Source organism: Aristolochia californica, unplaced genomic scaffold (assembly GCF_029961685.1).
Source record: "Aristolochia californica isolate CCGP_79_NKW_82.1479 unplaced genomic scaffold, dmAriCali1.0.hap1 SCAF_11, whole genome shotgun sequence".
Classification (NCBI taxonomy): domain Eukaryota; kingdom Viridiplantae; phylum Streptophyta; class Magnoliopsida; order Piperales; family Aristolochiaceae; genus Aristolochia; species Aristolochia californica.
The window spans coordinates 4,208,498-4,280,586 of record NW_027181782.1 but is presented as its reverse complement, the minus strand read 5'-3'; the positions used below and the strand labels follow the sequence as shown (position 1 = coordinate 4,280,586).

At 37.9% G+C, this 72,089-nt stretch overlaps 5 protein-coding genes across 6 annotated transcripts; 2 read left to right on the top strand and 3 right to left on the bottom strand.

Moving 5' to 3' along the window:
• Positions 1 to 630: 630 nt before the first annotated feature.
• Positions 631 to 1,195, top strand: LOC137943514 (loganic acid O-methyltransferase-like). Its single transcript, XM_068789011.1, has 2 exons — positions 631 to 636; positions 848 to 1,195. Exons 1-2 carry the CDS (start codon positions 631 to 633, stop codon positions 1,193 to 1,195), a joined length of 354 nt encoding a protein of 117 aa, XP_068645112.1.
• A 7,846-nt stretch (positions 1,196 to 9,041) lies between these two features.
• LOC137944355 (lysM domain receptor-like kinase 3) lies at positions 9,042 to 10,466 on the bottom strand. Its single transcript, XM_068790014.1, has one exon. It carries the CDS (start codon positions 10,343 to 10,345, stop codon positions 9,119 to 9,121), a length of 1,227 nt encoding a protein of 408 aa, XP_068646115.1. The 5' UTR covers positions 10,346 to 10,466; the 3' UTR covers positions 9,042 to 9,118.
• Positions 10,467 to 18,826: 8,360 nt separating this feature from the next.
• On the top strand, positions 18,827 to 21,949 carry LOC137944336 (glutamyl-tRNA reductase-binding protein, chloroplastic-like). Of its 2 annotated transcripts, none has more exons than XM_068789994.1 (5): positions 18,827 to 19,245; positions 19,424 to 19,504; positions 20,663 to 20,764; positions 21,150 to 21,299; positions 21,383 to 21,949. In XM_068789994.1, the coding sequence occupies exons 1-5, from the start codon at positions 18,865 to 18,867 to the stop codon at positions 21,620 to 21,622; spliced, it is 954 nt and encodes a 317-aa protein (XP_068646095.1). In that variant the 5' UTR covers positions 18,827 to 18,864; the 3' UTR covers positions 21,623 to 21,949. The 2 variants fall into 2 exon arrangements, with proteins under 2 accessions (XP_068646095.1, XP_068646094.1); XM_068789993.1 differs by having other exon boundaries at positions 20,660 to 20,764.
• Positions 21,950 to 23,106: 1,157 nt separating this feature from the next.
• LOC137944113 (uncharacterized) lies at positions 23,107 to 54,987 on the bottom strand. The gene is made up of 9 exons (XM_068789647.1): positions 54,895 to 54,987; positions 41,633 to 41,771; positions 30,106 to 30,301; positions 28,656 to 28,708; positions 27,256 to 27,343; positions 26,393 to 27,114; positions 25,344 to 25,634; positions 25,199 to 25,255; positions 23,107 to 23,569 (listed from the first exon to the last, which is right to left on the bottom strand). Exons 2-9 carry the CDS (start codon positions 41,744 to 41,746, stop codon positions 23,327 to 23,329), a joined length of 1,764 nt encoding a protein of 587 aa, XP_068645748.1. The 5' UTR covers positions 41,747 to 41,771; positions 54,895 to 54,987; the 3' UTR covers positions 23,107 to 23,326.
• Positions 54,988 to 64,752: 9,765 nt separating this feature from the next.
• On the bottom strand, positions 64,753 to 70,334 carry LOC137944391 (uncharacterized). Its single transcript, XM_068790063.1, has 10 exons — positions 70,111 to 70,334; positions 69,286 to 69,336; positions 68,230 to 68,346; positions 67,706 to 68,137; positions 66,284 to 66,717; positions 66,034 to 66,133; positions 65,864 to 65,923; positions 65,548 to 65,631; positions 65,350 to 65,469; positions 64,753 to 65,277 (listed from the first exon to the last, which is right to left on the bottom strand). The coding sequence occupies exons 1-10, from the start codon at positions 70,138 to 70,140 to the stop codon at positions 64,981 to 64,983; spliced, it is 1,725 nt and encodes a 574-aa protein (XP_068646164.1). The 5' UTR covers positions 70,141 to 70,334; the 3' UTR covers positions 64,753 to 64,980.
• Positions 70,335 to 72,089: the final 1,755 nt, after the last annotated feature.

Sequence of the window (72,089 nt, the reverse complement as noted above, 5' to 3'; positions counted from 1 at the left end):
TAATTAAAAATAATAATATTATATTGTGTATACACACACAGCACCACCACCTCCCCCATCCTTGCGCAAATAAAATGTAAATGAGGGTTACATGGCAGTGTCAACAAGAAGGCTAGTGGAGACGGAGGAAAACCTAACGTCGAGCATGCGGATCAAGGCAAGGCGAGGGAAGAGAAAAAAGAGGGAAAATAAAAGGAATAGAAAAAAGAAGAAAAGAGAAGAATAAAATAAGGAAAAATAAATAATAAAATTGATAAATAGGAGAAATAGGAGAAAAAGATAAAAGAGAAAAAAAAGGGAAGAAGAAAAAAGAAAATAATTAGGACTAGAAAAAATAAAAAAATGAAAAACGATTAGGACTAAAAAAAAGAAAAAAATTAAGAACTTCTCCTAGTGAATTCTGATTTTTTTTTTGGGAGGGGATACCTACTCCTAGCCAAAATTTCAAATTCGATTGCAATGGAAAAACCCAATTCCAAATTCCTAAATTCTCAAATTCCCAATTTTTAAATTTTGACCTCCTCCTCTACGAGAGACAAGGAAAAAGGAGAAGAAGAAAAATGAGAAAAGAAGGAGAAAAAGGAAAAAAGGGAAGAGGAAAAGGAAAAAAGAGAACTATATTTGTCAATAATGGAGGTCTTCCTTCTTCGTAACCCTTAGCGGCCACCCTCATCTCCATGGCAACTTCCCTCTTCTTCTCATCTCTCCCTCCTTCCCTCTCCTAATACACCTGGTTTTTTGCCTTCCATGAGCAGCTGCACCTTTGTATCCGACCTTCTTACACAGACCCTGTCCATTGGATTTGTACTTGTATGTTCTTCGTCTTTATTTTTCTGGTTCATATCAGGTACCCAAAGAGGTGACGGGTGAGAAATCTCCTGCGTGGAATAAAGGGAGGTTCGTTGCCACAGGCGTCGGAAGTAAAGTTCTTGAGGCCTATTTAGCTCAGTTTGCCACAGATTTGGATCGTTTCCTTAAGGCCCGGGCGCAAGAAATTGTGGCAGGAGGCTTGATGGTTCTTGCATTCGCATTTAGTGGAGGTTGGAGCGATCTCAGTGAGTCTGCATTTCTGAGACTCTACCATCTCTTGGAAGCAACTGTCATGGACATGGTTGCCGTGGTAGGCTTCATCCTCTTCGAAATAAAACTAATTACACTGATACCGTTAAACCAACTGATGGAGAACAACATCTAAGCCTTCTAGGACCTCATAAGTGGTATCGGAGCAAGTATACTCTAAATAGTTATTTCAAACCTAATATATGGGGGATCATTACCCACAAACCTTATATTCCCATGAAGAAATAAAACCAGGAGGTAGAAAAATCTCAAAAAGAATAAATCAATGAGAATAAATGTTGGCTCAAGTGGCTTCTCAAGAGGGGGGTTGGTATTTCTGAATTAAGCATCTAAATGAAAAATTAAAGCACATGGAATGCTAAAATTAAATATGACAAGTATTTAACAAGAAACACCACAAGAAGACAATAATTTTGTTTTTCTCGGTGTTCTCATAATGGCAGTCACAACCCAAGAACCCTTGCTTGGGAAAGTTCCACTAATATGCTGAAAATACAAAGAAATTTTAGGTTCTCTTTAAGCAAAGTCTAATATCCAATTACACAATTTGGTCTCTCTCCAATCCATTCAATACAATTTAAATTTTGCTTCTAGTTGGCATTCTCTTTTCTAGATTTCAGTCTCAAGAATGTCAATTGTTCTAGTTTTAAGGTACTAGAGAACCTCTATTAAACAAATTTAAAATACAAAGGAGTTAAATCCCACTTACAACTTTCTTTCAGAGAGATAACTTTTCTCCTAGTTAGATCCAAGCCCCCAAATATCTGTGTTGATTGTTCATTCTTTTGTCTAGAGTTTTTGCCATAAACCTCATAATATCTGTGTTGGAAGGCATGTGTCTAAACTACACTGATAACACTATTAGTAGCACATTTTCTTGCTATCTATTTTGTTATCATTAAAATAATAAAGACCAATATGATTTTGCCATTGGTTTAACAAAAAAAAGTGTTTCTAAATCACATAGCATGATTTTGTGTTGTTTGAGTACTAGGGAGCTTTCAAGAGTAATTGGTGCATCTAAGCCCAGGAAGTATAAGAAAAATGTAAGTAATCTTGAGAGTACCTCTCAAGTCAAGGAGGCCAAGATGAACATACTCCCTAATGAGTATGAGAAGTTCAAAATAAAATCGGGTGAGCCTGTTGAAAGCATGAGTGAGAGACTTAAGAGAATCTTGAGCAAATTGGTTTTGTTTGACAATACCTTTATACCAATAAACAAAAAGTTGATAAAGTCTATAGAGCCTATCCAAGGAATGGATGCCTAGAATTGTAGCTCTCAATGAAATAAGGGAAGTAAAGAGTATCACTTTAGAAGAACTAATAAGTATCCCTCTTACCCATGAAATGAGCCTTATGAAATATTAAGAGAGAGTAAGGGTAAGAAAAATAAATGCTTCGTTGGTTGATGATGGTGATAGGTCTTTTCATTACACTTATTTAGATGATGAAGATATTGCCATGTTTGTTGTAATATTTAAAAGTTAATTTTTCAGGTTTAAGTAGAGCAATAGTCTGCTAGGTCCAATGAGGAACAAACTTAGCGGTGATTAGGTTTGTTAAATTTTGTTGCTAATTTTTTACAATTTTTCCTTTTAACTAATGTGATTTCATAATGTTATACACTTGCAAAGTTAATTTCATTATTAGAGTCCAAACACAAGCAACCAAAAATAAATTAACACATGAGAAATATTTATAGTAGTTCAGAATCATGTCTTTCATTGGTAATCCACTCCCAAGGTGTTTGCAACTTAGAGTTAATTTACTATGTTTGGGTTGTCCAATGGCACTTACAACAAATTACCTATAAGGCCAATTACAATGATGCTCATATAGGGAATTGAACAACTTAATTGACCATAATAACTAACTTACAAAATGTTGATTTTTTGGACCCCAGGGATTACACCATGGAGAAAAGGAGAGAAGGCATGTTGGGGAGAAAACAGGAGGAAGAATGAGGTTATGGACTTGAGTCCTAACCCTCCCCCTGAAGCTCAATTTATAGATAAATATAACTAAAATATTACAATTATGCCCTTCACCCTAGAAGAGTGAAGAAGAGACAAGAAACTTAAACTAATTATAATCAGTGCAAGCTTTATGAGATGACTCTTTATTTACCATCATGCCATCTCTCTTGGAAATGTGGGCCTTCCTTGGTCTTGTAGACTTAAGCCCATCTTCAGCCTCTCTTGGACGTATGGGATTTCCTTGGTCTTATAAGCTTGAGCCCCTCTTCTAACACGCCTCTCTTAGACTTGTGGGCCTTCCTTGGTCATGTGGGCTTGAGCCTATCTTCCACCACTCCCCCTCAAGCTGGGGGTAAGAGAACATAAAAACCCAAGGGTACCAATAAAAATTCTTAAAAAACTTTAAAACACCTACATATATAAAAGGGACCAACCAAAGCAACGCTCCAAAAGGGTTGGCAAAAGGGATAAGTGAGAATCAAATAAAGGATGGTAGGAGAAAGGTTGTCAAATAATAAAAGGGTAATGGGGAATCAATAGGAAGATAAGATGAAGAAGTTGGGACCATCATGTGCTTTATTTTCTGAAGTAATTCAAATTCTTCATCATATGAACCATTGCCAACAACATTTAGCTAATAATGAAACCAAAGCAAGCATTCAAGGAGTTCTTCTTTAATAATAATGACACAACCAAAGAGACACAATAGCAGTTGTGGTAATGAGCCAATGCCTAAATAACACATACCAAATATGTTATTATATAACAACGGATAACTGGTAAATAGTAAAAGTTCTTAAGAGTAATATGGACACATGTGATAATCTACGATAACTCCATCCTTGAATAAGGAAGATGTACACCAAGTATTAAGCTGGAACAGAGTAATAAGATGCCAACAAGTTGAACCAAGTGCTGCTAATCTTCTCAAAAAGAGTAACTAAACTAAGTGCTACTGGTTCCGAGAGCAGTTGCAAGATCTTTTAAAAAACAAAAAAAAGTGAATAAATTAGTAATGGAGGTTGCTTCCATGCTTACTACATCAAAGATTAATTCAAACACCAAACCGAGAGGTAGCCATATTAAACCAACAAATTAGTAGCCAATGACATAATGTCTTGTTTCTGAATATAGTCCACACTTAGAGATGTAATTACATAATGAAATCAATCCTTGGACCTGTGGGTTATGGGCCCACCACGCTCTAGAGGCTCTGATACCATGTTGATTTCTAAGGACAACACATAAATACAAAAGATCTCAAGGAAAGGAGAGAAGAGAGTAACTCTAGCTATTGGGAGAGAGGAGAGAAGAAACCATGGGAAAGAGAAGAGGAACAGAGATAAAGGTGTATGAATGAATTTGAGCCAAGAGGAAGAGACTTGAATAGGATTATGGACTTAGTCCAAACCCTCTCCCTTAAGTGTTATTTATAAATGCTAAAAGTACCAATATTATAATTATACCCTTCACCCTACTAAGTGTGAAGAAGAGACAAAGAATATTAAATAATTACATCGATGACACTGTAATTACATCATATATTCCAACACAAATTAAGAGTTCAAGCATTAGAAACTAAGTTTCGTGAATCATTAAGGCATAGAACTTAAATTGGAACTGGTCTCCATTTAAATTCTCCAAGCATTAGAAACTCAGAAATTTTAGACTCAAACTAAGGGCACACTCACAATGCAGTTCATAATTAAATGGAAACAAGAAGCTGAAATCTTATGAGGCACATTGAGGAGCACTGTAGACTGCGGTTGGTTCTTACGGAATTCTAAACCGAGCAGCATTGAAATTCCAAATTGCATAACACAGAACCAAGCAAATATATGACAACTTATATATTGGCAAAGATTGTACTATTTTAAATACACACTTTCTTCGTCTTATTGTCAGTCAATATAGCCATTTAAAACCTTGAAATGTAGTACCATATGGCCATAACATGACTCTACAAAAAAGAATCTGTTGCAGAGCAAGTATGAAAAAGTCTCATATGACTCTCATAGTAAGAAGTCTTATAGAGCTAGAATTATCATGGTGGAGTCTTATAAGAGTCTCACAAGAGGAGGTCTCATAGAAGAGTCTCAGTCAAAGGTGTTTTAAATATGTCAATATTCTATTTATGTTTAGTTGTTCAATTGTTCTAGGACTTGTCCTTCAATATTCAACTTTGGGTGTAACTAGGACAATGATAGTTTAATTGTAATTGGTTCTACTTGTTTCCTTTGTTAAAAATAAAGGCTCATTGTACTCAAATTACAACAAGTAAATGAAATTTATCACTTTTCTAGAAATTCAATATGGTATCAAAGCGGGTTCTATGAGTTGACTCGGTCAACCCATGGAGATAATGTGATCATTTTCTGATCTATCATCTAATAATGTAGCTTTATATTCTATATTTTTTCTTTCTTTCCTCTCCCAATACCTGATATTTTCTTGGCATACACACCTTCAAAATGAAATTTTCATATTACTATATATATATAAAAAAAAAAAAGATATCTGAGTCTACTTTCCAAATCAAAAATAATTTTGGCAATCATAATTTTCTACAAAGAGAAATCGATATTTAAAGCAACAAAAGTCAAACAACAAGAGATGTTCAAGTAGCAATAGAAAACTTCAACTTTTGAGGCGTTTTATTCCATCAAGAAGACTTTATATGGGGAATTATATGTCAAAACATAGATATGTAAGTCTGTTTTCTTACCTATTAATCCAATTCTCAATCTGAGTTTTCTAGAGGGAGATATCAGTATTGGAAGAGTCAATGGTAATGTTATCCAAAGAAGAAAGAACACTTAGTTTGGCCAAATTACATAACCCCAAATCTATCAGATTCTTTCTCTTAAAAGAAGTATACTTTACGAATAAATATTATACTTTAATCAAATTTATCAAAGTCTAATTTTAGAAAGATAAAAATTTATGTCAATTTGATCTATGAGTAAGGAGATATTCGCATTGGAGTTGGCAACTATCAAGCTACATAGTGAAGCAAATAAAAAGGTCATAAAATATTCAAGAATGAAGCATTTTATGTCAAATTAGGTGTCAAAATTAAATTTTTTTAGTCTAGTTTCTTAAGAAACAAACGGTTTGTGATTCCGATGTTTATTGTGGGAGATATTGATATTGAAAGTACTAATGGTCAGTTCTTTTGAGAATCTTTTTTTTTTATTTTCTCTCATATTATTTATCCATGCATTGGCGTAAATTGAGTTTCCTTTTCTCCTAGAATCCTATTTTTTTAGCCAAATTTCTCTTAGGGTTTTAGTCTGAATTAATCAATCCATAATGTGCTCATTCAATGTATACAATATTTTGTTTTGATGTTGTTTTCAAGTTTTGCTTTTGTTACTTGGTTGTGTATCTTTTGCATAGTTAACTCTGAAAAATTATGGTCACCCCAAAAAAAGTTGTACTCGGTCAAATTTATTAAGTTCTACCGTTATAGTCTCCCATAGTTTTTTTTTTTTTTTTTTTTAAATGTGACTTTGGAAATATGGGTGTTGCATAGTCACCTCCTTCTATTTAAAGTTGTTTTCCTCTAGTATTTCTTCAACTTATCTTCTTTTGTTTTCATTACATCAGAGCAATACCTAGACCCACTACCTAAAATATATAGGAGTGTGTCCAACAACCTAAAATGTATAAGAGTGTGTCCAACATCTAGCTTGAGTCAAATATTTTATTATTCACCTAAGAGGTAGTTTGTGTTTGAGCTACCCTTAAAAAGTGAGTAGTCTCTTTGTTAAGCCATAAAGTTGGGTCATTTTTTCATTTTTAAAATTAAGTGAAGTGTGTTTCAGACTATGACCGTTTTGATTGGTGTGTCGAGTTTTGTCGTATAGCTAGGAGTAATTTTTTTTTCATATTATATTTTATCCAAGTTGGGTCTTTATGTTTTTTTATCCCTATCTTGAGGGGGAGAATTAGAAGAACAAATACAATAAAGAAGTATTTTGTTCTATATATTGTAGTAATTTTTATGTAACCAAAATATTTTAAAAAATGGGAGCACAAAAGATGAAGTTTTTGTATCTATGAATAAACAAAAGATCATTTTTTTTTCTATAAAGATAAAGTTTTTGCATCTACGAAGAATTTTTTCAGTAAAAAAAAATTGAAGACTAAGAATTTTTTTAAGTTATAAACTTCATAGAGTATTGAATAGTAAATATGGAAGAGTTTCACGTTCCTCTTAAAACAAAAAGTCATACGGAGTTAGAATTACTATGTATGGTATAAGAATCTCACGAGGTCACGCATAAGAGTCTCATGTTTTTGCTGGGTGGAAATCTCCGTCGCCTCGTTCTATGACCGGAAGACCAGACTCCAAAAACCATGACCAATACGAAGGGGAAGAGACAACAGGGATTTTGCCGGGGGGGTTAGTGCCCCAAAGTGGATTCTTGAAGATCAAGTCATGTCCAACATGAAGATCATGTCATGTCATGTACATGAAGATCAGGTAAGAATTTGTGTTAGTGTTGACGACTTCATGTGCACTGAAAAACAGTTTCCAGTGTTAGTGCCCCAACATGAGAAAAACATAAAAAACAAGAGAATTTCTAAACTTTTACAGTGCACTTAATTACAACATAATCCTTAAACTCCAAATTAGGTAAAACAACCATTATTACTACACGAATAAGTTATTGAATGTATAATTAAATATACTAATATATTTATTAATTGAATTAGATATTTTATTGTACATTAATATGGTAATTACATGAGCCAATGAAATACATATATGATTAATTACAAATAATAAATAAATAACATTATAAATTAAAAAACGAAAGTAATACATTAAGTTATTAATTTATTAATAACATATGATATATTTTAACCTAAAAATGAATAATTTAAGAGAAAAAATTGATCTAATCATAACTTTAACACACTATATATTTGTACATAATATATTTTATATATTATTAATTAATAATATATTATCACAAAATTTAAAACCATTGGTTTAATTAACTATAACAAACGGATAATTATGCCAAAATAATTTATCAAATATTTATTTTAACAATATTTTAATTATAACTATTAAATCGCTATTTTAATATAGTAATTGTAAAATAAAAATAATTATTTTATAAATAAAAATTATAAATTAATAATTTTTATGAAGATAGTTTAATTTTTCCTAACTTAGGAAAAATTAAACATCTTCGTCTTCCTCAGCAGCGAGCCAGCGAGGCGATGGCGACGGGGACAGGCTAGGCAAAGGCATCGGCCGGCGACGGCGACGGGCATTGCCGACCGAGAGGGAGAAGAGAGGGAGGCTGAGAAGCTCTGTAAATGCTTGACCTCCCGTGCTCTGCGGGAATGAGAGAGGGCTGCGAAAATGAGAGAGGGAGCAGAGAATGAGAGAGGGTTGCGGGAATGGAGACGAAAGAGGGTTGCGGAGATGAGAGAGGGCTGCGGGAACGGAGACGAGAGAGGGTTGCGGGAACGGAGACAAGAGAGGGCTGTGGGAATGAGGGAGGGCTGCGGGAATGAGAGAAGGCTGCGGGAAAGGAGACGAGAGAGGGAGCAGAGAAAGAGAGAGGGCTACGGGAATGTAATGGCAGAGAGGGTGTGCGGCAGAGAGAGCCCTGAGAGACAGCCCCGCGCGAGAGTCATGTAGATGATTCTCAAAATCGGGCGGAAAGCACTTTTCGCCCGTTACTCTTGAGACATGAACTCTTGATTCATGTGTATTCATGTACATGACATGAATTTGGGCGCTCCCTAACGATATCAGGACATGACCTGCGTAATGCGCATGAAGATCATGTACTGAGTCATGTGCACTAACCCCCCTTACCGAGCTCTTTTTCAACGCAACGAGGAATTGACTGATTGTAGAAGAATCGGAGGTTCGAGAGTCGGGGACGTTGGTGGATCAGTCGAGGTTGGGCGGCGAAATTGGTTCGAACGTCATCGACTCAAAATCCAGTTCAGAGAGCCAATCTTCCGGTGTCTCTTCGACCAATTTTTTTAAGAAATGGATAATGACACGAGTGACGTAATCTTTAGGTAATTCACCTCCCCGTCAGGGAAACCGTCAACTCCGTCGGAATCTTCATTTTATCCGACCACGCTTTTGATTCCAAATAACGCCTCGAAATCTTCTCCTTCACGCGTCTCATATCAGGCCGCTTATCCATATCTACGTGGACGCAATCCAGCGCCAGACGTGTAACCTTTTTCGCCACCTCCATCGGGTACGAGTCCCTCAGCCGCCTATCTATCCACCGCCGGAGCTTCCCCTCGTCATCCGCCGCCTCTGCTGCGATCGCTATCAGCGACTCTCTTTCGCAGTCTCCCGTCGTCTTGTCGAAACGGTACTTGAGCGGCTCCGCGCCGGAAAGGAGCTCCAGCAACACCACTCCCACCGCGTACACGTCCGATTTCCGCGACGCGTTCCCGCCGGCGATTATCTCCGGCGGAATGTACCCCCTCGTTACCTCTACTTTCATCGTTCGGCTACCCGTCCTCCTTAACGCGCCCTCCTCCTCGATTTCCCCCACCGGCTCGTCCCCTATCTCGCCCGTGAGCTCCGCCGCACCGAAATGGCAGATTTTCGCGCGAAGATCCAGATCGGTGAGGACGATCGTCGAGGACTTGATGTGGTTGTGGACGAGAAAGAGGTCCAGTCCGGTGGAGTGGTGGATGTACTCGATCCCATGGGCGACGTCTTCCGCGATTTGCATTCGCGAAAGCCAGGTGCCGAGGACGGTGTAGTCGGGTGTTTTAGGGTTGCGGAGGCAGTCGGATAGGTTGGCCCCGGTTATGAATTCGTAGACGAGGTAGATGTAATCTCCTGAGAGGGAGGCACCGAGCAGTTTGGCGAGCGCGGCGTGGTGGGATTTGCAGAGAATGGCGAGTCGGCGGCGCAGTTCGGAGATGGGCAGCGACCGGCGGAGACGGCGCTGGAAGACGACGACGTCCTTGTCGCGGATGGAGCAGCGCCAGGCGGCGGAGGAGGCTGAGATGCTGCGGTTGAGGAAGTTGTTGGTGGCGGTGGCGATCTCTTGGAATGAGTAAATGTGGGGTTTCTCGGGAAGCGAGTCTCGGAGGCTGGTGATGGAAGCGGAGGAGGAGTTCTTGTTGCTTGAAGAAGGGTAGGAACGTGTCGGGGCGGAGGAGATGGTGGTTTTGTACGACGTCCCGGCGGACGACGTGGATGCCGAGGCCACAGTTCTCGGGAGTTGTCGCCGGGCTTTACTCGGTGGAATCGCGTCCACGCTCTTCTTACTCCCGCACATGTTTGAGCAGATACCGACGGAGGAGCAGGGATAATTATGAATAGGCGGCTGGTGGAACTCTCTCCGCCTACACCACCGAAAAGCATGTCGGCGACGAGGTTGGACGAGGAGAAACGAAGCCTCCTAAAATGCACTGGCGGTTGATAAATCTAGTCTCCGTGAAAGCCAGCATTACCTGAAGACGTAATCGAGCAAAGACGGTTGTGTCCGAGTTGTCGCTCATCCGATCATGATCAACAATCTCAGCCGTCTATCTCAGTCATCCAACGGCGCATCAAATAGTTTTTCGTATGGTAATAATTAATTTTTTTATTAATAATAACAGTCAAATTATTTGTTTTATTCTTGTACGTCGGTTCAAACTGACCCTAAAAGCTGAAAAGTGTGAATCGAAAAAGGGGCCCACGGCTGGACCGCTCGTGTTGAAAACGACAGGGGTGGGACCGTTGAGCGACTCAGCCATGTTGCCCACGAGTCGTCCCATGTGAAGTACCTTTTCAGGCCGGAGCGGATTCACACTAGGGTCACCTTTTCAGGCCACGGCGGATTCACACTAGGGCCCTGAAAAGGTTGTTCACATGGGACGACTCGTTGGACAACATGGCCGAATCTAGGGGTGGCATCGAGCTCAGCTGAACCCGAACCTGTTTATGTTCGAGTCGAGTTTGATTTAAATATTTCAAGCCGAGCCTCGTCTCGAGCCTAAAATTATTATAGAGCTCGAACCCAACTAGTTCGAGCCGAGCTTGAGCCTCAACATACATTTAAAACTTTTCAAAAAATATATATCAAATAAAATGTATATAAAATTATGCATACATTTTACTTAAAATTGGGTATGACCTCTACATAAAATTGGGCATAACTTATATATATATAATATGTGTATAAGATTGGACATAACCTCTACTTAAAATTGAACATAATATATATATATATAATACTTGTATAAAATTCGGCATGACTTCTACTTAAAATTGGGCATAATCAATATACATAATACCTGCATAAACACTCCATAAACACTTCATAAAATTGTCTATACATACCATAAACACTTCATGAAATTGTTTATACACTCCATAAAATAATCTAAACACTCCATACATTGCATAACATTATAAATAAACTTCATACAATAATCAAACACAACAAAATTAAATAAAATATTACTATCAATTTACAATCACCCAAATAAAAACTATAAATCCTTTAAATAAAATCCTATCACTATTACAGACTTACTAGAAAATTACAAGAAATATTTTAAATTTTTCTTAGGAAAGTTAAATGGACCTCTTATTGCCTTTTCTAAGGAAATAAATAAAAATTAATAATTAATCTAATATATTATTATACTTATCGATAAATTTTTAATCACATAAAATATCAAACACAAAATTGCTATGAAAATTGCCTCATGCTCAAAGTATTATATCATCAACTGTCAAATACTTATTCAAAATTTTTCTATATGGTTTTCTAACCCATCTTGGCAAAAAAATCTTACTTGGAAAATTATATGATTTTTTAAAAAGAATTTATAATTAAAAAAATATTTTGAAAAAATATGAGGTGGTCCCTATATTTCTATTAAAAATGTTTTTTCAACATTTACTGAAAAAACCACTAATAGTCTCTAGAAACGTATTTCTACTAAAATATCTTTTCAATTTATGTAAGAGCCATGAGGAAGGGACAAATAGTTTTTTTTTCTTGTTTATGATCTCACACGTAGGGGTGGTTTTGAATAAATTATATATAAAATTATGCATACATTTTAAAAAAATATAATGATAGGGGCGGTTCAGGATTGAATTTCAATAATGGATTAAAATGCACCAATATTAATATTTTTTACTCCAATTGTTGTCTAGCTTGTTTTGTAATTTTTGAATCTGGCCATAATTTATTATGGTGTCCTTAGTGCCCCTAGATAAAAATTTATATTCTAGGAAAAACTAAAAATATTTTTCCTATGATACATATTCCCAAAAAAACCTTTAAATAAAATCTTATTACTATTAGTGACTTATTAGAAAATTACAGGAAATATTTTAAAATTTTCTTAGGAAAGTTAAATGGACCTTTTATTGTCTCTTCTAGAGAAATAAATAAAAATTAATAATCAATCTAATATATTATTATACTTATCGATAAATTTTTAATTAAATAAAATATCAAACAAAAAATTGCAATGAAAATTGCTTCATGCTAAAAGTATTACAGTATCAACTGTTAAATACTTATTCAAAAATTTTCTATACAGTTTTCTACCCCATCTTGGTACGAAAAATCTTACTTAGAAAATTATATGATTTTTAATAAAAAATTTCAATTATAAAAATATTTGAAAAAACATTAGACACTAATAGTTGATAGAAAATTATTTCTATAAAATTTATTTTTAATTTTTTCCAGAGGAAAAAGTTTTTTTTATTTTTTTATTTTATGATCTCACACGAGATCATCTTCTCGCGAGGAAGGGGGAGATTATTTCTCCCCTGTTCTGGTTTTCCGCCGAGACGACGCGGAGGGAAGGGGGTTATGGCGCCGGGGAGGACCTATCGTCGGGGATGACGGCCACGACGAAGTCGACGGTGACGGAAGCAACGGTGACGGAAGCGGCGGCGACGGAAACAGAGGCGACAACGAGGAGAGGAAGAAATCGAACGGATGGCCACAGAGGCGGCCGACGAGCAACTGTGACGGCGGTATAGACGCTGGCGAACATATACGACGGCGGCGACAACAACCGATGGGAGGGATCGGCGGTGACGGGTGGGGGGGAGGAAAAAATTTTTCCCCCCCTCGCTCTCGCTCCCTCTCCCGCTCGCTCGCGATCCCGTTACCGAGTCATAACGATCCGACTCATTTCGAGTCGGCTCACGAGCCGACGAACCGAACCTAGCTTCGGTCGAGCTCGGCTCGTTAAGGTAAACGAGCCGATTTTGGTGCTCGAGCTCGATAAATGACGAATCGAACTGAGCTGATACCGAGCCGAACCGATCCGGCTCGCGAACCCGCTAGGTTCGAAGCCACCCCTACACTAGGGGTTGATGTCCTCAATTTGCTCGTCACCAGTCGCCGCTCCCTATCACCGGCGAAGACCTTACGCCCCTTCTGTGCCTATCTTTTCCCGTCGTTTCTCCTTCGTCACTGAAAATCGCCAAACGTCGAACCCCGGGCCCAACCTCCGTTGCTTCGTTCACCGGTGCCAACCCAGAACCCTTCTTCTTCCTTCACTATTCTCGTCGCCATCACTGCTGAGCCGTTCCCGTCGCTCGGTGCGGCACTGTGCAGGATTTTCCCTCAACCGTCTCTCCAACTCCTCAACCGGTATTCTCCGATCCTAAATTCATTAGTTTCTTTGTGATTTTAAGATCGAAATTAACGAAACAGTTGAGCAATAGAAATAATAAAAATAATAGAGCACCTAATCCCAAAAGGCAGGTATAAACCTTAAGAAGATGATTTAAGACAAAAACTGACCTCGTGTCTGGAGCTTCAGAAGCCATGAGCCTTGACCAAGAGATTGAGATGCGATAGGTGTCTAGCCTTGTAGAACTTCTTGGATGGGAGAAGTTCTCTAAGGTGAGATATTCTTTCCTTAGATATTAATATCATGTAATCCTTGTACTCGTGTAATCACTGTAATCTCTCTCAATTCTTCCATATATAGATTATTACAAGAACTTGATCATCATGACAAGATTATAATCAAAGATCTGGATGATGTTATCGTATATAGAAAATTCGTTGAAAGATTGTGTGTACACATTTTCTTAAACGGATTGGATACAGAATTCGAATAAATTCGAGGCAAAATTTTCAGTAAAGACCCGATATTGGATCTTAAAGAAGCCTTTGCTTACGTACGTCATGACTTTATTCACAGAACCACCTTAAATAGTGAAGTTGATCGTGTTGAATTATCTGCAATGGTGGCACGTCGAAACCTAAAACAACTCGACCAACTGGTCCTACCAGTGATCAAAATCGGGCATCAGGATCTCAGAATCATAGTTATGAGATTGGGAATACAAATAACCAAAGAGTATTTGTACTCACTATGGTGAGACTGGACATACAAAGTCACAATGCTATGAAATGATTGGGTATCCAAAATGGTGGAATCCTACCAAACTGCCTCGCAAACGGAACTCTAAACCAAATAATCATGCTTCTATTACAGTAGCAGAACCCTCCACCTCTCACACGACTGAGGATGCATCAGTTTTAATTGCTACATCTGGTAAGGTTCTTAATACTTCGGCTCCTAGTAGAAATAGTGAATAAATAATTTATTTTGGTGCTACTAATCATATGACCTTTGACAATCATCATGTTAAAATTATGAAACTATCTGAACAACATATCGTATCTGTAGCAAATGGTATTCCCTCTCGCATTATTGGAGAAGGTTCCATTACCCTCACTAAAAATTTGAGTCTTGATTATGTATTAGTTGTTCCAACCCTCAATCATAATTTATTATTAGTGGCTCAAATAACTCCCACTCTGCATTGTATTGTGATTTTTTTGCCTAAATTTTGTGTTTTTAAGGACATTCGAACTCAGAAGACAATTGGTTATGGTACTAGAAGGGGAAAACTCTATTACCTTGATATAAAGCCAAGGAGTTCTCATTAGTTAGCTCAAGCATTCTCTGTGACTAAATCTGCATATTCTAAAATTTGGTTGTGGTATAAACGGTTGGGTCACTCATCCTTTGGTTATTTAAAGAAATTATTTCCAAAACTCTTTGTTAGATTATCTGTTTCAGATTTTAAGTGTGATGTATGTGAATTGGCTAAAAGCCATCGTGTTCCATTTCAAACAAGCATGAATAGGAGTCCAACACCCTTTATGATTATCCACTCTAATGTATGGGGTCCAACAAATATAGTCTCTCTTAGTAATAAACGTTGGTTTGTTTCCTTTATTGATAATCACACTCGTATGACTTGGATTTGCTTAATGAAATAAAAAACTGAAGTTAGTTCGATGTTCAAACAATTTTACAAAATGATAGCCACTCAGTACCATTCTACAATACAAACTCTCCGCTGTGACAATAGTGGAAAATTTGTTAATAAAGGTTTGAAAGAATCACTAGATGATCATGGTATTACTCATCAAACTACTTGTGTGTACACCCCTCAACAAAATGGGGTTACAAAGCAAAAGAACCGCCACCTTCTTGAGGTTGTTCATGCTTCCTTGTTTGAAACTCATATGTCAGCTAGTTACTGGGGTGAAGCCATTACAACTGCAACTTATCTTATCAACCGAATATGCTTGAGTGCGTTACAATTTCAGACTCCCTTGAGTGTTTTTCATAAGTTCACTTGTTGTGTCTAATCTGCCACCTAGAGTTTTTGGGTGAGTGGCCTTTGTTCATCTTCATAAGTCATTGAAAAATAAATTGGAACCCCGAGCTCTCAAGTGTGTCTTTGTTGGTTATGCTCAAGATAAAAAAGGTTATCCCTGTTATTATCCTCTCTCTTGCAAATTGTATGTCACTCTTGATGTGGTATTTCACAAAGATAACATGTATTATTCTACTTTCGAGTCTTCAATTTAGTGTGAGAACAAGATTGAATTGCAGACCCTTAATCATCATTTGGATACCTTGGATACTACAAATGATAAGTATTCAGATTATAACGATGAACATCAAAATGATACAAATGAGCATGATTCGCAAAGACGAAACATTCAAGACCATATGGAAGTGATGCAACCAGAGCCTCAACCGACATCTTCCCCCCTTCATAATATACTAGAGGCTTTCTGAGTCCGAGTCCATGTTTGAGCCTCAAGTAAGTTCTGAAACTCAACTAAGAGTGTTAACTCATCAAACCACAAGAGGAGAAAACCTAGAGTTAATTATGAATCTCTTCTCACCTCTAAATCTCAGTATCCCATGCATAATTTTGTGTCTTATCATAGATTGTCAAATTATCTATTATATCTATTCCTAATAGTGTGAAGGAAGCCTTGAAAAATCCCAAGTGGAAAGAAGCTATGACTGAAGAAATGAAGTCCCTCCAAATGAATTCAACATGGGAAGTGGTGGACCTACGTATAGGAAAGACACCAGTTGGATGGAGGTGGGTATTTACCATTAAATATAAAACCGATGGCACCATTGAAAGGTTCAAAGCAAGACTTGTTACCAAAAGATATATACTCAAACCTACAAGATTGATTACATGGAGACATTCGCACCAGTGGCCAAAATCAATATTATTTGAATTCTACTATCTCTGGTTGTGAATCTCGACTGACCCTTATATCAGTTTGATGTTAAAAAAACATGTTTGCACGGAGATCTCCAAGAAGAAGTATATATGGAATTACCTCCTGGATGTATTATGCAAACCAAATGATGTAAACAAGTATGTAAACTGAGGAAATCCCTATATGGTTTGAAGCAGTCCCCGAGGGCATGGTTTGGAAGGTTCACCAATTTTATGAAGTTTATCAAAACAAGTAAAACAACTCAGATCATACTCTCTTCCTGAAATCTAACAAGGAAACAATCACAACTCATATTGTGTATGTTGATGATATGATAGTAATTGGGAATGATCCAGAAGAAAAGAAAGCATTGCAAAGTTATATTGCCAAAGAGATTGAAATGAAATATTTTGGCTACTTAAAATATTTTCTTGGTATTGAAGTGTCAAAATCGAAGGAAGAAATTTTTGTATCTCAATGGAAATATACTTTGTACTTGTTGAAGGAAATTGGTATGACAACATGTAGTCCAACCAGTACTCCCATGGAAGAAAATCTAAAACTGGGAACACATTCAGATCAAGTCCCTACTAACAAGGAACATTACCAGAGACTAGTCTGGAGGTTAATTTATCTTGCACATACCAAACCAGATTTAGCTTATATACTAAGTGTGATTAGTCAATTTATGCACTCTCCAAGTGAAGAACATATGAATGTCATCAACCGTATCATACACTACTTTAAATCATCTCCAAGGAAAGTAATTGTATTTAAAAAAGGAGGCGACTTGAAAATTGAAGGTTATACCGATGTCGAATGGGCTATGTCAATAGAGAATCGACGATCTACATCTAGACACTTTACATTTTTAGGTGGAAATTTGGTCACTTGGAGAAGGAAGAACAAGAGGCGGTGGCTAGATCATCAGCTGAATCTGAATACAGGGGAATGGCGAAGGCAATATATGAATTATTATAGATCAAGTATTTGATATAAGAACTATACATTGCGCAAATAAGTCCTATAAAATTATACTGTGATAGTAAAGCAACAAGTGATATTGTTTACAACCCAATCCAACATGATAGAACTAAACACGTTCAGGTTGATAGACACTTAATCAAGGAAAAGCCAGAAGCAAGAATCATTGAAGTCCCTCATGTTCAGTCTCAAATCAGCTTGCCGATGTGCTAACCAAGACAGTGTCTTACCGAGCTTTTAACAATTGTCTCGACAAGATGGGCATAAGTGATATCTATGCACCAACTTGAGGAGTGTTGAGATTTCTTTCCTTATACAGATAGATATTATTCGAACCATTGAAGTCCCTCATGTTCAGTCTCAAAACTCAAAATCAGCTTGCCGATGTGCTGACCAAGACAGTGTCTTACCGAGCTTTTAACAATTGTCTCGGTAAGTTAGGCATGAGTGATATCTATGCACCAACTTGAGGGGGAGTATTGAGATTTCTTTCCATAGATATTTTTTCCTTAGATATTAATATCATGTAATCCTTATAATCGTGTAATCACTGTAATCTCTCTCAATTCTTCCATGTATAGATTATTACAATCTGTAAATTAGCTATTTAAGCCAAACAATGTGAATAGCAATACAACAAAAATTGAAATCTTATTTTCAACTGATGATGCTTAAGGATAGTGAAGATTTATTCACCTTGCAGAGCAGGGGTTTCTTCGAATCACAAGTCGCACGACGGAGACATAGACAAAGGAGCAGGGTGTTTCTTCGAGTCGTAAGCCGCAAATCAGAAGGTGACTTTGGCTTGGAGAGTAAAGGAAACGAGAGGACGAGTGTATTTCTTCAGGTAAAGTCGCAGTGGAGGAGACAAGAGAGCGAGTTTTCTTTGGGTGAAGTTGCAACGGAGGAGACGAGCTGCGGAAGTGTTGAGACAAGAGAGGGCGATTGTTTTGTTTGGATGATGTCGTAACGGAGTTAACGGGTTCGATGGATAGTCCGTTAGCTTAACGGATTAAATCAATCTTTGACCCATTAAAAATCGGATCTCCATAGGTGCCTTAACGGATATCCGATTCTTAAAGAATCGGATATGGATTTTTGTTTAACGGGTCGGATTCCAACCCGTTGACATCTCTACTGTTTCAACTAACATCTACCTCTCCCTGCCTCTCTACCTGTTATCATCCAGTCTCGGAGGACCTATTGGCTTGATCCTCTCAATATCTCAGCATATTAAACGACCCCCGTCGTTTTCCTTTTCTTCCTTTAAAAAAACTCTCTTTCCCCTGATGATTTCTATCTCAAATCCCACATATTCTCTTTCAATTCCTTCAGTTTCTTTCAGCACCTCTTCTTTGTTTACACAGAGAGAGGTCGCCAATTTCAGCCACTCCAGGCGAAACCCATGTCTCAGATCTTCTCCAAACTGTTGCGTTTCTTTGGCTCAGCCAACAATGACAAAGCTGCAGACAAAACCATCCCCAGCCGAAGTTTCTAGAACTATCATGGAGCTCTCTTCCAAGGGGACACTTTGCACTTTGAACCAGGAAGGATGGCCTTTGGGCATTGGTGTTCCATTCGCTGTAGACCCCCAAGGACTACCAATTCTGTGTTTGAACGCAAAGAATCGGGATTTGTCTACCGATACAAGGTCTAGCTTTCATGTTCAGGTATGAACTTTATTTTATCTCCTTTGTGTTTTAGAATGCAGTAGGTGGTTTCCTCTGGTTGAATGTTGAGAGTTTTGGGTAATATATGGTTTGTGGGAATATATTTTAGTTTCGGCAGTTCTCATCTTAGTATAATCTGGAAGTGTCTAACATTTACCTTTCATTGCCTTTCTATTAGTTAGAACAGTCTGGGATCCGAAGACCACAGTGTATTCTGGTAGGCAGCCTTAACAAACCGGAAGACAGTTTGCTTCTGAAGGTATTGTCATCCATTGTTTTTTTAAACTTTCTGCCTATTTATTTATCTTCAACATCTTCTTTGGGTGTTGAATTTCTCATGACACAATATAGATGGCAAAAATTAAGAGCTTTATAGCTGTTAAATGTTTTTATTGAATTTATTTAAAAGAAAAAGTTATTTGTGTTGATTAACATCTTATGTTTGTAAGGTAGTTCTATCTATTTCAACATTATGTATGTTTCATTATCTATTTCTAAACCCATCATCATTAAAAAAAACCAATATACTACTACTTTTTCTGTATAGCAGATTGAGTCGCAGGAACTCCTGCTCTTGCATTCATGCCATTTGCTTGATCATGTTGGATTAAACTGATGACTTCTAATGTTTAGGCATGAAATGGCTACTTGACACTGGTTGATGTGGACCAAAATATGCTTGAGAGGAACAATAAAGAGTCTGTGAGACAAGGGCTGCTGCAGACATTTGAGATCAAATGTGAGGCACCATAAGATGTTAACTGCAACCAGTATTCTACTGTCATTTTTGTGAACCATCATTCACTGACTATAAGAGGAACTACCCTCTCTGCTTCCATCCACAATTTTAAGATCTTTGACTAAGATTATCGTTTAGTTGCTCTCTAAATTGTCATTTCAGTGTTTCGAATTAAAGGTTTATTAATGTTGTAGCTGTAATGGAGAAGAGGCTTTCACCTTCAATCTAAAAAAAAAAATGTTAGACAAATGTGGCTCAATTATGTCAGTAAGCCTTTATTGCATCAGATGGTGGCTTGCTTCCATGAATGGTGTGGGGAATGTTTTATACCGTTTTATAGCTTAAGTTGCTCTATAATTGATTACCTAACCATGGATATCTGATATTGGACCTCCTTGCTTGGAAATGTCCACGATGGTATCATCACATTTATAATTATTATGTCGTTAGGATATGTGGGCATTCTAATGCATGTATGAAACAGGTTAAAAAAAATTATTTACCAATTTAGCTTTTAAACTCGTATTTTTAAAATGGGCTTAAGTTGATCTTCTGCTTTGTGCTATTTTCATCCAGCTTCTACATTGCACAGCAGGAAGGGGAGATTCTCTTGTTAGTCACTTCTGTTATACCCAAAAGACTCTTGATTTTCTTACTTTGTTTGCTTTTTCTTAGAAGTTTCATGAACAATGGGTGAAGAGGTTTGGAGAAAAAGTGGATGAAGACCTTATATATGTAGTTTACTTAGAGAGGCTGCTACATTTGGAAGAATCAAAGGAGGTATGGATGAGTCAAACTGGTTGCTCTTCATGAGTTATTTACTATATATGGTTTCAGTTGCATTTGAAAGGACTTTCTTAGGGAATGTTCTACTTGAATATTTACATATTTGCATTAATGACTGGGCTGGGATGGAACAAAGAAAATAGTGATAGTGGAATAGGTTCCTGTGAAAATAGATGGTGAAATTCCATTGCATGCAAGAAATGTATTCCCACCTTCGCTAACAATTGTGCACTTATTTAATTCACATCACATATGCTCCTTGTCTTCATCAACTTTTGTGATTGTTGAGGAGCCAAAGAGAATCTTATATGCATATGACTGCTCCACAACCTTATTTGTTTCATCTTTGTTCTCTTCTCAATTATTATGTTTGATTCAGGATGGCATATGGGTGACATCATTGGAATACATGAAGGCCTACCCGGATCCACTTCGCAACTATGCCGAAAAGATAGTGAATGAGATGAATGCCAATCACATGGAAGATGTTCATCGCTTTTGCAGTATTTATGTGGACTTGGGATTTGAGGTTTATACTAGTCATTTAATAGTTTGTAGTGATTATAATTGAAGCTGCTTGGGTGCAAAATGAACATTGCTATGGCATTACAGGTGGCAGAGGCTAAGATGATATGGGTTGATAGGTTAGGGTTTGATGTCCGCCTCCACTCTACTCAAAATAATGTATACGAGGTACGAATCCCCTTTGACAGAGAAGTGGCCGATGAGAAGGGCGTAAAATCTTCCCTCAACTGTATGTCTCAACTGGCATGGGAAGTGGAGAAGAATTACATTGCGCTGGACTTTGAAAAGGTGACACACTTGAAACAAATTTGCTTTGCTGGAAACTAGGCACTAATGACTGCAAATGTAGTTTGAGTACTCTTGTAGAGTTGATCCATTTGTTGGAGGCATCTTTTTTATTTACTAGTTAGTTTCTGTAATTCGATCAATATATTTATTATTTCCGAGGGTTTAGGAAGTGAGCTGCTTGCCTTTTCTATGCATGTATGTGTCACAAACTTTGTACAAATTTAGGGAATTAGAAGGGAGGTATTGTGCTGAAAATTTCAGGTTATGACATCTCAGAGTATTGTTTACATCTGAGGGCACATTCCAGCACAATTTATTCATTGGAATTTCTGCTCTTTTCATCAAATGAGAGAACTGAAAAATAGTTCTTTTAAGGTTCCTTAGGTGTCTTTAAAGAGGTATATAAGAATGTACCCATGCAGAGGCAAAACATTTCCAGCCACAATGAATGCTATACTTAAAAGAGTGTCAAAATGGCCAGGAAAGGACAATGCTAATAAGGACTACATACCCAAAATTTGGTTGTACACACTTACTACTCTTTTGTGAGAGTAGTTTATTTTCTAATGTCTTGAAGCTGGAGTTGTTTTGACAGTAATCTTTTGCTTTTTTTGTTGATGTTGTCAAGTAATATTTAGAATGAATATAAAAACTCCATGAGCTAATTTCTCCATCAATAACGTTTATTCCATTGGCACACAACAACATCGGATGTTGAGGGACCCAAAAAGGTTGAACTACAATTGTCTTTGAGGTTGTAGGTAAATAACTGCAATCACTAGAGATCAATTAGGGTAAAAAGTATATTTGTAAGAAAATATATGCTAATGAGTTAGCTCACAAGCCGAGCCCACAAGCTAAGTTTGAAAAATCTTGAGCTCATTTGTTATATTTAATAAACTTTACTCCAAGTTTGAGCTCAAGCCAAGGTCAAATAAAAACTGAATTAAGCCAAACTTGAACAACTTGTGAGCTGTTGAGCAAATTGGCACGAAGAAGAATCAATTGGGAAACGAAGCATCAGTGGCCTCAAGGAATGCAAGAAGAAAGACTTGGTGAAAAATCAGATCAATGGGAAACCTTTTTTAGACTCTTACACTTGGCATCCAACATTCGAGTTTTTGAACAGTGGCTAGATTTCAATTTAACCAAACACAAACCCAGTCTTCCTAATTATAAACAACAATATTAAGATCCATTTCCATACATTAGAGGTTATTTTTCACCATTCCTGATCTTATTCTGTCTTTGGCCAGCTTCGGTTATTTATAGGAGAACTCATCGCCTTCTTCATTTTACTATACAATTGATAAGACACAAGTAGATAACAATGCCCTTAGAGATGACAAAACTTAAGAAACCTCATTCTCTGAGAAACTAGACTTTCTCAAAACAAGATTAACCATTTGAAAGGTTTTCATGTAGACTTCGCGTCATTTGTATGGCATTAGCGAATAAGCACAAGAACTACAAACAAGTACTCTCTCTAAGACTGTAATGGAGGAGATTAAGGACAATAGCAGTTCTAATTCGCACCAGAAGAGAATATTACAGCTAGGGCAAAAAATTTAGTTACAAATATTGTACCTACGAAGCACACTACAGGACACCCCTTCTGGGTTTACTAGAATGGGAAGAGTGAATTTATTGTTACAACAAAGACTGCTTACAGTTCTCTTCTTTCTGTACATGTCGGGGATCCCAGAGGGTGGGTGATTCGAGAGGGGGTGTTCTAAAAGCTTATTAACCTTGCAAAAAAGTAACACTTACGTTCTTACGGTGTACAACCCTGCCGCTGCGGCTAATTCCAGTGCCTGAAACGGTGGAATGAACTGCTGCACCGGGGGTGCCTCCTTCTGTGGCAGCAGCTCCAGCAAGTTTGGACTTGCGATCTCTTGGGTAAGGATAGATGATTGCCAGTTCCCTCACACGATGCAGAACTGACTGAGGGATAGGAAGTGAGGCATGTTTCTTTCTTGGCTCCACCTGTTCAGAATTATTGGACTGTAAATCTAATAAAGCAATATCTGTTATTTCTGTTGAGAAGCACACCAAAAGAAAACAGAAAACAAAATAAGGAGACAAAACTTAAATTATGATTTTAACCGGGCCAAACAGTGTACAGCAATCTGTAATGGTAACGGAAGCAAAATTCCTAAACACTCCGCAATTTATTATCATTCTATGGATGAGTTTTCTTGGATTTATTCAAGTCCAAGATAAGTCAGGGATCTGAATAGGGTCCAAGACGCCTTGATAAAGGTCTGCAGTAGGCCAAATCTTTCAATACCATATACAAGATTCTGAAAACTACAGAAAAAGATGTTATAAGTCATGAAAAAATATAAGTTTATCCAATGGTATAAGAAAACTTCACATCTTTTAAACTAATGGTCCTGCAGTTATAGGGTTAGGGCAAGATAGAAATGTGCACCAACACCAAAGACGGGAAATTTCAGGAAAACTCTGCAATTAATTCAACAATTGCAACAAATACTCCAAGAATAAGGGTTGACATCAGCAAATAGAGAGATGAGGCAAGCACTGGCGCCCAGTATTGGGTGTACACAGTAGGAAATGGATCAACCCCACTTCAACAAACCCTCTTGGTCCAGAAATCAGTCATATACTTAATTAATTAACAGCAAGAACCATCATCCCATGGGTCGTGGCAAAAAAGAACACAAAAGATGAGATTTTTACCAACAAGCAACACCAGATTTGATATCCCCTTTCTTATGAGATCGCTAGCTTCAACAGAGGAGAACGCTTCAATTACTTTATGAACCGATTTGTTCTAATAACATGTGAATAAGAAGAGAGGAGGTGGCAGCCTTTTTGGAAAAGGCTTAAGCACTGATTAGGATGAGGCACGAGCCCCCTGATCATTTTATATTAACTTATGTGACTTTTAGAAGAAAAGACCTCAAGAAAAGCTCCCCTAACCCTATAACATACACACCTTATATCTCCATACATACATGTCCAAAAATTATGAAAATTGGACCATAAGCACTGCTAAATTTTTTGAAAAATTGACACTCTTCTAGATACAATCTGAATATCGTGAAATGACCAAAATACCCTTCCACTACATTTAACAATAAGTACATCCTTGGACTAATTTTCCTTTTAAAACTCAGCTTTAGACTTTTTAACCTAAAAATTGACTAACATAAGACTTTCCTAGGACTAAACTGACCAATTAAAGTTCAACGTGGACCTTCTAAGCCAGACAGAAATTTTAGACTGCTGGTTTTGGAAGAACTTACTAACAACTGACTTGCTATGTATAGACTTTCCCTAGCATGACTTTCTTTAAAACAAGTGCTGGCTTGAAAGAAGACTTTCCCACTGAGTTTGGAATAAAAGAAACTAAAATAAAACTTCTGAGCCACTCTCTTCCCATTACTTGAATATGTAGAATTTATCTGCTATAAACTCTGCAGAAAAGACCCACCACATATCAAAGATATCTAGACTAGGTTGATTCTAAAGATGTGTATCACCAAGGCTCCAACAGGGGATTCCTTTTTTCTCTTTTGTATCTTCAGATATAGTGGCTATAACAATTTGAAAATAATTAGAAAAGAAATAAATAAAGAACGTTCTGACCTCTTTCTTGCTCTGCATTTGGACACAGCTAGCCCTCAGAAGATTCCTCCATTTATCCTGGTATGTGTAAAAGTTCCAACAGTCTTAAAGCTCATAAACCCCACAACAACCAAATAAGGCAACAGAACACTAATATGAATTCTACCTTGAGGTCAACAGAGGTACGGTGAGCAGATGTTGCGAACAACAGCCTCTTTATGTCCGTCCATCTGCCAACCCCATAATGGGAAACACCTTCTATGAGCTTCATCACCTCAGAGAGATTCCACAGCCTGTGATGCTTCCTTCGCATTGCTTTCCCAGATCTTCTCATCAGAAAATTGTCATCTGACACATCTTCATCTTGTGACTCGTACTGTGGAGATACAAGAGCTGGACTGATTGTTGGAACAACAGAGAGCAGCTCATGTTCCTTGGGCTCGTTAGAATCATGGCCCTGTTGAGCTATCATGATTAAGACATTGATGCTTAAAACGATACCTACTTCAGTGACATACATCCAGGACAAAAGCAGAAACATGAGCAACTATGGCACTTCTGTGTTCAGAGATTATGTAGTCAAATTAATAGAATTTCAAGAGAAATATAAAAATGTGATTTCCATAAAAATACACACCCTCAGCAATAAAAACGTTTAAAAACGCTCCACCTTTTTTCTCCACATAATTTTACAAACAAAAAATGGCAATGCTCTGTCAATAAATGGCATTGTTCTCTACCATTGGTGTAAATACTTAAAATGTAGTCAAGAGCCCAACCCTAGAATCACTTTTATTTTAAACAAAGCCATATAACTCTTTTAAGTTGGATTTTACACCAAATGACAAATGCAAGTAATAATTTATTTCAAGGAATTTATCATACCAATCAAGATAATACAAGAACAAATTGACTTAAATTAACTTATTTTACTTGAAGAAGTTTATATAAAAGACAAGGTAGTAGAGAGTTTTATTAATTTTCTGATACCGAATGAGAGAAGCCCATTTTAGTGCCCACCAATGTAGGCTTCGACAAACAAGAACAAGAATTAGAAATTCAACATCATCTATCACAGGCAATCATCTAGGATTTCAATCAACTGTTCCTAATAAAACTTTCACACCGAAAGCAAAAAAAAGGTCCACAGAGGAAGCAAGCAAAAAAACACCTTTATTGAAGAGACGTCCAGACATTGGAAAGCTAGAAAATTACCATAAGGGAGCTGAAATTTTTCCTGGGGCGACCTCTACCTCTCTGAGGCTTGTGACTTTCAGCAGCAGATCCAGCCACAGTGTCCTCCCTACCAATTATACCAGCTGTTTCAAACTCCCTTCCATGGACTTGCTGATTGTGGGATCTGGGCTGCAGAATTTTGTCCATCAAGCTAGTAACAGGAGTCTCTAGCTTTCCACTACTATTTCTGCATGTGATATCTGATGATTCTTCAATGTACCTTTTGGTAGGCTTCCTCTGTCTCTTTGGAGTCAATTGCCCATTTTCTTTGTCTCCCAAATTTGATCTTTGATATCCTGTTGTTTCACCCTCAGAAAAGTTTGGTTTTAAAATATCATTCATATCTTTGCCGTCCAGAAGAGCCTGACTCCCTGATATGAAAAGCAAGTCATCCTCATTTTCATTTGATGAAGGCCCACTGTCCATTAGGCCAGAGACATTCTCTATCTCCACAAAATTATGCAAACCAAACAAAATGCGACGCTTTAACCACTGCTTATCCTTAACAGAGGTCTCATGCCCAAAAGTGTTTCGAAAAGCCTCATGGAGTTCACGAATGGTCATCTTATCCAGTAAAGCGGTGCTCTGATTGGGTAATGGCACCAAAGAATTTGATAAATCTGAAATCACAGTAACTCCAACATCTTTCTCACTGAAGCATGCGGATAGTTCTCCTCTCTGAAAATTTCCCATTCCGGTCCCTTCATGCGAATCATTAACCAAGTCAGAACCTCTCTTAGTACGGACAGTAACCAATGATTCAGGAATTTGGACATCTTCAATTTTATGGAATAAATGGAGCACAAAGAACAAAATTGACTTAATGACCCAACGGAACCCACCTAAAAGATAATCAGCACATTCACTTGAAAGACCAGCTGTACCATGAATACTATCCTCATTGAGTCCTTGGAGAATACTATCAAGGAACTACAAAGAAAAAATTACCATGAATAACTAGAAACAGGCAATATGTTGTGTCAGATTTAACATGGTCATTCACGAAATAACCTCACATCATCCAGTAAAAAAGCAAACATTCAGGAAGAAGATGACAATTTTTTTTTTTTTATAAAAGTGATAATTTATTAAAGACAAACCAAGAAAAACAACAAGATTAAAGGGGACCTCCTGTTGCAACTAGGGATTGGAGGGAGGTCTGGCGCTTGGCAAAACCATCAACTAAAGAGTTAGCTGAGTGAGGAACATGGGACCAGCTACAATTAAGTAATAGCATCAAACATAAGTCAAGAAGGAATACAAATAATCCAGCCAAGAGCCAATGAAGCTAAATAATCTTTAAGAATATTTAAATTAGACAGTAGATGGGCCTGGTTTATGTTTGGTTGCAGTACTTTATTATTCAATTAACGGATTAAGGGGGTCAAGGAGAGGACTGGTTCTCTCTATCACCTATTCTGTTTTTTGTCGGATAACTCTTACGCTCAGTTCTCTTTTTCACTTCCTTTTTCCTACTTGCTCTCTCTCCATTAATCCTACAACCAATCTACACCAATTGTAAACCACTCCCTAAATTTATAATACAGCCTACTAAAGCATGGCTTAATATCAGAAAAATTCATTGTGTTATTAGTTGGAAAAAAGCTTCTGAATTTAAGCTAATCATTTTGGGACAGACTTGAACCTAACTTTAACACAGTACCAAAGTGAGACATCTGCCTTGTTTTGACACAATTTGTGCCCTATTTCTGTAGTTCAAATCTCAGACACGTTATCCATTTGAATTAAACCTGAACATGAGGGAGAGTATTAGTGGAATAACCCTACATGGTTAATACTATATTAAGAAAATCATATGGCTATTAGTTGGGAAAGGCCTCCTAACTTCGATTAGTCATTTAGGAATGGTCATGGACCCAACTTTAACAACATATATATCAACTACTTGATGTTGCATTAATATTCTCAAATAGATGCTAAGAAGAATGAAGACCACAGGAAGACGAAATAAGATAATAAATTAACCCAAAATAATTGAAATAAACATAAAAAAGCCGAAATAAACATAATAAATTAACCCAAAATAATTGAAATAAACATAAAAAAGACGAAATAAACATAATAAATTAACCCAAAATAATTGAATTAAACAGATACAAATGCTTCCAACTATATCATCAGGTAATAATCTTAAATCATCCTTACTGAGCACAACCTTTTGCAAGCACAATCCACTCAGAAACAGAAGAAGAGGAAAATGATTGAATTTCAAAAAACATACATCAAAATTTGGTTCCTGCTTCCCATCTTGCATGATATTGTAATCCAATGCACCTGCACATAGCTCAGACAATAAAGACCACATCAGAATGATTAATGCCTTAACACTGAAACAATACACTGGAGCAAGTAAATATAATGTAGAAGTTAGGAATTAAGAGGAGAGAAGAGAAAGAAAAAGAGAAGAAGACATGAGAGAGACAGAGAAAGAAGAGTGTGACTTAATTCCAACACCCATTAAGAGGTCAGAAATCGACCTCTCCTCCATTATATATCACTTAAATGAAAAATAAGGAGCATTGACGGAATTATCCTTCAACACTCAACTCCTTATATCTCCCTAATTTACATGACACGAAACACTGAAAATTGAACCATTATAACTACTATATGAACCAGATCACTTCCCTTTCCTAGAAGGACAATATGAGTAACCTAAAAAGACCATAATACCCTTTACACATAATTCAACATAAAAATGCAGAAAAGAATGAGAATGATGTAATAATAATAATAATAACAGCTACTACTACAGCAATAAGGATAGGAAACAGTTTGTGTTTTTGGAATGTTATGAAAATTTATCCGAAATAGGGTTACTAGAGGAGACAATAAAACTGATAGCTGAAAAAGGAAAAAGAGGCGGTCATAAACAGAACAAGGCTGCAAAAACCCAAGGATATTACAAGAGAGATAATGTCGAGAACATGTTGGAGAACCTAAAGAAAAAGACTACACATTTTTCTCATATAGTAAGCAGAATGGTAAGGCATTCTAGGAAAACAACAACCTCCATTTCCCTCAATTTAATGAAAATAACAACATTTCAGTCAAGACTATAGGGCAACAACAAGATTCCCTATGTTTTGTTTACTTTTTTAATAATGGTACTTATTAAGGAATAGTCCCACATGGATTAGTGAGTACAAAGATTTTGAGTTTATTAGTTGAGAAAGAGGATTCCTAAGTTGGCTAGTCATTTTGGGATGGGCCTTGGACCCAACTTTACATTGTATCAAAGCAAATATTCGTATGTGAGTCTCCACTTAAATTATCCACTTTTAGAACCACAAAAGAGGGCCTACACCTATATTATCCACTTCTAGAGCCACAAAAGAGGGCCTACACGTGAGGGAGAGTGTTAAGGAATAGTCCCACATGGATTAGTGAGTACAAAGATCTTGAGTTTATTAGTTGGGAAAGAGGTTTCCTAAATTGGCTAGTCATTTTGGGATGGACTTTAGACCAACTTAACAGTACTACAACAAGATTCTTACTCAAGCATAAAGCACTTTCATATGACCATCTAGCAAAGTCAATTATTCAAGACACAAGGTACATATACAGAGAGAGAGAGAGAGAGAAAGGGCTAAAAATTCATCAAATATCAAATGGGAATCCTGGTGAGAGTGGTCAAACCATAACAAGAAAACAATAGGTAGGAAGAGTACCAGAGTCAGCACTAAATTGATGACAATCATCAGAACAAGGAACATCATCCACCATTAAGAGCTTCTCAGAATTCTTGGATTCAAAGCATAAGACACCATCCTCCAAAATTTTCTCATCATCTGGTACAGCTAATAAATGCTCAACTTCTAAGATATCATCTTCAGAAGCAGGAACAAAAGAACCATCTCCTTCAACCTGGACAAAACCACAGTTTGAAACAGTGACATCAGAAAAATACTCTAACAAATTAACCCTTTTGATCCTAATCAATATAAGCTTAAGAAACAACAGCATTGTACCTCAAATGCAAACACTGATAATTGCAAATAGTTTAAAACTATAAAACATAGTCCAAAAAGAAACGTAAGTGCTGTTTCTAGAAATTTGGAATGATTGGTTACATGTCTGAGAAGTAAGCCCAGTGAACCATGCAGGCATCATAAGACCCCATTCAGCACAGGTTTTTAGTGAAACAAAATTACAGCACACACAAGGTCATACTAGATTGACTGAAAGAAGAAAAAATATTGAACAAAAAACTCTGAAAGCGTTGAATGGTATAATGGCCAGTTGGCCTCTTTAAATAGATGACCAGCTACGTACTCATTTGAGTAGTAAAAGCCATAGCCTTAGATGCCAAGTTAACTCTCATACCAATTGACAGCACCATTTTCAAAGTTTAGAGTCCTTGTACTAATTAAATGATAGTGGGACTCATCTCACCTTTCAAAAAAGTGAAAAAAAATCCAGTAGTTATTAGTTGGGAAATGCCTCCAGACTTCAACTATTCATTTTGAGATTGACCTGACCCTAACATTAATATTATGTCAGAGCAGGTAACCTGTTCTTTTAGGCCAAGTTTATACCCCATATAAATTTGGCTTCCACTAATGTTGTCCAAATCTCAGGGCCATCGTCTATTTGCTCAGGCCTGAATGTGAAGGAGAGTGTTGATGGGAATAATTCCACATAAATTAAAGTTTAAAAAAATCCCAAAATTATTAGTTCGAAAAAGATCACTCAACTTCCATTAGTCATTTTATGATGGACCTGGAATTTAAATAAATAGTGAGCAGGTTTCCCAAAATAAAACCCAAAACAGCACAGGAGTTGAAGTTTCTACGAAGTGCAGGTGGACAAGGAGAAAACAACCACATTGTAGACCTCACGAAGATGCATACAGGTTCAAGTAGCCAGCTGATGCCCATCTATTGAGGCACAAGTTTAGATGACAAGAAGGCCAGAATTACCCAAATCCACCACAAATCAAATCAGACATCCAATCCATGCCGTTCTAATATCCAATCCCTTCACTCGTATATAGTAGTAAAAATTTTTTGAGAACCAAGTCGTGTTTTTGTCATCCACAATGCACTACCAAGACAATTACACACTCCGTAACAAATTATAATCAACAAATAATAACACAGAAATGTACCAAGCCTTTTTAGTTCATCATTTGAAATTGTCTCCGCTCCCGAAGAAGGCTTCTAAAACACAAGACTTACCTAGAGATAACTCAAAACCGAGATTTTGACCAAGGCAAAGGTCGTAATCTGACCACCTTAGATGTCACAGCCTCATTATCTCCCCCATGTCTTGGAAGCAAGTCTTCACTAGGTGGCATTTTATTGAATGTTCTACAGGATTAGTAATGTCCTAGGTATGTACACTTATCATCCTCTTGTCCTTTCAGTCATGTAAAGGTATTGGATTGCTTGTCTCCATTAGGAAGTAGGTTGGTCTATAACCTTGACTAGCAGGCCACCAAGCATCACACAAGGGTCTTCATGTCACAACCCCATTATCTCCTCCATGTCTTGGACAAGCAAGCCTTCTCTAGATATTATTTTCTTGGGTGTTCTAATTGTTAACAAATAATCCCACGTGGATTAGTGAGAACAAATATGTTGAGTTTATTAGTTGGGAAAGAGGTTTCCAAAGATGACTAGTCATTTTGGGATGGGCGTTGGACCCAACTTCTCATGGTATCAAAGCAAGTACTCGTATGCGGGCCTCCACCCAAATTATCCATATGTAGATTCTACAGTGCCTACACGTGAGGGGGAGTGTTAAGGAATAGTCCCACATGGATTAGTGAGAACAAATATGTTGAGTTTATTAGTTAGGAAAGAAGTTTTCAAAGATGACTAGTCAATTTGGGATGGGCCTAGGACCCAACTTCACACTAACAGATTAGTAATACCGCACTCCTTGGTACATACCCTTATCATCTTCTTATCCTTTCAGTCGTGTGGCTATTGGATTGATTGTCACCATCAAGGAGTAAGTTGGCAGACCACTGTGCACCACAAAAGGGTCTTTTGTTGTTCCCTATAACAAAGATCCTTATGCAATGCCCAATAGCCTACCAACCAAGGGTCTAGGCCAGCTTGCACTCTGACAGTGAAAGAATCTAACACCTACACACAACTTGAGGACAAAAAGATTTTGTTTTTTTTATAAAGATGTATTTATATTAACAGGAGAAAAAATTTACAAAGGAAGCGGGAGCAAATCCCTAATAACAAGAGATTGCAGGGTCGCTCCCTGCTTGGCTAGCACATCTGCTGCCGAATTTGCAAATCTCGGAATGTGAAACCAAATACAAGAGAGTAATTAGGTAATTTCTAGGACAAAAAGATGATACAAATACATTACCATTACAAATCCACTAGAACACCCAAGAAAATGTCACCCATTGAGGTCGCATTCTTCAAGGCATGGGAGAGATAAAGGAGACATGACATCAAGACTTCTGATAGCATTTCATGACATATGCATTAGAGAATAATCCTTCTAAATAGGGAGGTACAATGTTGAAAGTGTTGGTTATGAGGATTAGCGAAGATTTTGAAGAACCAATCAATCATGCCCACCTTTCAATGCTTGATTATGTCCATGAGCAAGGAAATGCATAAATAATTTCCACTTTTAATGTAGTGAGACAGCATTCCCATTATCACTTCTTGAAACATTTGTATTGTTTAATAAACCTTGCCTCCTACCATCTTTTTTTTCTCATAAAACAAAGCAGCACATTTATCAAATGGAAAAATACTGAGAGCAAGGACAAGAGCGGGGAAGAGTAAGGGCAAGCAAAGGAGCAAGGGATCAATTGAGGGATCAAGAGGTGAGGTTCTGGATGGAAGAATAACAGCAAAGCTGGAAGAGACAACGAGAACGAAAAGGATCAGTCAGACAATCATCTAAGGCTAACCATGGAAGCAGAGTACGTGCAATTCAAGCTGGAGATGAAGAATCGACAAGAAAGACAAATGATAAATCCATCCACCCTAAGGTTTTCGACAAGCACACTGGCACATCTCTGGAAGAAAATGACTGGCCAGTTGTCAAAAATAAGACTGCTACGAAGTGTCAACAAAGGACCACCGCGAATGGGCAACCACAACTCCCACTCCTTCCATCATGCCAACACCAGCTTCACCTTCAAAAAGGTTGTTGAAAGATCTGGCCCAGCAACCCAGTTAACTGTTTGCAATACTGGAGAGGGCTTTCATCTCCACATGTGCCTCCTTCATCAAGCAATTTGACCTTGCCACCAAGGAAGGTCACTCACGCTACAAAACCAGAGAGTTGTGGACAGGAGATTTTGCCTTCTATCTCGCCATCTTCTAATATCGGTCTGCCTGGGACTGCAAGATCATCCATGCAAGTGTGGAATCATCATAGCCCGAATATATATATATAACTGACTCCAGGTTTGGGTGGAACACCTTCAAAAAATCCCTCCAAAATCTCTCACCCCACATCACAAAGCAGTCACAATTAAGCAACTACAACTTCAAGCAACAAGATAGGTGTGCAGGGTAGGGGGCAATGGGGACAGACATCTGATCGATAATCTTCCAATTGATGCGGACCAGGGCACAAGAGAGGCAGGTAAATTATTTTTGGGTGCAGATCCAGGTAGATATAAGCCTAGTGGCGGTGAAGGAAACCTCAACAGCAGAGCAGAAAGTACAGTCAAACCGTCTAGAGTTCCTTTCCTTCCAGAGGCACCAAGGAACAAAAGCAATGCAGGCAGCCAACAGAAGCTTGTCCAAGCTGGGCAAGCTGGTTCCAGAAGAGAAATGAGTCAGGTCAAGCGGGATGCAGAAGCTGAGTCCCCATGCTGTCAATCATGTAGGTCCAAACCTTCCAGGTGAATTCACAGTAGAGGAGGAGGTGATTCACAGTTTCAACCGTCGTCCTGCAAATGGGGCAAAAAGGATCAAGAGTGGTGTTGTCACACTTAATAAGGTTGTCTGCAGTAAGGATCTTGTTGCGGCAAGCACTCCAAAGGAAAAACCTCACCTTGGGCGGAGCTGAGAAGCACCAGACAAGAGCAACCGAATGTGGGGCGGGAGGCCAGGTCCATCCCATAAGATGACAGTAGGCCGAGGAGACCGAGAATCGCCCGCTGTCATCAGGGAGCCAAATCATCCGGTCAACCATCTGAGGGTGAACCATAACACTATCGAGACTATCAATCAAGCCACAAACATAAATGACTTCCTCATCAGTAAGGCAGCGTTTAAGGCAGAGATTCCATGAGCCACTCCGCCAAGCGTCAAAGACAGATAAGTCGAATTGGTGGTGAGTTGAAGTAGTGGTGGGTAAGACGAGGCAAGAGAGCCATCACCCGACCACCAATCCATCCAAAAATGCAGACTGGAGCCATCTCTAACAAAGAACCGAATGACAATGCGGCAAGAGGAGAACAAATGAAACATGGCCTTCCAGATAAGGGAGAGATGACGATAGTTGCCGCCAGTGATCCATCTATCACCAAGACACCGAAGCTTGAAGGCAACCATTGGCTTCCATGAAACCCCTGAGGAAGAGTTGAGCTTCCAAAACCACTTGAGTAATAGAGCATGTCCCATTTCCTTGGTGTGTTTGATCCCGAGCCCACCCAAAGATTTTGGCTTACACACTTCATCCCAACTAACAAGGTGATAGTGAAACTCATTTCCAGTGCCACGCCATAGAAAATGTCTCTTGATCATGTCAATGCATCAGCTAATAGAGGCAAGGCAAGCCAGGAAAGAGAGGAAGTAGTTGGGAATACTCACGAGGCATGAGTTTAAGAGGACCGATCTACTAGCCTTGGAGAGCATCCTACCCTTCCAAGAGGAGAGGCGTCGCTCAAGCCGCTCTATCATAGGAGCCCAGAGACCCATCCAGGGTCTGCTCTCAGTAAGAGGAAGACCCAGGTAGTATGTGGGAGCAATCGCAATCGGACATCCTAGAGTCTCTGTCATAATCTGAAGCAAGGGGGGATGGATGTGATAACCCATGATGGTTGACTTGCCCCAGTTAACTTTTTGACCAGAAGTGATCTCAAAAAGGCGGAGAAGGGCCTTAATGTTGCAGACCTGATCAAGTGTGCCGACGCCGAAGTAAATGGTGTCATCCACGAACTAGAGTAGGGGAATGTTAAAGCAACTTTGTTCGGAGACGGCCTCTAACCAACCAATGCTACGGGCAGAGTAGAACATAGAGGATAAGTACTCAACAATGATGTTGAAGAGGAGTGGGGAGAAGGGGTCTCCTTGACGAATGCTTTGAGTGCATCGAGGAACAAGGAGTAAGAGGCTGAAGAGATACAACTGCGGATCCAAAACCTCCATTTGTCTCTAAAGCCCATCCAACTCTGAATCCAAAATCATTTTAGAATGGTAATGATTGATGTGCATGGCTATGAATTTTCCCTCTCCTTATAGAGACAAATCATTATTATCATCATCAAAGCCTCATCCCAACTACATCGAGGTTGCCTATATGAATTCAACTTCTCCATCTTACCATGAGATTAGCCACAAACACTTTTAAACTAATATTCTCTAAGACCTTCACATTTCATTATCCATGTCTCTTTCATTGCCACCCATTCATTGTTAGTCTATCACTTGACACTAAAAAATCCCTCGGAAGAGGCATTACATGGTCTTTACTAAACATGCCCAAACAATCTCAAATGTCAGTTCTAAAACTAATAATTATCTGATATGTTCATTCCTATGTTTGTCCTTTGCAGTCATGTTGCATATCCATCTCAATAATGTCACTATTAAGCTCCCTTGCCATGGATCGAGTCACCCGACGATCTCCTCTGGCTTCCAGATTGTAATCCGTTTTGAGGGATTTTTTGAACGACCAATGATTTGAGAGAGAGAGATCAAGCTTTGAAGGAAGCTTGCACCTTGGACCTCGTTAGAGAGAGAATCCGATCTCAGACTTTAGACTAATGATCAATTGCTTAACTTCATTCTAGAACCCGTCATCCATAAAAGAGGCTTAGGGTTGACGCATGCCAGCAAAGGCCAAACAAAGGGCCACTAATTTGAAGGAAATTACATCTAAACCTACTAATTGCGAAAACCTGGAAATTACATAATTTAACCCTTGCATCTACTAATTACTCTAGATGCTATGGAGTCCATAACATCACCCCCTCCTGGAGAAAGAGTTTGTCCTCAAGCTCAAAGGTGGGGTAGAGGGCACTAAAAGCCTCTAATGGTTCCCAGGAAGATTCAACAGGATCTGTGTCGGCCCACTGGACTAAAATCTCCCACGACCCTTGGACCCGGCGAGCTTGAAACACCTTCTCTGGAGTAGGTAGAACACGACCACCTTGTACTGGTGGCAACGATGTGTGAAGCATAGGCGAGTCTCCCCTAAACGGCTTCAATAGGGAGACATGGAAGACATCATGGATCTTGGCGTATGGTGGGAGTTGCAGGCGATAAGCCACACTACCAATACGGTGCAACACCTGAAATGGCCCATAGAACTTCGGCGAAAGTTTGTGGCATTTGGAGGCCATAAGGGAAAGTTGGCAGTAATGTTGAAATCGAAGCCATACATAATCTCTCGGACCAAATGAAAGGTCACGATGACCTTTGTCGTAGGTGCTCTTCATAGTGTCCTGAGCTTTCTGCAAGTGAGCTTTGATTTGTGCGAGCATAGTATCCCGTTCCCCCAAAGCCTGGTCTAGTGCTGCCACCCGAGACGAGCCAGGCTCGTAAGATAAGAGACGAGGGGGGTCTCGCCCATAAACCACCTTGAAGGGTGCAGTGGCAAGTGCAGTGTGGTAAGAGGTATTATAACAAAACTCCGCCCAAGCGAGCCAGCAGACCCAACTTTTGGGAGTATCCCCCACGAAACAGTGCAAGTACATCTCAATAGTGCGGTTGACTACTTCTGTTTGCCCATCTATCTGAGGGTGGTAGGCTGATGAAAAAGCCAATTTTGTGCCCTGTAATTTGAATAGCTCTTTCCAAAAGGTACTTGTGAATACTGCATCTCTGTCACAGGTGATGGACTCCGATAAGCCATGAAGGCGGACAATCTGGTCCATGAAGATCTGAGCCACATGTGTCGCCGTATAAGGATGCGCCAGGGGCAGGAAGTGCCCAAATTTAGAGAACTGATCCACCACTACGAAAATAATAGATTTGCCTTAAGACATTGGGAGGCCATCTATAAAGTCCATGGATATATCTGCCCATACCTGTGAAGGGAGCTGAAGAGGTTGTAGCAGGCCTGCTGGGTTTAATGTCTCCGCCTTGCTCCATTGGCAAACCTGGCACGCAGATACATAGTCAGCCACCATATGTTTCATGCCCCTCCAATAGAAGTCACGACTAAGCCAGAAATATGTCTTTTGCTGGCCTTCATGAGTGCTATCGTGAAATATAGATAGGATGTTGTTGAGTAGGGCTGGAAGTAGGATGGAGATAAATCCGATTCTTATACAATATGAGACGGTCCTTAAGTGCCCAATTGCTGTCCATGGTGCTTTACTCAATGCTATGATACAAGGCAATGAGCTCGGGATGTTGTAGAATTTCATCCCTAATTGAATCGAGCAAAAGAAATCGTGGTTGACTGATTGCGTATACTTGTGGTTTCAACATGTCCCGAAGAGACAAGGCATCAGCCCCAATGTTAAGGTGGCCTGGTTTATACTCCACCTTAAAATCAAACCTCATCAATTTACTTAGCCAATGTTGTTGCGGTGAAGTAGTGATACATTGCTCCAATAAATATTTCAAACTGCAGTAGTCTGTCCGGATCACGAAGTGTCGACCCCAAAGATAGGGCCGCCGATGCTGAATGGCTTTGGCTAAGCCGATAAGTTCCCTTTCATAAGCAGCTAATTTGTGGTGGTGAGGGGCGAGGTGCCTGCTGAAATATGCAATGGGATGGCCATGCTGTTGTAAGACTGTGCCAACGCCCCCTCCGAAAGCATCACATTCAATAACAAACGGTTCTTCAAAATTGGGGAGTTGGAGAACCGGGGCAGAGGCTAAGGTGTGTTTCAACTGCTCAAACGATGAAGCCGCTATGTCTGAACATGTGAAGGCGTTACGCTTAAGAAAGTTGTTGAGCAGAGCCGTGATCTAGCCATAGTCGTGAATGAACTTCCGGTAATACCCGGCCAAGCCAAAAAATCCCCGTAAAGCAGTGACTGAATGTGGAGTGGGCTAGTCAACCACTGCCTGTATTTTGCTACTGTCTGCCTTGACACCAAAGGTTGAGATGACATGACCCAGATAAGCTACCTTTGAGGTACCCAAAGAGCATTTGGATTGGTTGAGAAATAAATGATGGGAATGCAGGAGGTTGAATAGCTGGCGTAAATGCTGAATATGGTCTTCACAGTGCTTGCTATAAATCAGAATATCATCAAAGAATACCAGAACATATTTCCGTAAGAGGGGGCGAAAGACCTAGTTCATCAAGGCCTGAAAAGTGGAAGGGGCGTTAGAGAGCCCAAAAGGCATGACTAAGAACTCAAAATGGCCATGATGCGTGCGGAAGGCAGTTTTCTCCGCATCTGCAGGGTGTACCCGAATCTGGTGGTACCTGGATTTCAAATCCAGCTTAGTAAATAATTCTGCCCCATGCAATTCATCCAAGAGTTCATCCACCATGGGTATGGGAAATTTATCCTTAACCGTATGAGCATTGAGCTCTCTGTAGTCAACACAAAATCGCCAAGAGTGGTCATGTTTTTTCACCAACAACACTGGGGAAGAAAACGGAGACCGGCTGGGCTGAATAATGCCTTGCGCTAACATAAGCTGACATTGGCGCTCTATCTCATCTTTCTGCAAATGGGGGTAGCGGTATGGGCGCACCACTACAAGCTCAGTGCCTAACTTTAAACGTATCCGATGATCACAAGTTCGGATCGATGGGAGCGCAACAAGCTCTTGAAATAAATCAGCAAATTCTATAAGGAGTGAGTTGAACTTACAGTGATCGGAGTCCATAGGTTGGATATTCTGGAGAGAGCAAGGTAACGGAGCATGAGTCCCATGAAGGGTGAGTTGTTGTTGGTCTTGCGTAAAACTCATAGTGAGGGACTTCAAATCCACTGTTGCAGCGATTTAATACCCAACACCAAGTCAAATCCAGTGAGTGGAATGACTAAGAAGTCTGTCACAAATGTGTTGCCTTCAATATCAAAAGGTACCATTGGACAAACTCCAGCACTAGAAATCTTTGCCCCATTGGCTATTGAGACCGAAATGCCAGTGTTGAATCGGTAAGCCGAGTTGTTGTGCTGCTGGTTGGCTAATAAAGTTGTGGGTACTGCCTGAATCCACTAAGGCCAGCAACTGTAGGTGTTGGAGGCCAGCTCGGACCTGCATGGTGTTTGTGTTGTGCAGCCCTGTCATAGCATGGAGGAAAATAGCTGGTTCGTCCATCTCAAGCTCTACAACTTCTTCCAACGGTGGGGTCTCCCCGGAATCATCCACCTCTAACCAAAACAGGCGTTTGCATATGTGACCCTGTGTGTATGTCTCATCACAATTATAACAGAGGTTTTTGGCTCTCCTCTGTTCCATCTCAAGTTTAGAAAGGCGACGAATGAATTGTGGCGGTGGTGCCTTTGGTGGTTCGGATATGTGAGAAGTATTGTTGCGCCTTGGCGCATTGGGGGGGGGGCAAGGGTGGGTGGGGCACCAGTGGCTACCCAGCCTGGCCATGGAGGCCTATGCCCAAGGGACTCTTTCAAGACCCGTTGTTTAGCATCCAGTGTACGGGCAAGATTCATGGCATGTGCTAGGTCCGGTGGGTCATGTAATTCCACTTCCAGACGAAGTGCCTCCACTAGTCCCGCAATAAATAAATGCACATACCTACTGGCACGTGCCAGGCGTTCCTGAAATTGTTTCTGATATACCTCGATGGAACCGATCTGTTTTAAGTTGACCAAATCGCCCAAAGGGTTACTGTGGGCAGGGGGACCAAATCTCAGCATGCAATAATCCTTAAAAATATCCCAATCGTGGATATGGTGCTCCGAATCAAACTGATGGTACCATAACTGCGCTTCGTCGAACATGTGGGAGGCGGCTAAAGGAACTCTGTCATCGGCTTGTGTTCTTTGGTTCCAAAAAAATTGGTCACACCTATGTAACCATACCAGAGGGTCGGAGGACCCATCATAAGTTGGAAAAACTAATTTGGTATACCTGGGAACAGTGGTGTGGACACCCCCTGCTGGTGGGTGTGGTTGACGCATTGGCATATGAGGAGGAGGTGGATGAAGAGGTTGCTGATCGGTAAGTCTGTTGGAGCTTCCCGGCAGAGCAACATCCCTTGCAAACCATTCCCTCATTCGAAGATTTATTTGAAGACGAGTCTCCTTCATTTCCAGCATTTCATTTCGGAGTGCGTCTGTCTGATTTTGGCCTTCAATCCGAACTTCTTCAATGAGATTACGCAAGTCATTGGGAGAAGAGGAATCGCCGATAGTGGTCATGTCTGATACCACGTTGTTAAGCTCCCTTGCCATGGATTGAGTCACCCGACGATCTCCTCTGGCTTCCATATTGTAATCCGTTTTGAGGTGTTTGGGATTTTTCGAACGACCAATGATTTGAGAGAGAGAGAGAGATCAAGCTTTGAAGGAAGCTTGCACCTTGGACCTCGTTAGAGAGAGAATCCGATCTCAGACTTTAGACTAATGATCAATTGCTTAACTTCATTCCAGAACCCATCATCCATGTAAGAGGATTAGGGTTGACGCACACCAGCAAAGGCCAAACAAAGGGCCACTAATTTGAAGGAAATTACATCTAAACCTTTTTTTTTTATGAAGCCACATCTAAACCTACTAATTGCAAAAACCTGGAAATTACATAATTTAACCCTTGCATCTACTAATTACTCTAGATGCTATGGCGTCCATAACAGTCACCCTCCCACTCCTATTCATTGCACTCGTTGGCTTTTCACCAAGGGACATTCCACTCCATAAACATGTTAATTATAAAATTGTGTTAAGTTAGCGATCATTCATTTTGGTAATATGCATTATCTCTCTTTTTCAACTACAACAAGTCCAAGATGGACAATGGGATTTGGACATATTCTTTTTCCAAATTGAAGTTCATATCAAGTCATATAATCTAATAAACAAACAACCCAAATATTGAATATATCAATTTAAGCATGCAAGTTTATCAATACATAAATAAATAAATAAATAAAGATAAGTACCCGAACAAGCTTGTAAGTCAATTGATCCCCTTTTTCATTTATCATGGAGTTGTCTTCCTGTGTTTCCATTAAAATCCCAGATTTGGGTTCTCCTGACCCTTTTTCCAACATCATATGCAACCAATAGTTGCATCTAAGACTGCAAAAAGTAAACTATGAGAACGAAAAATGACAAATCTATATAATATTTTTATATCACAAAGATGACCTCCCTCAATATATACATATAAGTAACTTCATTAAAAGGGCAAAAGGCCAAAGGTAAAAAAAAAAAAAAAGCAAGCTTGGAGGGATTGATCAAAACAATGAGCTAGTGGTGATCAACACTCTCCTTGGCCTACTAATATGGGACCTCCTTTCTATGTCATGGTAAATCCCAATTCATTGCAACTATTTTTTTTTTTTTATGAAGATGTATTTTTATTAACAAGATAAAATTACAAAGGTGGAGGGAGCAAATCCCTTGCAACAAGAGATTGCAGGAAAGCTCCCTCTTTGGCAAGCACATCTACTGCCGAATTTGCAGATCTCGAAATGTGAGACCAAATACATGAAAAAGAAGATACAATATCCAAAATCTCCTGGAATATGCCCCAGTGCCTCCATGGGGGAGTAGTATTGCGCTTGCACCAACCAATCACCACCTTGGAATCCCCTTCAATGTGGATAGGCCCACTACATTTGTCTCTGAACACCCGCAGCCCATTAAGAAGGCCATGTAATTCGGCCGACGTTGAGTTGGAAGTGCCTAAAGGACCAGCATAGGAAAAACAACGATTTCCAGATATATTCGAAATGACGCCCCCAAAACCCACGATCCCTGGATTGCCAAGAGAAGATCCATCAAAATTCAGTTTTAGGTAACCAGTTTTCGGGGGGATCCATTCCTTCATAACTGGTATTTTGGTTTCAACGTGCATCCTCGCCAAATTGCTCCAGTTGTCTCGAATGCCAGTGCCCTTGAAAGAGGAGAAAAGTTTTTTTGTCAATAGCCAGGTGGATATTTGCCCTGTCACTCTATCAAAAACTCTAGCCTCAGATTCACTTTTAGCATCAAACCGCCTTCTATTCCGTTCGTTTCAAAACCCCCATGGAACGAAACTAGCACATGCTGAGATAATCAATTTGCCGAGACCAGGAAGGGGATATCGCAAGATCGACTTGCAGAAGCTTATCAGGTCAGCAACAATACAAAACTGAATCTCCAACTTATATAAAACAGAGGTCCACACGTTCCATGAGAACTGACACTGAAGAAGAGTATGACTGGCGGATTCATCTTCATTCTGGCAGAAAGGACATAGTGGATCTATAGATGGGTGACCTCTTCTTCTGAGCACATCAGCCGTGAGAATTTTACTTTGACCAGCACTCCATATGAAGTATTTTACCTTAGGGGGGGCACATAGTTTCCAGACGAAGTTGATATCATGCTCCCTTTGCGTCGGATTCCAACCATCGATGTATCCATATGCCGAAGCAACTGAGAATTTCCCGTTTTTGTTAGGCCACCAAATGAGCTTGTCTTCATTGGAAGGCCTAATTCTGACATGATTCAAAGCATCTAAAAGGCTGTTGGCTTCCATGGCCTCCGTGTCTGATAAACCCCTTCGAGGGTGTAGGTTCACACCCCCTCCCTCAAAAGCATCTGCAACTGAAATTTCCCTGTGAGTGGAGAGAAGGAAAATAGTGCTTAAAGAGTTCCGTAAAGGTGCTTGCCCTGTCCACCAATCATCCCAGAATTTAAGAGATCTGCCATTTCCAACAAAGAATCTACAGGCTGATGAGAAGTTATGAAGAAGCAAAAATTTAGATCTCCATATTGAGGATAGTCCTCTCCGATTTCCTCTAGACATCCACCATGACATATTTTAGCCCAACTTGACCCGAACCATATCCTTCCAAAGATTGGAGGAATTAGTGTTGAACTTCCAAATCCATTTAAACAGTAGGGCTTTGTTCATTTCTTTTGATTTCCGAACCATATCCTTCCAAAGATTGGAGGAAATAGTGTTGAACTTCCAAATCCATTTAAGCAGTAGGGCTTTGTTCATTTCTTTTGATTTCCTCCAGACATCCACCATGACATATTCCAGCCCAACTTGACCCGAACCATATCCTTCCAAAGATTGGAGGAATTAGTGTTGAACTTCCAAATCCATTTAAGCAGTAGGGCTTTGTTCATTTCTTTTGATTTCCGAATCCCTAATCCACCCAATCTCTTAAGTAGGCAAACTTCATCCCATTTGACCAAGTGATACTTGAAAGAGTCACTTGATCCTCTCCAGAGGAATCTTTTTTTCATTTTATCTATGGCTTTGCATACTGAGGATGGGCAAGGCATAAAAGATAAAGCATAGTTAGGAATGCCAGAAATACAAGACTTAAGGAGAATTAGTCTGCATGCCTTACTAAGTAAACGCCCCTTCCAATTGGCTAACCGGGACTCAATCTTTTCAACCACTAGGATCCACAGACTTTGGGAGACACGCCATGAAATAGAGGAAGACCAAGATACTTCGCTGGAAGCGTAGGCATAGAGCATCCAAATAAACTTGCCATCTCTTCAAGGTTTTTTGGGCTCACATTAAAACCTATGAGAGAGGTATTCCGCCAATTAACTTTCTGACCAGATGCAATTTCAAAGAGCCCTAATACTGCTTTTATCCTCCTAGCAGTATCCATATCACCGATGCCAAAAATAATGGTATCATTCGCATATTGCAAAATCTGTATATTAAAAGCCTGATGAGAACTGGTTGGGGAGAGCCATCCAAGGTCAACCGCCAAATAAAACATAGCTGAGAGAAATTCTGCTACTATGTTAAATAAAAGTGGAGATAGAGGGTCACCTTGTCTTATCCCCCTCGTACCTTTAAAATATCCGCATACCGAACCATTGAGGATCTAGGAGTAAGTTGCTGAGCCCACACAGCTTCTTATCCAAAAACACCATTTTTCTCCAAATCCCATTTTTTCCATTGTTTCATCAAGCAAAGTCCAGTTAACTCGGTCAAAAGCTTTTTCGAGATCGATCTTGAGGGCAATTCTCGGCTCCTGTTTACGCTTAAAATGATCCATAAGCTCGTGCGCAACCATTGTAGAGTCTAAAATTTCTCTCCCCTTGAGGAAAGCGCCCTGCCCTTTGTCAATGACGAGAGGGAGAAATACCTTCAAACGGTGTGCTAGGAGCCTTGCAATAATTTTGTATGCACTTGAAACTAAACTGATAGGGCGGAAATCTTCTGATTTTTCCACAGTTGTTTTCTTTGGGACCAAAGTGATAAATGATGCACCAATGTTGCGGAATGTTATGCCATTTCTGAAAAAAAAAAAAAAACGAGCATAGCACTAATATCATCTTTAATCTTGGGCCAAAACTTTTTCAAAAAATCTCCATTAAATCCATCAGGACCCGGAGCTCTGTCGCTTTCCATGCCCAACACTGCCCGCTCAATTTCTTCAGACGAGAAAGGGGATTCAAGGAGTGAGGCAGCTGCTATGGAGATACGGGAGAAATTTATGTGCTAAAACTTCGGCCTGTTGGTACACTCCTCCAAATATAGGCCTGTAAAAAACTTAACCAACTCGTTAGTAATTGAGGTCCGACATGACGTTACTTGATTGTTGATGCATAATGAAGTAATTCGGTTGGATCTCCTTCTTGCCGAGGCAATGGCATGAAAAAACTTTGTATTTGCATCTCCCTCCTTTAACCATCTAAACCTGGCACGCTACTTCCACCGGATCTTCTCTTGATGCAAGATAATATTTAGCTTATTGTTTAAAGAGCTTCGGAGTGAGACCTCATCAGAATTTAAGTGCCTTTGTTCCTCCATCATGTCTAGTGCCTCAATTTGAGAGATAAGGGAGCCTTTCTCAGCTACCAGAGAAGCATGTCTACTCTTGGCCCACTCTTTAATTTTTTCTTTTAAGAATCGCAGCTTTAGAGGGAACGCCCACTCCTGTCAACCTAGGTTTGGCCCCACATCCCACCAGTCATTGATAATTTTTTCAAAATTTTCCTCCATTAAACAAGAGTTTTCAAATCGGAAAGGCAAGGGTCCCCCTTTTTCAAAAGTGGTAGTCAGCAGGATAGGCCAATGATCAGATCCCACCTTATTGAGGACTCTACCTGTGACATTCTCAAACATCTGCATCCAGTCATGACAAGCCAAAAATTGGTCCAGTTTTGATAGAATGGGCTGTTGTTGTCCATTAGACCACGTGTAGTTCTTTCCAGATAAGGGAATCTCGTCCAGCGCACACCCCCCAATGAAATCTGAGAAGCCTCGCATAGAGGCTGAAATTCGAACTGCTGGTGGCTTTTTCTCATGATAATATCTGATAGTGTTGAAATCTCCTACAAATATCCATGGGAAATTCCAATTCTGCTGAAGAGTATTAAGTTGCTCCCAAAAAGAATTCCGATCCCTGCATCTGGTCGGACCATATACTCCTCCCACGCACCAAAGTTTCCCGGTAGAGAGATCTCGAAATTGAATATTCAGTGAATACTGCCCCTTAATAATGTTAATAGAGTCAAAGAGAGCCGAGTCCCATGCTAAAAAAATACCTCCCGAGTGACCAATAGCATCCACAGCTGCCCACTTAATTAAGGGACACGACCAGAGTTCCTTTGCGATGGCATCTGTCATCTCTTGGCACTTAGTTTCTTGGAGGATTACTATAGAAGCCTTGAATTGAGCGAGGAAGCTTGATATCATGCCGCGTTTCCGGGCGGCACCAATACCTCTAACATTCCAAGATAGCAGAATCATTTACTACCTTGGGTTTGTACTTCTGATGCGATTTTGTCTCCCGATAGCTGACCTTGGTAGACAGCCCCCAATATGCTTGCCAACCTCATCATATTTTGCCATGTTTCTTCGACATATTTATGACTTTCAACTTGGAGGGCCTTCACCATGCGAGCAGATCTATCATTTGGAATGGGAGATGGTTTAACCATGTTCTTTTTCTTATAGCAACAACTATTTTGTTGCTAGTTTCTAAATTAAAGTCCTATTCTAAGTCAGCTTAAGTTGAAGTTTTATTTTTAGAAAGTTAAAAGTATAACACCTTTAGAAGTCTCATAACTTTGACTAAGTAAACCTATTTAAGGAGTCAACTAATCATCCTAAAGATCAATAGAGCAGCTTTCGTCTTTCCATTCTCTCATAACTTTCATTTCTTCACAACTATGAGAAATTTTACGAATTCCAATTTCAAATTTTTAAAATTTGTAACAAGATTACTTCCCGCCCAATCACTCAAATGCAATGCAGTTCTCTGGCACCTTCCAATCATGTAAAACATGATACACTACACATTGAACTATAAAGATTCAAAAAAGACACTTTTATAACATGAACCAATCTTGATTTGCAGCACAATTCAAACCAATAGAAACAAACAGAGATTAAGAGAAAATGCTAGAAATTCCAGGCAAAAAAATAGTCTGCTAACAAACTTAACAACCGAAAAACCTGAACTTCTCCAAAATAAGAATTACTTAGTCATTTTATGTAGTCCACCATTAAGTTCCTCTTAAGTATAACTAGAAGTAATTCATAAGATACTACAGAATAACTGCCCCTAAAGTGATTCATAAGATAACACAACATTTTTTGAAGAAAAGTGGTTCCTTTCTTACCATCCTGAACAAAATCTTTAATAGACCCTATAGTCATCATAACTGTTGCTCAAACAGATAAAATATGAACAAAGCATAAAACAGATAAAAGGCCAAATTTCAATGTATTTCATGGCAATTTCATCATCCTGTTGGTCAAAAGGATTACAATAAAGATTCTGACATAACTAGGCAAATGAAGCAGTGAATACCACAAACAACTTCTACAGATGTAAACAACAAAAGTAAAAAGAAGCATGAATGTCTTATCTCTAAAATATGCCTATTTCTGGAAAGACAGCAACTGACTATTAGTGGTTGTTTACTCTTAAAATTAAGCGAAGAGTCTTTTCCAAAAGCAATTTTTTATTATACATTGTTAATAGGTCAAGTAGTTAGTCATTTTATGAAAGTTAGCGAGTTCTTTCCTCAACAAACTATGAAATTTTCTTGCTGTGGCTATTAGTTTTTTTTTTAGAGGATGTGTTATGAATGTATTACAAAAGAAAAATTACATACCTAGAAGCTAAAAAGACATTTCCTCCACAACAAGATGTTGGAGGGTAACGCCTTTTTTCGCTTGAGCATCGGCTAAGTGATTAGCAGATCTTGGAACATGTTTCCAAGTGCATTGTAAACCAGAAGTTAAATTACAAATTTCATCAAAAATCTCCCAATGACGCCAAAGAGGTTTTGATGGCTTGGAGCACCAGTTAATAATGACTTGAGAATCCCCTTCAATCAAGAGAGCACCCTCCTTTTTTTGTTTGAAGAGTTTCAGTCCGTTGAACAAACCATGCAATTCCGCACAAGTAGAGTCAGATACTCCAATTGGACCCGCATAAGTGAAGAGAAGATTCGCTTGATCATCGTGAATTACTCCGCCAAAATCAGCTGGCCCCGGACACCCAAGAGCACTTCCATCAAAATTGAGTGTAAAATGTCCAGGAGGAGGTTTGGTCAGAATTCTTTGCGAAGGAGAACCCAAGAGCTAACTTGACCAACGATCTGTTCACAAAGAATATTCCGAGGGATAGCTTTCTGATTAAATTTACGATTGTTTCTTTCTTTCCATAAATTCCACGCAATGTGCCCCACACAACAAGAGATCAAAATTTTCCCCAACTTCGGAAGACGAGAGCTAACCAAAGTTAAGATAGTGTTTTGCAAATCTGGAGAAGGGCAATATAATAAACCGATTTTGTCCATTAATTCAGTCCAAATCTCATGAGCATATTCGCAATGTAGAAGCGTGTGATCTGCTGTTTCAGGAGATGTGTTGTAAAATAGGCATTCTGGATTAGGAGTATTAATGCCTTGTCTTTGCAAAGCGTCAAAAGTTAAGATTTTCTTACAACATACCGTCCAAATGAAAAACTTAATTCGAGGAGGAATCGGGAGCGACCATGCAAAGGCAGCAGGATGTTCTGTGTGGGGAGGCGGGTATGAAATCATATGATGGTACGTTGAAGCTGTAGAGAACATACCTTGTTTGTTGGGGGTCCAGATGAGTGTATCGGTAGAGCTTTTTAAAGTCACTCTGTGGCTATTAGTTTCAATTCAGAAAGTCAAATTTGATTTGTAAAAGATAAAACAGACCTAACAAAGCTATGTGATAGTAAGTATTAAAGATAACAGATGAAGTAATTCTAGTGTAAGCAAAAAGAATCAGACCTACTTATAGTCGACCAATTATCACCACTGTTTTACGAAAATATCTTGGTGGTTTATTAGCAAGGAAAAAGGAATACAACTACAATTAGGAAAGACCAACTTCAACTTAGAGATATAGAATATGTTCCCCTTTTTATTATGCTACTATTTAAATTATAGCAGTCATGAAAAAAGGCATGTAACTCAAAAGGTTGAGCTTAGTGTGGATAAGACCTTCCTCCTCATTTGAGCCTCTTTGTAGCTCTAAGGCATGGATAGCTTTCAGGCGAAAATCCAACAATAGTAAAAGCACAAAGATCCTGCTCTAATTCCATAAAGAAAGACATCCAAACTCAAGCTTAAGCTTAAAATGGCGAGGCCCAACCCAAGTTCTTACACTAGGTTGTGAATAATTCTACAGCTAACGCAGAACTAATCTCGACAAGTTGTTTTCAAAGAAGGTAAGATTCACCAAGAGAGTTTTGAGTTTAACTAGTGCTCAAGCATAGTAGAAAGATGAGATTGAAACAAAATTGATGATCTGATTTACAATTTTTTTTTTTTAAATGATGCTGAATTTTATTAAGAAAGCTCAAATGAGCAGATTACAAGAGGGGAAGCCTTCCCAAATAATGATCTGATTTACATTAAGAGCTGTCTACTATAACTTGGTTGAATCCTACACAAATAGAGTTCTTATATAAATAGGTTATTTCAAAAAACATAAATAGGGTATCGGAGGAGTGATTCGGGACCAAAAGAATTTTGTCTGTCTGTTTATGTATCTTAACATGGTATAACAGCTTCAAGCCTGATTGAATAAAAAAAAAAAAAGAAGAACAGTGCAGAACATGTGTGACATATTCACCGCAGTCAACTTCTTCTTTCCTCCTTTTCTTTTCTTTTTTTTTGAACTGCCCTTTCTCTTTTTCTTCTTTTCCTCGGTTTTGCTTTGGCTTCCTATCCTTTTCCAAGTCTCCAATTTTTCTCTAGAAAGTAATGATGAAAAGCAAAAACATAGGGAACATTAAAGAAAGAAGAGACCCTAGATATCTCTTTTTCCTCTTCTTTGTCTTTCGTCCAACTTCTTAGATGTCAAAAGAGTGTCAAATCCATTTTAGTAACTTAAAGAATACCTATTGTTTCACCTTAATTTCTAAAAGTATTTAATATGGCAATCTTTTTGCAATAATATTTTGTCCTGATTCATTAATATGGTGACTCATGGAAGTAATTGATATAGCAATAAATCTTTAATATGGCGATTCACTAGTCTTAGCCAAGAATTCATTCTACATAATCATGCAGACAGATTTTTTTAGTAATCTTAGCCAAGAATTCGTTCTACATATCATGTAGACATCCTTATATAGCGTCCTGATTCCCATGGTGTATATTTTGTTGCTTTACGCTATGCAGCATTAATGATAGCGCATAATTCTCCATGCTCGGCAGCGGTTTCATGGACTCTTTGTCCATGAAAAAAACCCTCACCAGAGATAATTTAATTTGTCATGGAGTCCATGTTCCTAGCAAGACTTGTCCTCTTTGTCATATTGTTGATGAAATCCAAGTTTGCCTGCCAGCCTCACTCTCAAATCTCATCCAGCTTGGTGCTGGTCTTAGACTTCCTTCTTTTGGCCAGATTGCCAGATCACGATTCAAGCTTGCCTTGGGAGTGTTTGAAATGAGAGAAATAGGAGGATCTTCCTAAATAATGCCTTGCCTTGGAGAAGAGTTGTTGACAGAATTTTTTCTCAGATTGTTTCTTGACTTGGTACTATTACCCTCTTTGATGAAGTCAGGTCTGATCTTGTTCAAGGTTGTTTGTTCCAGATTTCTTGCTTTTCTCACTTTAGTCCTCTATTTGAAGAATGGAAACCACCAGATAATGAAGTCACAAAACTTAATTTTTTTTTTAAATGAACAAAATTTAATTTCATCTTTTGGCAATCCAAGCCCTGCAGCTTTTGGTGGTGTTTTCAGAAATTCTTCAGGTGTTATTTGGGCATGATACACCAGTCCCCTTGGTGTTGCCTAATACATAACTGCTGAGCATCAAGCCTTACGTCTTGGTCTCATAGTTTTCAAAGACAGATTTCAAGGTGGTCCTCTCCCTATTGAGGGTGATTCAAAATATGTAATTAATGGGTGCTCTAGATTGAAAGATCCTCCTTGGCATCATTGGTCGTGTCATTTTGAAATTAAGAATCTTATAAATTCTTTTGTTTGCACTTGAAACCATGTCCCTAAAGCAAACAATAGTTTGATCTGATTCTCTGGTTAAAGATGGAGTCCCCCCCCCCAGTCCTTCATTATCAAGGACCCTCCTGTTTTGTAGTTTTTGTCTTCGGACTTAATGAATTCATCCTTTCCTTTAAAAAATAATAATAATAAATATATCTTTTAGTCCCTTCTTCATTAATATAGTTTTTTAGTCCCGTGCTACTATTTATCTTTGTTAAATGTACTGAAGGGTAGTTGTCATTTCACAGGGTTCTGATTTTTTTTTTTTTTGGTTGAAATGATACAGGGTTCTGATCATAACTAGAAGAGTGTCATTAGTTCCAGGAAATCTAGAAGTACCGATGGTCCAACTTTCAGAATATTTGGACTTGTATATTTGGAGATATAAGGTGTACTAGTTATAGGGGTAGAGATGTTTTTTTCTCTACACCCACTTCAATCAATAAAAGGGATTAGGGAGTCATGCTCTTCCCCCTAATCCAGAATCACGTTCTTTTCAGTTTTTTGGTTCTCCTCACTCTTTCTCTTCATCTCTCTCTCTCTCAACCCTAATTCTCTCAATTTCTCACAACCTTAAATTCTTATTTTTTAGCAAATTTATCTTTTATCCTATTCTACGGAATGAAGATTCAAGAAGCAGTTTTATTTTTTATAATTCTGAACTAGCTGTTATATAACTAAATAGTTGATTCCCATTGGGCAATTCGCGGATGACATAGTTATTTTCGAAGAGGGGACCTTAGACCAGATTGGGTGTGTTAAACTTCTGTTTCGTGTATTTGAGATCATTTACGGGTAGAAGATTAATTGGCATAAACAACGTTGTATGACTTCAACATGAATCATGCCACTTTGGGTACTCTTGCCTCTCATCTTGGTTATTGCCTCAATGTCCTTCCTAGAACATTCTTTGGTCTTCCTCTTTTTGTAGGAAGGATTGATTGCATGCTTTGGAACCCAATTGTTGAGAAACTCACCCAATGCTTATCAACTTGGAAAGGAAAGCTTATTTCTGAAGCAGGCAGACTTATCCTTTTACAGTCATGCCTCTTAGGTATTCCCTCCTATTTCCTTTCATTTCTTCATTGCCCTACAGCGGTGGTCAAGAACATTAAGAAAATCAAGAGAAGTTTCCTCCGGAAGGGTGCCTCGGAGGGTTTTAAGCATCCTTTGGTGAAGTGCAAATACATTTGCTTACCTAAGCCAAAAGGGGTTTGGGAATCAGGAGTATTAGCGTCACTATTTGGTGCTCATCTCACCAAATGGTGCTGGAAGCTGAACATCTGTCAGCATCTGCTGTGGATCACGTTTGTTAAGCAAAACATGGGGGCATGATAGCAGTTTATGGCATATGGGGGATGATGCCTCAAAATTCATTTCTTGTTGGACAAGTGGCTTCTCTAGAGACCCTTGAAAATGGGTTTTTCCCGGCTTTTTCAGCTTGCTCATCATCAAAACGCTTCTATCAGCAATTACATTGCAAACAACAGTCTATAGACCATTGATTGGTCCTTTCAATTCCAATGTAGTTTGATTGATGATAAAGCTCTAATGTACAGCAACCTCATCTCACTCCTTGATAAGTACTACATCAAGCACCCCAACAATGACAGAATCCTTTGGAGCCCCGACCCAAATGGCTCTTTCTCGGTGTCACCTTGTTACACTCAACCATTGGCAACTAGCAACAACACTGACCTTGTTGTCACGGTATGGTCACTCTCCACCCCTCCGAAAATCAAGTTCTTTTTTTTGGTGCACATTACATGACAAGATTCTAACCAAGGCAAACCTTATCAGCGGGGTTCCCCTCTCTCTACTGTGGCCTGCCTTTTATGCAATAATGCAAATGAACCTCAAATCATCTCCTCATTCACTATCACTTCTCTTGACAGGTCTGGACTAACATTTTCAAGCTCTTTAATCTCTATCTCCACATTCTAAATTCGCTTGACAAGATTATCAGTCTTGACTTGGGCATCCCACTACCCTTCTTCAGGAAATTATGATTAAGGCTTGTTTGGCCTTGTTCCTTGGGGTCTTCAGCTTGAACGAAATCAAAAACTTTTCAATCAAGCCCATTCTCCTTGGCGCGCAGTTGCAGCTCATATCATTAATTTCATCATTACCCCCTATGATTGCTTGGACCCCTCCTAAGTTAGGCTATATCAAACTCAACTTTGACGAATCCTCCACCGGTAATCCTGTTCCTTCTGGAGTTGGTGGTCTCTTTAGGAATGTTGTAGGGGAGATCCTTGCTTCCTATGTTGGCCCTCTTGGAATTCCTGATTCCAACTCGGATTAATTGCATGCCCTTAGACATGGTTTACAAATTTGTTGGGACAAGTTTCATGAGCGGCTTCATGTTGAAGGTGACTCACCTAACATCATTTCTTGGTGCTCGGGCTCTAAAGAGACACCTTGGCAACAGTAATCTACCTTCTTTGAAACTGAAGACCTTTCTATTAACATTGTTTATTATTGTACTCACATCCATATATCTGCTAATTGTCCAATTGATTACCTTGCTAAGGAGGGTGTTTTCTCTTCAATCGCTCAACTACTAAATAAGGGTTTCACATGCACAACCCACAAATATTGACTAAATCTCTTGGTAAAAAATAGAAGGCTGCTATAGGAAGTAACCATGTATTTTTTCAATTGAGTGATATTTCACATAAAAGTAAGTTCTATAGTAAGCTTGATTTAAGTATAACCAGAGTAACAGCAATCACTATCGTCACACTGAAATTTGAAACGGAGTACCTAAAATTATCCCTTAGAAAATGTTATGCATCCTCTAGTTTCCGTGTGTTATTAGCTAATCTGATGAAGAAACTATCTGCCAGAAGATATCAAGTGTCCTCTTTTCTTCCACCAGCCCTGAAAATGATAAAACGAGAATATTGCAGGCTCTAAGTTTGGTTGCCCATTTGAAACAATGGTGTTAATTGAGTTACTCTTCTAATGTATGCACACTCTTAAGTTTCAACTTAGATCTCACTAACAATTTAAATACCAGGAAGCACAATTAGAAGATCATGGTTATCAAGGAATCTAACTAAGTTGATATGGAAGAGCCAATGCATCATAAGTTTTTTCAGAGAACAACTTCTTGTACACTAAAAAACAGAGACTTATAGTATTGAATGGTGTGTCTATCAACTCGTGAGCAAAGCCTTAAGTTTTCACAGCTAAGCACACGCATGCAGCAGAAATCGAATTGATGGAGTATAGCACGTCCTATACTATGAATAATATACAAACTCGTGAGTAATAACTGTCAACACAAGCAGCAGAACCTTCAAACGGCAGCGGTAGTTCAATTCTTATTAGTCCACTTATGTTTTCACAGCTAAGCACATGCATGCAGCAGAAATCGAATTGATACAGTACAACGCGTCCTCTATATAATAAATAAAATTCTCAACAAACTTCAGCTACTTCTGCACGACACTGTGATCACGCATAATATGCGTATTTCTAGCTACAAATTCGAGAATGTAGAACCTAATTACATACATATGAATTAGAAAAAAAAACCGTAAAAAGACGGTCCATTCTCGCACCAAAATCTTGAAGCTCCAACACCATAAAAGCAAGAAACACAATTTCGCGACATATAGAAGAAGAAAAAAGCTAAAAAGAGCAAACACAGGAGGAGTGAATGACAAAATAGAATCAGAAGCTCTGCAATCAGCTAAACTTAGAAGGACTAAGGACGAACACTTTCGAATTACGAAAATCCAACGGCACGGCGTGAGACAGAAAAATGGAAATGTGAGGAGACCGACGCCAAGCACGAATCCAAGCAAGTAAAGAATAATACCTCCTAGTCTCAGCAACAATGATCTCCGACAGGACGTCCGAAACCGAAAAACCAAAACCGCCAAAGAAAAACAGCGGAGAGGGAAAGAAAAATAAAGCAAAAGCAGCTCCGGAGCCTTCACCTTTTCGGCAACGGACGCCAAAAGCTCAGCAAAACTGAAATTGAAAAAAGCCGTCTGACGTCCGACTAACGGGCTGGGCTCGACGGATGTCGAGGTTTCCCGCGCATGCCAGCTCACGACGCCGTTACTTAAAAAGAGTGGTTGCGCTGACGTGGCTAAAATGGATGGTGGGAGTGCGGCGGAGGGAACTTAAAAATTGAAACTTCCGAGGCCCAGAATCCGAGCGGCGCGGTATCGTGTCTCCGGTGCGCATTGCGCACCTCTTGTGGGAGTACGCCTACCCAATAAAAAAAAATTAAATACCCTTATCCAAATCCAGCTTAAATCATTTAAATCTATTGGACATTCATCGTGAAACGGGGGAAACGGGGGTTAGTCCAAAATGATCTCCTCTTCATTTGAATCACGTAAGTAATCTTCTCACACAAAAATGGGAAAATTATGTTTCATACCTATTTTACAAATCATCCATATGAATCGCATACGGGACATTTTCTCCCTCCCTTGAATAAATTTTTTTTCATCATTTCGCTCTGTTCTCCTTTCTCTGACTTCCTCTCCTGAAAAAAAATTCTCCCACTCGGCTTTTCTCCCTCGAATTTTTTTTCTCTCTATCTTTTCCCTCTCAGCCTCCGTCACATAGCCGCCATCGCAGAGCACGGGAGGTCGAGCTTCTCGGCCTCCCTCTCTTCTCCCTCTCGGCGTACTGTCGGAGCGCTACCTCCGTCATCGTTGCCTGTTGGCCCGCCGTTATTTCCCACCATTATCGATGTTGTGAGGAAGATGACGCATTGGGGCGCCATGAGGAAGACGAAGCTGGTTTAATTTTTCCTAAGTTAGGAAAAATTAAACCAGTGTCATAAAAATAATAATCCATATTTTTTTATTTATAAAATAATTGTTTTTATTTATTCAGTATATTCATTTTGTAATTACTATATTAAATTAGTGATTTAATAGTCATAATTAAAATATTGTTAAAATAAACATTTGATAAATTATTTTGGTTTAATTATCCCATTGCTATAATTAATTAAACCAATGGTTTTAAATTTTGTGGCAATATATTATCAATTAATAATAAGTAAAAATATATATTATGTAATTGATAAAATAATATATTTATTTATTTATTATATTTATTTTTTATTATTGTATTAAATTAGTAATTTTTAATGTTAAAATATATCTTATGTTATTAAAAAATAATTTATTTTTTTATTACATTCGCTTATGTTATTTTTTACTTTTTATTTTTTTATAATTTATTCTAGTCAAATGTAATTATTATATTAATTTATAATAAATTGTAATCATTAAGTAATATAATATAGTTTTTCATTAATTAGATTGTTAATATATTTTAATACTACACATTAAATCACTTATAAGTGTAGTAACCATACTTATTTTGGTTAATTATTTATTTAGGTATATATTCTATTTAAATATATTACAAAATTACTTATTCTCTAGTTTATATCATATTTTTTATTTTGGGGCACTAATACTATAATTTGTTTTCCAGTGCACTTGAACTTGTCTATACTAACACCCAAGGATGAGTTGAAATTTAATCAATTCATTTAAGATGAATTAAAATCTTGACTTCATTTCAAGTTTATTGTGGACTAACTCCCCCTTATTGGGTTTCTATTGAGTTTTTAATGAATATTTAATAAGTTTCACAGGTTTTAATGGATACGTATTTAAAACCTATTAACAAGGTTGATTATATCCATGTTACACATAAAAGATAATAATAAAAGTAAAAAGTATGAACTTAAATCCATCTAAAAGCTTAGGCGTATTTAAATTTTATTTAATCTTAAATTTAAATTAACTTAAAATTATTTTTTTATTCTAAATTAATTTATTATTCCATGCTTGGTTATCACAATGAAGTTTCGTCGGGGTGTCTCTATTGTACCCCAATTATAGGAGGAGTAACTTAACCCAAATCAGTTTACTTATCGCATATGTCATGGCTATGTAATCAACCTTTGCACTGGACCTAACAATAACATTTTGTTTCTTGCTCTTCGAAGTTATCAAGTTTCCTCTAACTATAGTACAATAGCCAGATGTCGATGTTTTGTCATTTGGAGAGTTTGCCCAGTCGACATTTGCAAAGCTTTCAACATCAATATGGTCATGACATTTGTATAATAGTCCATGTCCAAGTTATCACCGTTTGATACTAGGCTCTTTGCTCTCCGTTAAGAGCCTATGATTTGTACTATGCCCTCTACCTCTTATCCTATATTTAATTTTGTTTCACACCATCGTTTGTTTCTTTCTTGTTGTAAATTTTTTTGCATCAATTTCTCCTGTGTCTATTCCTCAGTCGTGTTAGGAGGCCCTGAAACATCCAGGATAGAAGGTGGCAATAGAAAAAGAAATGAATAATTTATATGAAAATCAGACTTGGACTTTGGTTTCACTTTCTCTTGGTAAGAAACCCTTGGGCAGTAAATAGGTTTTTGTTGTGAATCATAATCCGGATGGTTTTATGGCCCACCTCAAAACCCATTTGGTAGCAAAGGGGTACGCATAGTATTATGGAGTTGATAAGGAAGAAACTTTCTCTCATGTGGCCAAGTTAAAATTGGTACATTTCTTGCTATCACTCGATGTGAATTCTTCTTGGTTAGTTTATCAACTGGATATGAAAAATGTTTTCTTAAATGGTGACATTAAGGAGGAAATCTATATGCATAAACTACTTGGATTTGTGGTTAAGGAGGAGTAGGTATGCAGGTGTTCAATAAAACATTTCATCTTTATAAAGAATGCTTCCAAGTGAATCATATTATTGGCGGTTTATATGGATGATACAGATAGTATAAGGGAAGTAAAACAAGAAACATGTAATGGATTCAAAACAAAATATCTTAGACTTCTTAAATATTTTTTGGGTATTAAAGTCTTCCAATCAAAGCATGACATTGTCTTATCTCAAAGAAAATACGTCCATGATATACTTTAGGACACATGAATGATGGGATGTCGACTGATAGATACTTTTATGTATGCTAATACAAAGTTATGTGGAGGCTTCGATGAAAATGTTGATGTGGTTAAATATTAAAGACTTGTGGGAAAACTTATTTATCTCACTGTGATTAGACCAGACATATTATATGCAATAAATATGGTAAATCAGTATGTACATAAACCATGTTGATTTTCAAGACTCCATGGATTTAGCTCATGGAGAAAAAGGGAAACGACATATTGGGAGAAAATAGGAGGAAGAAAGAGGTTATGGACTTGTGTCATGACCCTTCCCTTAAAGCTCAATTTATAGATTAATAATTTATAATATTATAATTATGCCCCTAAAACTTAAACTAATTATATCAGTGCCATCTTTATGAGATGACTCTTTATTTACCATCATGCCATCACTTGTCTGCATGTGGGCTGTCTCCTGGGTCTGTTGGCCTTGAGCCCATCTTCCACATATCTTGGATGTGTGGGGCCTTCCTTGATCGTGTGGGCTTGAATCCATCTTCCAACACTCCCCCTCAAGTTGGGGGTGAGAGAACATCATGAACACCCAATTTGCTGCTAATGGTAGGATCTTCCCATATAAAATGGCAGTTCACCATATCTTCCAACACTCTCCCTCAAATTGGTGGTCTCTTAAAGACGTAGTTGACATAAAATAAGAGAGTAAAATCACTCCTACCCGTAAGACATTACTCCATACTCCAGTCAAATGGTCATAGTCAAAAATATTTTCTCCTCAATTTCACTGGCAAAAAAGTAATCCTATTGTGGGGCACAAAGTCTACCCACTTTCTTAAAGTAGCTCAAAAAACACCTCTTAGGACTCACATTGGATGTTGAGCACACTCCTATCCTCTACAGGTAGTGGGTCTATAGGCATTGCTCAGAAGTGTAGTAATAAACTCTTCCATCACGGTATTCGTCCACAGGATACCGACTCTTAAATAGTAGGAGTAAAAATGCCAAATAAGGGGGGTAACGGTTAATCACCCGGAAGATAATATTCTGGGGCTACCATGTTCTTTCTCCTTCATTAGAATAACCAATGCTAACAACAATCAACAACTGAGAAGTCCTTCTACAATAATAATGTCTCAACCAAAGAGACACAATAGTAGTAGTTGAAATGGGCAAGGTCATCTTCCAACAAACCACAACTTACTCATTGGTAAGCTTTAGAGATGATTCTCATATATTTAAAAAAGAGCTCCAGGCAAGAGACTCTTACATAAATGTCATGGTCATTTCAACATTGAAAGATTTGCAAATGAAGATTGGGCTAGATCACCTTGTGACAGGAAATCCACTCTAGGGTATTGCACTTTAGTTGGAGGAAACTTGGTCACATGGGAGAGTGAAAAATAGAATGTAGTTGCAAGGTTCAGTGCTGAGGCAGAATATAGACCCATGACTCATGCAGTTAGTGTTCTATGGATCAAATCCCTCCTCATGGAGTTAGGGTTCCATAAAGGAGCATCCATGGAATTACATTGTGATAATGAGGCAGCCATCCACATTGATTCAAGTCCAGTCTTCCACGAGAAAACAAAGCATATTGAGGTAGATTTTTATTTCATGTGAGAAAATTTTCAAGTTAGTATGATATCTATCTGACATATTTCCTCACAAGGGCAGGTTGCAGATATCCTTACAAAGTCGGTCACATCCAATTTTTAAACCACTATCTGTGTCAAGTTGGGTATTTATGATGTTTTCTCTCTCACAATTTGAGAGGGTGTTGGAAGAAGTAATCTACTAATATTGGCATTGATGTAAAATCTTTTCTTTTCTAGCCCCTTTTCCACCCTTCGTAGGGTAAAGGGTATTGATATAATCAGTTGATTTTTCACTATTATAAATAGATGATAAGGGAGAGGGTTAGGGACATGACTTACTACCCTAATCCTCCTTAGTTCTCTCTCAATCTCTCTCACCTAGTCGTCCACTTTATCTTCTCTTCTCTTCTCTCTTCCTCTTGGGCTTCTTCTTCATTTAATCTAGTTCTTCTTCTTTTAACATCACGGGATCCTAAATCCAACAACCTTACTTGATATGGAAACCTCCAAGTGAGTTGTGCTAGGTGACAAAGTTGGCTCACATCTCAGGGCATGTGGTTTTTTCGAGGTCCATGTTGGTCGCCCTCTGATACTGCCTAGAGGATCCATCCTACAAGGGGGAGGAAGAAGCAACTCATCGACCTCCCAAACATTGAAGTCATCATTGAAGAAGTCAGTTGGCCACAAGAATGCCAATATACAATATGCAAGCAAGTTCAACCAAGGCCTTCTCAAATAGATTAAATCAAGTCCAAGGGTGACCCAAAAGGCCAAAACTATTGGAGACTTACTCAATCTTAGTTCTTGAGATTGCTTGGTATAGACTTGCGAGTGGAAGCACTATTATAGAATTACTCAGATGGATAGGCATAGTCTTTGTGGACTAGTTATTGGCAACTAATTGGAGATGGAAAAACTCCATTCTAGGAGCGGTCTGATGATCAAATAACAATAGGTATGGGGACTCGATATTTGGCAACAATTTGTAGTTGAGATGTTGCTAAAACAAAAGACTCAAGGGGTTGAAGCATTAAAGACTAACATAAAGCAATAGGAGTTGATGAATCTTAGAATAATGAAAGTTTAACATAGAACATGGAAGAGCTAACAATACAAGTCTATGCAAAGAAAAAAATAAAAGAAAGAAGACATGAGATTAGGGACCCAAAAAAAAATAAAAAATTCTTCGTGGGGTAACTAAGTCAACTCACTTAACTTGCTCTTAAACTATGTTGAATTTTTAAAAAGAGGAATAATTTATTGACTTGATTATGACTGAGTACAATGAGCATATATTTATAGTATAGGAAATAAGTAAAATCATATTATAATTAAATTATTTTTGTCCCAATTACACCCAAAGTCAAACACTAAAAGATAATTTGTAAAATAATTAAGCTATTAAACATAAATAGAAGACTAACTTAACTAAAACTCTTTTAATTAAGCCTCTTATGTGAGACCTCTTTCTTATGAGACTCGTGTAAAACTCCACCATATTAGTTTTTGCTCTTGTGAGACTTCTTGCTATGAAAGTCATGTAATATTATCCTATATCTATTTTTAACATATTAGAAAAAAAAGAAAATGAAAAGTAAGAGTTGTTGCAGACCAATACAAATTAAAGTTGGATAATAAAAAAAGTTTATGAACAAAATAGATAAGAGAATGAAATGAATGACAAAAGACACCAAAACCAATCCTACTTGATCCCATGTAAAATCTCCAAGATAAAAAAATATTAAGAAGGGAAAGAAGGAAACAAAATAATGAAAGGGGACCCAAGAGGAGAAGGCTAAGCTATCTTCTAGAGAAGAAAAGCTAGATTTTGATCCCTTCACACCCTACTCTTATAATTATTTAGGTTGTACTTGGTACAAGTTATCAACTTTCTCTCAAGGGTTCAAGGGTACAACATATTGAAGCATAAGCTTTACTGATTAGACAAAGGACCACTTGTCTAACAAATATAATCTTCAACATATACATGAGAGTCCCTTGATGCATGTTGTTTTCTTTTGGTGTGGAGTTATTTGACAAACGTACATATATTACACGAACTAAAAAGTAGAAAACAAAGGCCATTCTTCAATCTAAGACCAAATATATGTTGTAACTTCAATGGACATAGTCAAGAGAATTTTGAGTCTCAAGCAAACTAAAGGGAAAGTGATACACTAAGAAACCATTTCCTTTATTAAGCTCTCTCTTGCACATAGTGGGAGATTTAATTGGATTAGTTCATAGATAAATGTGGAGCATAGAGTTTGTAGTGCAATGGCATTGAAACTTTAAAAAAGGATGAAGCCATAAATCTACAAGATACTTTTAGACCAATTATATTTTGAGCAGAAAAGCTAGAGAATGAACATCCCATAGTTGTGGTACATGAGTGAGATAGAGATGAGAATATTGCCTAAATCCTCCTAGATCATATGCTCCTTGCAACCAGTTGGAGCCAAAATTACCTTCTTCATCTTGCTCTATCATTTTAACTCAATTGTCATCAAAAGTTTTGTCACTAAAGCATGCCTACATATAGGTTTCAATAAAAAAGATTTAGTCAAAGATTGTCTTGGGTAGAGCATAATGAACCAAGAAACTTGGATGTTCTTATAAACTCTATTCATAGTTGATAGGCCAAGTCCAAGGTAGTAGAAACAACAACAACAACAACAACAACAACAAACCGCTTAGATTAATAACTTCAATTATTACTATTTTATGAAGTAGTAAGTTCAAGATTGGACTACCTAGGTTCTAGGCAGAGAAAAGTTTTCACAAATAGAAGATATAAAATTATGAAAAAATTGTGTGAGGTCCAATTAGATCAGATTTTACATCTACACCATCTAGTTGATTACACCCATTATCAAAATGGCATTACATCTAACATGATGACTTGAATGATAACATAATAACAATTGGAATGTATAATAGGCATATGTCGCCCAATCACATCTAACATTATCATTGGTTTTGACTGGGATCTTGATCTTATGAAATGGACCAATCATTTTTCTGAAAGGTTTAATAGTCTACACATCTTTTCTAAATTTTTTTCCACAAGAGAAAAATCATATAGTATCCCACTCCTCCTAATGTACATATTGCTAAATACATCATTGCACGGTAAGTATGAACACACATATACTTTTAACCATTTACTAAATGATCTAAGTATCTCCTCTTATCTGTTAATCTTTTTTGAAGTTAATTAATAGGATGATTAATTTTATTTTTAAGGAACACTTTTATTGACATTGATAAAAATGTTAGTGACTATTATCAAATTAATGGTGGTGGTCTTTTGGTTAAAAATAAAGATTTGATTTTTAGAATAGAAGTAAGGATAATAAGGTGCTAACATTTTGGGTGGGTGCTGAATTTGATAAAAAAAAAAAAGAGAGAGTTAGTGATGAAATTGTGAAATTTTTAAAAGACTAATAAAATTGGCATGAGTTTTTCTTTGTGAGTTAGTAATTTTTCTCTTTGTTCCAACTGAAAATTCTCATTTAACAAATAAATTAGAATTATTAGGAATGGCATAACATAAAATTGGACAAGAAATTTAAGGAATTTTGTTGTAATAAATAGGTGAAGGAACCCAACCTAGCAATCATATGACAGAATAGGTGAAGAAACACAACATAGAAATCAAATAATTCCTATGTCTAAGCAAGTTTTGAAATTGAACTAGAAAATGGATCAAAACAAAAATGGATTGGTTGAAAATTGGTATAAGAGTGATAAAAGGCTTTAAACAAAATAAAAATAAATAGAATGATTTCTTAATGAATGATGCAAAAGTCTTAATTCAAGATTGCTGGAATGTATTTGAAGAAATTTTTTTGAAAGAGTTAGTCACATCCTCTTTGTTCTTTATTTTTTGAGTTCCTTGATGACTTTCTTTTCCTTATAGGTCAAAATTTAATTTTATCTTCCTTGTTATTTTTCATGTTGTTGATACATTTGTAAAATTCTACGGTTTCATGTTAAGAAATGTTTTTGAAAGAGTTGTGAATCCACTCTGTTCTTTATGTTTTTGAGTTCCTTCAGGGATTTCTTTTCATTATAGGTATGAATTTAATTTTATCTTCCTTATTTTTTTCATGTTGTTGATGCATTTGAAAGATTCTAAGGTTTCATATCTTGTCAATATGGGTGGCACCAAGCCAAACCAACTTGCAAACTGCTAAAGCTCGGCTAAAAAAAAGCTTGGTTCAATTCAATTTTTACTTGAGGTCGGCTTGAGTTCAAACTTAAAATAGGGTTCGTTAAGTATAACAAGCCAAACTCGAGATTTTTCAAACCGTTTTGTTAGCTCGTGAGTTGACTCGTTTAGTATAGATTTTTAAAAAAAATATCCTTTACTCTAATTGCTCTCATAAATTCCCTCTTTAGTTGGTTGATGCTTGCTCTTATTTACATCAAACCTCAAAGTCGATCGGTCATTCAACCCTTTTGGGTCCCTCAACATCTAATATTGTTGTTTGCCAATGGATTAAACACCATTGATGGAAGTGTTTGCTCCTTTGTGATAGTTTGCAGTTCAATGGTACTAAGCTCAATCTCCATATGCACTTTATTTATTTTTGTAATTTATTTATTTTTTTAATTTTAAACATATTTTGGGCTCGAACCCAGCTCAAACTCGAGTTCAATTTAAGGTTCGATGCTAAGCTCGAGCTTGAAGTTTTAATGTCAAGCCAAGCTCAAACCTAAACAGATTTGAGCTTGGTTCAACATGATGCCACCCCTACTTATAAAGGTTTGGCTGAAGTAAGAAATGTGAAAAGAGAAGGAGTAAAAAAGAAGAAGAGGAAGAAGAAGAGATGCTAGGTTTATATTGTGGAGAGAATAAGTTGAGAACCAAAGGGACAGATGGCTCACATGCATGCTTGGACCCTCTCTCCTTTTTATTTATAATAAAGGAAAAAGATACAAAGGGACCAAGAGTACCCTCACACATCCATAAATGACTTAAAGTGCTGAAATATGTAAAAAAGTACAATTATGACATGTAAAACTACATAGAGCAGATTTTTCCTCCTTTAACAACATTCTTCAACGATAATTTGTATATTTTGTATAAGGAGAGAGAAAGAGAGAGATAGTCTTCAACGAACTCTTAACCAGTCACACCAATGATATTAACAGCCAAGTCTTAAGAAGACACATTATTTTCTACTTGATACACAAACTGATGTGGTAATCAATTTCTCCACTCCCTCCAAAAGATAACTTCTCTACGTTTACATTATTGCAATCTGTAAAATGGCTATAATCTACTCACACTGCCAACAAGTATTGGAAATCAAACTCATAAGGCATTATTTCTGCAACATCTCTAATCTTCCCATTACCTTGGCCCCTATAGCACTCCACCATGGACTTCCTTAAAGAACCAGATGTCGGTAACTGGTCACAGACCCACTCCACCAACGAGTCTGTATTTTTACCAAACTCATTCAAAAGCCTTGGAATCATTAGTCTTTTTGTGCTCTTCACGACAATTGAAGCTTGTAGGTACTCTAGCTTTGCCTTCTCTAGCTCGTTAGAGACGCCGTCTGTCGTATATATACGAACCTGAAAATACATTGGAATGTTAAAAAGAAAAAAAATTAATAGAAGAAAAATAAAACTTTTAGTTTCTCTTACAGCTGGTGAAGATCTTGTCCCACAGGAAAGACCAAATGAGACATTGGCTTCAGGGTACTCGAGTCCATATATACGATGAACGATGTCGTCTGTATCATCTTTTTCACCTTTCCACTGGACCTGTAGAAGTTGTATAAGAGGGTATGCTCTAGATTTTGTTAACACCCTTATGGAACTAGGATTCATTAATGTACTTACTTCTTTCATGTTGAATGATCGTCTTAGAATGAAACGCTCGATAGCTAGAGCATTTAGCTTGTTGCCACCAATACTGAGAACCGCCTGAAGTAGAGTTAAGACATGGCTGATCCAATATGAAAAGTCATTTGGTACGAAACACGTGAAATGACTATCTCAGCCGTTGATCATGATCGGATGGCTAAGATAGCGTTTCGCATGTTTCACACCAAATGACTTTTTGTATTGGATCAACCCTCATGCTTAAGATACAATAATCTAAAAGATCAGTCATTAAAATGAGATGGCACTTGCCATGGATATGTAGTTGCCATACCTTGTTCATCAAGGAAAGTGTTTTCTCTGGGCTAGATGGTAATCCAAACTGGAGAAAACCCTAGAAGATTTAGAGAATGAGCCAAATGGTGAGTGGCATTGCAGTTGGAGAGAGCACGAGATCAATATAAAAAAAATTCTAGAGAGGAGAACTCATTGGCCATACTATACATGCATGATACAAGCATTGTACATGTTGATCCAGAAAGCTAGCTTCTGTTGATATGTCAAGAACCTTAGATCCACATCATGGAGTTTGCTAATCAAAACCCTGAAATGCCAAACAATAATCCTTAATATGTATGAGAAAGAACATTGATTATAGTGATCATAATAAGCATAGTATGCCAATTGTTGATATATTTGTTTGTATTTTAAGCAAAGTTGTGAAATTATGCTGCTATGGAGCTTAAGAACAAACCTTAGCTTTCTTAGAAGAGGAACACAACTAGAAATGCTCTTTGCATCCAATGAACTTGAAGTGAATTTGAGATAGTTCTTGTAGGGGCCAATGTCCCTAGGAAGTGAGTCCTCAATATCAAAAATGCCGTAAGGATCTTGCTGGCCAAAATCCTTAGGGATCAGAAGACCTGATTTTGAGTTTGAGCTGTTCTCTGACCTGAAGCTTCTGGAGATGGGTGAAGAGATGCTAGATCTGGAGATAACTCCTGATTTTTCCAGCTCCACAGCCCTTGTTGTTCTAATCAGTCTCATAAAAATGCAGATCAAGCACTTCATGATGCTCTCTGACAGCTTGTTGGGTTGCCACTTCTGTGTGCTCTCCTCTAATGAACTTGAATCTGATAAAGAGCTGAACAACATGTTGAAGCTGATGTCTGAATCTTGTTCATGTGGCTGAAACGAGAAAAAAAATGTTTCATTAGAATACTTAGTAATTGTGGTTGATTTAAACCTGAAATAGTAAATGGGTAGGGGTGCATATTGAGTGGTTAAACAAGAAACTCCCTTCGGACTGTGTCAATCTCACAACACTGGGGCACAAGTGAGAGAAAAAAAATCCACATAATTTTAATTTTTAAAGATGTATAAGGTTTTAATTAGAAAAAACTTTACTTAATAAGGCTTCTTAAGGAAATGCATGGATAGATAAAAAAAACTAAATGGCAAATAAATCCTTTTTTTAAAAGAAAAAGTTTGAAAGAATATGTATATAGGGTGAAAATTTTACCCAGTTACCTAATTATCCACTTTACTTGTTTGATTATAAAAGGATATGAAAGAAACAACTTAACTACCCGATTACCCATCACCCGATTTATAAACAAAATTGGTATGGATAATCATTTTTCAACACCAAATTACTTGTTTACTCGGTTTTGTATAATATTTATTTAGCTTAGTAGAAAGGAAAGAGTAGAGGATATTAGACTATTTTTTTATATTATAAAGATGTCTTATTAGTTATATAATTTATAATATTTTATAGTTTTTATGAATCTTATGTGATGTTGTAGTTTAATTTTAATTTTTAATATTTGTATCTATTTATTATCATTGTTATGTCATTTTAAGATAGTATATTAAATTATCCATTTACCCATTTACCCGAAGAAAATGGGATACGGAATAAGTTGTTATCCATTCATGTGAAACAGGTAACGGAACAAAGGTATGATTTAAGGAAATACCCATTATACATTTGTCGGTTACCCGTTTACAACCATCTATGTATATATATATATATATGTATGTATGTATATAGTCATATTTTCAATCCTTTTAAGGGTTTTCTCATGAATAAATTTGAAAATACAGCTTATTGAAAAGAAGTCTAATTTTCAAAAACCAGTCGACCCATTTGCACCATGTAGCGGTGGCTCACCTTAGACTTGGTAGGCTTGGGGGGAAGATTCTGAGTGGACAACGGCCTCTCTATCAGTACTCCACTCTTCTTCGAGACACTCTCCTGGTTATTTTTCCTCTGATCAGCCGAACTCTCGTTCTTGTCATTTTTCATGAAACCGTTCACTGGGTAATCACCTTTAATGGCTTGGTTGATGAAATACATGGCTCTGGCTTCGGACGGTTGCCGGAGGTGCCCACTTTGTGGTCTCGGCGTCGGATGTCTCGGTGGATGCGTGGATTGCTCCGATGACGAGACATTGCTCAGGCGGCTCGTTTGATATTGCTTCCAACTGGGTGCTTCTGCTACTACCTGTGCGCGATCTAAGCCCTTCTGGAGATTGGATATTTCACCTTCAAGGCGAGCTATCTCACTCTCCACCATCGCTAGCTCTGCGAGAAGTTCCTTCATCTAGGTCACAGAGGAAGATAATCAACGGGTTAGCCATGAACTGCGGAATCACTGTATCACTTCGTCTCTGTGCGTGACCAGTTCTTAGTTACCTTTGGAGGGAGGAAGGAGGGGATCTGAGAGATGCTGCCACCGGACTCATGCATTGCACTCTTCAGAACGACGTTTACCTTTTCCTCATGATCAAGAATTTTCTGAAGCTTCCCAACCTAAGAATTGGATAACAGTGTCACTCGCCATTACAGATGATAAATCAAGACAACAACTGAATCGAGATGGAACTGCTACCTACTTTTTTGTTTTTTTAAACACATTGGGCAAGAAAACAAAAATTGAAAAATAACCATTCTAAAAACTTTGCTTTCATTAGTTGTTATATGGCTTGAATCAAGTTTCCCGATAATGGTTAGCCAAGTTCTTTACAGCTATCCAAGCTGTTGGATTTGTTTAATCCAAACCAGATTACTCGTTATTCACATATCGGAAATGAAAATGTTTTACAACATTATTGATATATGTTGACGACATTCTTATTCTGGGTAATGATATCAATGTCATATTAGCTCTCAGGAAATTTCTTCATAGTCATTTTTGGATAAAAAATTTAGGTGATTTGCCTAAAGTAGAAAGACATCTTTGTGAGAAATAGAAAAACTTAACCTAGCTCACTATGCTTTTATTGTCATGAATTGATTGTCTTAGTGATGAAGGTAAAGCCTGTTATAGACTTTTGATCTTTTTCAGATTTTGACCTCTTATCTCACCAAAAGCTAATATAAGTATCATGGCTGTAGGTGATGCTTTTAAGAAGATTTTATGTTTCCAATCAATAAGAGATGATTTTGCTCAACTTTAGGTGTTTTAATCTATGAATCAATCAAGTCTACATGGTGGCAGTAGTGAAGAAATTAATAGCAAACTGGGTGTGGTTATGGCTCACTAATGACAGTCCAAAATCCTGCCAACTTAATACAGATCATTCATTTCTACCTATTTTAGAAGAATAATTAAGATCAACTAAACTTGATTGGGCTACTCTTAAAAGGAATTTAAAGTATGTTCAACCAGCTTCATTGATGAAGATTGTAATGAGATTAGAAGAAGATAAAGAAAATGGGAATTGTAGATGAAAAGGAGGTGGATCTTACCTCTTGCTCAAGCTCTGCCTTTTTCTGCTGTGCAGTGGTTGATTTCTTTCTCTGAAAATGGGAATAAGAACATGAAAAATGAATAATAGGGTTTAATAGATGAAAAAGAAATATTAACTTCAGTTATTTCAGATTTGAAAATTCGGAATGTGGTTATTGGTACATGAATGAATTATTTTAAATAGTAAATCGATGAAGAACAGAAGAAGGGTTTATAAGGGTAAAAATTTCCCTTCTGAATAGAATGGTTTTGATCTAGTTGTTACAGCAACATCTATTTAGAGGCTTTTAACGCATTAAAAACCTTTAAAGCTCCATCTTTTGAAGATTCAGAGCTTATACTTGATTAAGTTCAGTAATAGACAAAAATTATCCCAAATATTTTTTTTTTTTGTTTCAGAAGATCTGACCTCAGAAGAGAAAAAAAAAACCAGTTAAGGAGATTATAAAACAATTCCATGATCAAAAGCTTATTCTTTTGATGCTGCAAACATTTGAATCATGGAGAGAATAGCTGAAACTTCTACTGCTATTCTTCTTGACTTTTGTTTCAGAAGATTTGATTCCAGAAATGAAAAAAAAAAAAAAAACAGTTAAGGAGATTATAAAACACTTCCATGACCAAAACTTTATTCTTTTGCTGGTGCAAACATTCGAATCATGGAGAGAATAGCTGAAAACTTGTACTGTTATTCTTCTTGCATTTGTGTATCTACAAACTCTTCTCTATTTCCAAAATTTGCCAAAACCCAAGATGAATTCGCTTGCAAATCAATCAGTTATAACTCAAAGATGCACTGGTCAGAGATGATCAAACCCACTTACCCTAGGCGACGCCATTCGAACTTCCGCCATTACAGCCAAGGAGTTCCTCGTTCTGATCCCCAGTCCGGAGCACCTTAGCCTGCAGAAACTTGAACAGCACGAAGTGGGTAGTGCCTGTTGTAGGAAGAGAGGAGGCTTAGAAGAAAAACAAGTAAGGGTAGCTGCACTGGGTATGTGATGTATGAGATTCAGTTCGATCGAGGAAGATGAAGAGGAGCTTTCAGTTTCGGGTTTGTTCGGAGAATGAACTAACTGTAGGAGTTGTTGGTGGTGAGGTTGGCGTAGCTTGCAAATGCAGTTTTCGGTTGGTAAAAATATTCCTGTCTTCTAAGCTCGCTTTTGCTTTTAGAAATTAATGGCTCTACACTAGAAACTCTTTAAAGTTAATGGTATTTGATGAGAATAAATCAAACCATGTTCCTTGAGTGAGAATCGTCAGGCATTTAAAGCCTAAACTCTACCAGAAAACTATTTATTATTTTGAACTTTAGAATGAGAATAAGCTGAACAATGTTGAAAGATTTCAGGAATAACTAAGATCCAATGAAGTAGTTTTCCACTAATTAATTTCTCGAGCCCCAGCAGATTTTATGGAGAGAACAATTTTTTGAGATTGAGAGGACATTAAGCCGTTCAATGCTGTGGAACCCATGCCTTAGCTCTGGTTCTTACTAATGTTATTGTAATGTTTGAATTCTGTAGATTGCCTTAATCTCTCATATTTGTCATGTGAGATCTTAAAATATATATAGGGATGATCCAATATGAAATACCATTTGGTGCGAAACATACAATACAACAATCTCAATTATCCGATCATGATCGGACGACTGAGATAGCCGTTGATCATGAATGGATGACCGAGATAGCCATTTCGCATGTTTCGCACCAAATGACTTTTCATATTGGATTAACACCATATATATATTGGACGGTTGATTAACAAATTTGTTAAAAAAATCGAAAGAAAGAGATTGTAAAGCATATCATCTTACTATAATGATTAGGGGTGGCAACAAGCCAAATCGGCTAGCGAACCGTTTGAGTTCAGCTCACTTTAAATTTTATTTGAGCTTGGCTCGAGTTCAAACTTGAAATAAGGCTCGTTAAGTATAACAAGTCAAGCGCGAGATTTTCCAACCTCAACTTGTTAGCTCGTGAGCCGACTCATTAGCATAGATTTTTTTACTAAAATACCATTTACTCTACTTGATCTCGTCAATTCCCTCTTTAATTGCTTGATAGTTGCTCTTATTTACCTCAAAGACGATCGATGGTTCACCCCTTTTGGGTCCCTCAACATCTAATGTTATTGTTTGCCAATAGAATAAACACAATTGATAGAGGTGTTTGCTATTTCTTTTAGGTATATTAAACTGGTTATTATACGTTAGTATGCTCTATTGCAAAGTCTTGGACTCCTTTGTGATAACTTGCAGTTCAATGGTACCAAGTTCATCACAATATTCTCTTTATTTATTTTTTATAATTTTTTATTTTTGTAGTTTTAAATGTAGGTTGGAACTCGAATCAGGCTCAAACTCGAGCTCAAACTTGGTTGAAACTTTTGGGCAAGAGCTCAATTCTAATTTTAGGCTCGAGGTTGAGTTCGAGTTCAAAGTATTCAAATCAAGCCAAACTCGAATATATGTAGGTTCAAACTTGTTTTTTCTTAATTAGAAATATATGCGAGTACTGCGAGGAATATCTAAAGGGAGGAGTTTGAAGATATATGTTGGGAGTAATTATTAGGAATACTCACACACTAACCTAAGGATTAGAAATATCTTGCATGAAAATATTATGGGTCTTCAAAAAATATTTTTAATTTATAAGTCACATAAAAATATCTTCAAAGCATTATGGCTCGTGGTCTTAGGTTTTTGAGCTTGTATTTAGCACTCCTTGACTTGTACTCTTTCTCTCCCACCACTAGAAGGAGCTAGGGAGGGGTTCTTTTGATAGTTGGCTCTTAATGC

Bases quoted from the DNA above. Each gene is read 5' to 3' on its own strand.
- LOC137944355 (XM_068790014.1), bottom strand. From the start codon at position 10,345: ATGTGCGGGAGTAAGAAGAGCGTGGACGCGATTCCACCGAGTAAAGCC.
- LOC137944336 (XM_068789993.1), top strand. From the start codon at position 18,865: ATGATTTCTATCTCAAATCCCACATATTCTCTTTCAATTCCTTCAGTT. The intron at 19,505-20,659 runs GTATTGTCATCC...GCTTTTTCTTAG, and splicing joins AAGACAGTTTGCTTCTGAAG to AAGTTTCATGAACAATGGGT. The intron at 21,300-21,382 runs GTTTATACTAGT...ATGGCATTACAG, and splicing joins ATGTGGACTTGGGATTTGAG to GTGGCAGAGGCTAAGATGAT.
- LOC137944113 (XM_068789647.1), bottom strand. From the start codon at position 41,746: ATGATGTTGGAAAAAGGGTCAGGAGAACCCAAATCTGGGATTTTAATG. The intron at 28,709-30,105 runs GTACTCTTCCTA...AGCTATGTGCAG, and splicing joins TCAATTTAGTGCTGACTCTG to GTGCATTGGATTACAATATC. The intron at 25,256-25,343 runs GTAGAATTCATA...TACACATACCAG, and splicing joins GTACCTCTGTTGACCTCAAG to GATAAATGGAGGAATCTTCT.
- LOC137944391 (XM_068790063.1), bottom strand. From the start codon at position 70,140: ATGGCGGAAGTTCGAATGGCGTCGCCTAGG. The intron at 65,924-66,033 runs GTATAGTATGGC...TAAATCTTCTAG, and splicing joins ACAATGCTTGTATCATGCAT to GGTTTTCTCCAGTTTGGATT. The intron at 65,278-65,349 runs GTAAGAGAAACT...ATGTATTTTCAG, and splicing joins GGACAAGATCTTCACCAGCT to GTTCGTATATATACGACAGA.